General features: G+C 47.5%; 3 protein-coding genes across 4 annotated transcripts; all 3 read right to left on the bottom strand.

Annotated features, from left to right (window-relative positions):
• Positions 1-22,469: 22,469 nt before the first annotated feature.
• Positions 22,470-33,876, bottom strand: BUB3 (BUB3 mitotic checkpoint protein). Of its 2 annotated transcripts, none has more exons than XM_035030772.1 (8): positions 33,685-33,876; positions 33,038-33,232; positions 32,433-32,502; positions 30,496-30,647; positions 27,511-27,669; positions 25,711-25,888; positions 25,014-25,230; positions 22,470-22,816 (listed from the first exon to the last, which is right to left on the bottom strand). In XM_035030772.1, exons 2-8 carry the CDS (start codon positions 33,230-33,232, stop codon positions 22,807-22,809), a joined length of 981 nt encoding a protein of 326 aa, XP_034886663.1. In that variant the 5' UTR covers positions 33,685-33,876; the 3' UTR covers positions 22,470-22,806. The 2 variants fall into 2 exon arrangements, with proteins under 2 accessions (XP_034886663.1, XP_034886656.1); XM_035030765.1 differs by having other exon boundaries at positions 22,470-24,048; positions 33,685-33,866.
• Positions 33,877-38,004: 4,128 nt separating this feature from the next.
• HMX2 (H6 family homeobox 2) lies at positions 38,005-39,683 on the bottom strand. The gene is made up of 2 exons (XM_035030796.1): positions 39,416-39,683; positions 38,005-38,558 (listed from the first exon to the last, which is right to left on the bottom strand). The coding sequence occupies exons 1-2, from the start codon at positions 39,681-39,683 to the stop codon at positions 38,005-38,007; spliced, it is 822 nt and encodes a 273-aa protein (XP_034886687.1).
• A 10,509-nt stretch (positions 39,684-50,192) lies between these two features.
• Positions 50,193-51,876, bottom strand: HMX3 (H6 family homeobox 3). Its single transcript, XM_035030753.1, has 2 exons — positions 51,474-51,876; positions 50,193-50,866 (listed from the first exon to the last, which is right to left on the bottom strand). The coding sequence occupies exons 1-2, from the start codon at positions 51,874-51,876 to the stop codon at positions 50,193-50,195; spliced, it is 1,077 nt and encodes a 358-aa protein (XP_034886644.1).
• Positions 51,877-70,821: the final 18,945 nt, after the last annotated feature.

The raw sequence follows: 70,821 nt of genomic DNA, 5'->3' as shown, positions 1-70,821 counted from the left end.
CCCAGCGATCCCAAGGGGAAAAGTGAAGTAAGCAACACAAATATCCTAAAACAGAATTACCCCAAACAGCAGTTTCTTAAAGTAAAAACTCCAGATGGGTGGTTTTTATTGCAGGCTGATTACACAAGCAAGAAAGACTCATCATTTTGGTCACCACCCCCATTCCCCAAACATGCAGAAGTCAGCCCACATCAAGCAGACTCCTTCCATTTATCTGAAAAAGATAGTATTGTTCTCAGTACACTGCTGTTGATTTCAGACATGTAAACAAACAGAAAAGAGTCTTTGGTCACCCTCAAGAAGAGGGAAATATTGGGACATTGGTCAAAAGCCACAGGGACACATTCCTGCCAAAGGGAAACAATGCTGGGCTATAGGATCCTGGGTTCACTGGCAGGTGAAAAACTTGTCCTGTGTGGACGTACAGCACCCTTCCACATTCCAGAACCACGGCTGAACTAACACACAGCAGACAGGAACTTGCAGGCCGCTGGGAACCAGGCTCCTTATCAAGGTATGGTGATGGAGCAGAAGAGAGTCACCACACACACACGCACACACACACACACGCACACACACGCACACATGTACACACCCTCCCTCCAATCGAGGCTGCTTTGGAATGACCCCAGCACATGATCCTTTCGTTAATTAATCCGAAGGCCTTTTGAGTTCCTAAACACTTGGAGATCATCCGCTGGAACCCATGCACTTTGCAGAGGAGGGGACTGAGGCTCAAAGAGGTTGTCTTACCCAAACTGCACAGCTAGGTAGAGGTAGACAGGGTCTGCCCTAAAACTCAAGCCCCCTGACTCCCAACCCTAGCTCTCTTTTTCTCCTTCCATCCCATTCTACCGCTGCTTCCTAAGAAATGTTTCTTCTTCAGAAACAAAAACCAAAAAAGCAGCAGACACACATGCACACAAATACACACACACACACTTTTCCTTTAAAATTAGTCAAAAATTATTGAATCCGGGAAACCGAAGTTCAACATGACATTGTGCTTAATTAATGATGCTCTCTTCATATTTTTCCTATCTTCAAAGTTGCTTTTTAACAACAGGAAGAGTTAAGTAGAGTGACTGTATTAACTCTGAATTTCTTGCCTTTGAATAGTCGGTGTCACCACCTTCATGTGATTCAAATTTAGTTGCTTTGCATCTAATTGAAGCATTGCACAAAAAAAAGGTAATTTGCCATCCAAAGGAGGAGTGAGGGGAGAGCAGAGAAAAGAGGGGACATATTACTTAACTTTGGGATGATAATTACCCGAACACAAAGACGCTTACAAGAACATTCTACGTTGGATATCAGCCAGAAAAATTAAACCTATGTTACTGCTTCAATACCTCTGAATCCTAGGAATTGGCAGAAAAACATCTATTCTATGAATAATAGCCTCTACAGTCCGAGAGGGCAGCGGTACATGAATTTAAAAAAAAAAAAAAAAAAAAGGAAGAAAGAAGAAAAGAAAAGAAAAGAAAAAGAAAAATAGTCTCGAGCTTTTTCCAAAATGGTGCTAATGCGCCACTGAAACTTAATTTTATAATTTACTGGCAGTCAAGATGGCAGGAAATAAAATAATTTGCTATATTCTGCACAACAAACCCTGCTTTTCCCAGGAAGGCGTAATTATCCCCATGGAAAAAAAAAAAAAAGAAAAAATACGCCATCTCATATTAGGCTAAAGTCTCATCAAGAAGAGAAAAAGTGCCTCATTACACGTAATTACCAGGGAATTAGAAACATCATTTAACTAAATGAGCGAATAATGCTCAGGATATTGAAGAAACTTGCCTGCACTTCTGCAAAGCACTCTAAGTCCCATTACAAAAATTGCCCCTCTTTAATGGAATAATTTTCGGCCTTGTCTGCCTTGCTTTAAAAATAAAGAGGCTCCGAGAGGCAGAAAGAGGCTGAAACTGCCATAAACAACTGTTGAAAGGACTGGAGAGAAGGCGCTGTCTCTCCTGGAGACCAAGACTCAGAATGACTCATAATCTACCGTAATCATGAAAATTAAACCTGAGGGCTTGAAGAAAGGATTACCCCCTTTCTAATTGTGCTTCCTCAAGACTGCGACGTACTCGTGAGTATGTATTAAGGGACGACAGATGAAAGATCTTCAGGTCCGGGTACAGCTTCCCTGCTCCAATACAAAAGCAGTTACAGCTATTCCACGTTCTCTTAAAACAGAAAATTATAACATACCTGCAGATTGATGTTTATTGCAGCTTCATACAATGATTTTTCGAGCCACTCAAAAGCCTCCAGGCTTGGGTTGGGATCCCCCTCCCCCCTTTCCGGTCACTTTTAGTATTTGTCAAAATCCAGCATCAAAGCAGTGAATTTAACAGAACTACCCCAGCTTCCTGCACCAGCACCCTTTACTCACACAGGGAGCCAGAAGAGGAGGGCGCACTGATCCTGGTTGCCTCGTCAGTGTCTTGACTTTAGAGCAAGTAAGATCAGAAAGGGACTGGTACTGGTCAGATTCTTAGCAAATGACCCAAGAAGGAACTGAAGAAGGCACTGTAAAGAAGAAACGGGAGTCAGGGAGGACTGCAGTATCATCCTGAGGACCCTGCCCCAAGACCCTTTAAGGAGCTACCCCTAACCTTGAGCGACAACAAGTCCCCTTCCCTGGGACAGGCACAGCCTGAGCAACAAAAGGTGCCATTCCTTCCAAATGGACTTTTAGCCATTGGCAACTGCGACCCCCCCATATCAGAGGTAAGGAAACTAAAACCAGGCCAAGGCTACGGAGCTCCCCGTTCAGGTCCCTTGTGTCCCAGTCCAGATTCTTACATATAAACTAGTCGCCTTTCAGTCGGGCAGGAATGACGTTCCTGCTTCCACACCACGTCTGAACTCTCTGTTGCCTTGGAGGTTCTGCGGTCCAGATGCATTCCTTCCTGGTGCAGCCCTTGTGAATGATCGCAGAAGAGAACCCCACAAAGCGCTGGCACTATGGGTGTGCTCATCACAAGCACCTGGCTTTGGGGAGCTTGCAGATGGTGGGCAGCGAAGGCAGGGGTGCTAGGGTGGGAAAGACCCGAGGCTGGTCTGTCCCTCTACCTCCTAGAGCCACTTTGACCTGACCCTCTGAACCACTTTCTAGGTCTGGTACCCAAGAAATCAGAAAATAATGAAAGGCAATTGGTTGGTTTCCTCAGGAATGAGAAAAGTTTCATACAGATGACGCTCTGGAAGGAAAAACCACTCTGGGGGATGATAAAGGGCAAAGTGCCCTGGGCTTCTTTAATCTTCTCCTTTAACTCCAGGATGGAGCTTGGCACTACTGAAGTTTCCAGAGGACAGGAAACGAAGAAGTTGACCTCCCATCCCAAGCTCATGGAGCAAAGTAAAAGGGGGCACAGTAATGACAGCTACTGCTTATCTCATTTAAGGAAGAAGAGTCTGGTTAACTAATTTACCCACCAGGATCACACAGCTAATAAGTGTGGACCCAGAATCACAACTCAGATCCACCTGCTTCTAAAACCCTTCCCTTGGGCCACACTGCACTATCTTCTCCAACGAGAACCGCCAAGGAGTATTAATAATAACACCATTCACTGCGGCAGAGGACTTCCAAACGTTTTTCAAAGTGCTTGCACACCTACAATCTCCAGTGAAGTAAATCAGGACAGCCCAATATCCACTTCACTCCAAAATAGAAAATTATCTAGAGGAAGTCATCCTGCCAACAAGCAGCCAAGACAAGAGACACTTCCTCCTGAGCCGGTGGTCATCTTGGTAGTGGTGGTAAAACAAATTCTGAGAGCAGGTACACCTGGCCTAAGATGTGTAAGCCCAACCCCTTGGTTCATTTCACCAACCAGAATTAATTCTCTCAATGTTGGCAATATCAGGAAACTGGGAATATTTGAGCCACTACTTTTATTTTTCTAATTGTTTCTCATCAAGTCATCTATCTGGTGCAAATAGAGCAAAATGTTTAAACCACATGGGCTAGCTCATCACGATGCCACAGTAAGCGCACGTTCTGATCACCCTCTGCTCCAGGGACCACAGCAACGATGGTTAAATTGTAAGAGAAAACAAAAAAGACAGATTTTGACCCTAAAACCAGAAACTGACATCTATGCGGAGCTGATCTCTGGGGCTGGTGGCAGAAAGCAGCAGCTGGGAGGCTGGTATCTGCCGGGTACGAGGGGTCTGTGAGACAGGAAGAAGGAAGTACAGAGAGAGAAACACCAGCAGTAACAACAAAGGACCAAAATTAAGACCCTTTACTCAAAATCTTGATGGGGAATTCCTGTTACAATGTATACATATATCAAATCGTCACATCGTACACCTTAAATATCTTACAATTTTATTTGTCAACTGCACTTCCATAGAGCTGGGGGGGAAATAATAAGCCTAAAAAACAAAATTATAAGTCAGCCATCAAAATCAAATTGAAACATATATTTAATCCAGAGGACATTAATTTTATAGCTCTGTCAACCAAAGACTTTATTGATGTCTAAAATATTCAAGGAGATAAAGGAAGGCATGACTTCATTAAAAACAATTCAAGAAATTATGTATCAAAAATAGGCAAATATAAAACAAGAAGAGGCAGATATAAAAAAAAACCCAGAAATCCTAGAAATAAAAAACACTTACTGGGTGGAATAAATTCTACACAAATACAAAGAGAAAATTAATATATTGGAAGAGAGTTCTGAGGAACTCACTCAGAACAAAGCACAGAGAGAAAACACAACATCCAGCAAGCAGGAGTGCCAGAACAAGGGAATGCTAACGAATTTGGGGAAAGCAATACTCACAAATATAAATGCAACAAATTTTCAAGAAGTTAAAGTTTGTACACTTTGAGTACCAAGCAGGTACAGATAACATAAATCACAGTGAAACTATAGAACATAAAGGATCAGGAGACGACCTTAACAGCTTCCAGAGTGTAATGGTTAATTTTAATGTGTCAAATTGGCTGGGCCACAGTGGCCAGATACTTGGCCAGTCATTATTCTGGACGTTTCTGTGAGGGTGTTTTTGGATGAGCTTTATATTTGAATTGGTGGACTTTGAGTAAAGCAGATTACCCTCATAAAGTGGCTGGGCCTCATCCAATCAGTGGAAGGCCTGACTAGAACAAAAGGTTGACCTCCCCCAGGCAAGAGAGGATTCTACCAGCAGCTTGCCTTCAGATTTTGTGTGCAACATCAGCACTTTCTGGTTCACGAGAAGACTGCCTTTGAAGAGCTCTCTTTCCTGAGTGTCCAGCCTGCCAGCTTCCCCTTATCAGATTTTGCACTCACGAGCCTCCACAAGTGCATGAGCCAATTCCTTAAAATAAATCTCTTTATATATACATATACATCTTACTGATTCTTTTTCTGGAGAATCCTGACTAATATACAGAAGGAAAAAAGACAGATATTCTATAAAGAAACAATAGTTACACTTATAACAGGCTTCTCAACAGGAAAGTACAGATGCTAACAAAAAGGAGGCTGAGGGGGAGCCTGGGCGGCTCAGTCAGTTAAGCATCTGGCTCTTGATTTCAGCTCAGGTCATGATCTCGGGGTCGTGGGATCAAGCCCTGTGATGGGTTCCAAGTTCAGTGGGGAGTCTGCTGGAGATTCTCTCTCTCCCTCGCCCTCTGCCCCACCGCCCCCACACTCTTTCTCTCTCTCTCTCCCTCTCTCTCTCATAAATAAATAAATATTTTTTAAAAGAAAAAGCAGGCTGAGGGAAAATTAACTGTCAACCTAGAATTTTATATACAGCTAAACCACCCTTCAAGAAAAAGAACAAAATAAAGACATTATCTGGAATACAAAGATATGCTCACTATGGGCAAAGATTTTAAAGAGTTAATACATGTAGTTAATTAACTATAAAAAGAAAATAACTAACTTTGGCATTTTAAAATTGAATAAAACTAAAATTAAAACTGTAAACATCAATTATAAGAAAGCGGGAAGGAGTGTTCAGTGAACAGGTAACATGTGTGAGACCACTGTTGTTGGGAAGAGGCTAGCAATACTGAATATTTTATAGAGTTTGACAGAAAGTTTTATGCTTGTGGTGCCTCGCTGGCTCAGTGTGACCCTTGATCTTGGGGTTGTGAGTTCAAGCCCCACATTGGGTGTAGAGATTACTTAAAAATAAAATCTTTTTTTAAAAAAATGAAGTTGTATAGTTAATTATGAGTGCTTAAACTTGAAGGGTAGCTATCAATCTATAACCTTCAAACTGAAGTGAGATGGAGAAGGACAGAGAATATGAAAAACTTTATCAATCCACAGAGAGCAGAGAAAGAGAAACAAAAGCATGGTAAACAAAAATACCCAAACCAATGAAATAGTAGAAACTATAGAAATGAACTTATATACATCAGCGGTCACATAAAAATCTAAATGGATTAAGGTCATCAATTAAAAGACTGAAATTACTAGATTGCATCTGCATTTTTAACCCAGCTATATGATGCTTAAAATAGACATACCTAAAACTCACAAGAAATGCTGAAAATATTGGAATATAAATATATATCAGATGCAAATGCTAACCAAAATAAGCCCAGAGAGTAATATGACATCAGATAATATGTAAAGCAAAAGGTATTCATAGGGATGAAGAGGCATACTTTGTAATAATCAAAGGGAAAAAAATCCACCTAGAAAATATAATAATCACAAACTTGTATATACCTAATAACACAACCTCAAAGTAATGTAATTCATAAAATATATAAAAATATATAAAGTAAAAAACCAAACAAAGCAAAAACTGAATTACAAGCAGAAACTGACAAATCAACTTCGTGGGAGCTTAACACATCAGAAAATTGATAGCTAATGTAGTTCAAAATTTAATCAGAACATAACAGATTTGAACAACAAAATTAACAAACAATCTAATAAATATAAAAATTGAACTCTACACCTGACAGAGTAACTTCTTTGCAGATGCACATGAGTCATTTATAAAAACTATTTGTGTCACAATGGAAAACATAACAAATCACAAAAATTAGTATCATTCAGACCACTCTCCCTGACTACACTGTCATTTAGTTGTAAATCAACATTCCCACATGTTTGGAATTTAAAATGTACATCTCAATAATTCATGACTAAAAGAGGAAATTCTCAGTGGAAATTATAAAGTATGTGGAACCAAATAACTCTGAAATAACTCATATCAAAACTGGTGAGATACATACAGCAAAGAATATACTTAAAAGTAGACAGTGTATAGCTTCATATACATTTATTTTACATCGAGAAAGACGGTGTATTACTGAGCTTTGTGTTCAACTCAAGAAGCAAGAAAGAGAACCAAAGAGAAAACCTAAAGAAGCTGGAAGAAAGGAGAAATTAATGAAATAGAAAAGTAGCAGGAGACAGGAGCAACAAAACCAAAAATGTTCTCCGGTGGGAGGCAATTAATAAAATAGACATTCTTCTAGCAAGGCCAGGCAATAAAAGTCACAACCAATATTAGGAATAAGAAAGTAAGTAGTAGAGACTTTTTTAAATCATAAAAGAATGTTACAAACAATAAATCTGGAAATTTACATGAAGTACATATACATATATTACCAAAATTGACACAAGAAGAAACAGAAAACTGGAATAAATCGAATTGAATTGCCAACCAAGTCTCCCCACCACCCCTACCACTTAAAACCTACAAGGCAGCTCTTACCAGATCTTCAAGGATCAAGTAATCCTTAAATTGTTTCAGAGACTAGAAAAATAGGGGAAACTACCCAATTCGTCTTAGAGGACGGACAATAAACTTGATATTAGAACTGGATGAGACCCGGGCAAGAAAGAAATCACGAGCACACAAGAACGGCACTAGAATGCAGAGCTGCAGCACAAGCCAGGAAAAGGCACGGCGACCCAGCAGCAGCTGGGGCACCCCAACTCCAGGCCATGGAGGTTACACCCTACCAGCTTTGTGAAAACTTCAAGTAGAAATCCAGCAAGAATTCAAATTCTCTTTTTTTTCCCCCCTGTACAATCTAGAAGCCATGTTTTGCTTGCTCTTCAGTACAATGGGTGAAGTCAGGTGGGTGGGAAATCAGTCAAACTCTACCCAGAAAGACACCCCCTCCAGTCTCATGCACACCCAGGGGGACTTTGGTTTTCTAACAGCCGGTATTTATTCAGACTGTGCTGGGTGCTACGCAAAGACTTGTGCGTGGGGTGTGACTGTAGTAAAATACACATAAAATTTACTGGTTTTGCCATCTTCAAGTATACAGTTCGGCAGCATGACGTACATTCCCACAGTTGGGCAACTATCACCCACATCTCCAGGACCTTTTTCATCTTCCCAGACGCAGTTCCCAAGCTCCCCCTCCAATGGCAACCACCATTCTACTTTCTGTCTCTCTGTATTTGACCACTCTAGGTACCTCCTGTTAAGTGAATCACACAGTCCTTGTCCTTTCGTGACTGCTTTGTTTCACTTAGCATACTGTCTTCAAAGTCCATCCATGTGGAGCATGTGTGAGAATTTCCTGCCCGAATAGTATTCCACTGTATGTGTGGACCCCATTTTGTTTCTCCGTCCATCCGCTGAGGGATGCCTACCTGCTCACCTTTTGGCTGTCGTCAATCATGCTGCTGTGAACATAGGTGTACAAATGTCTCTACGAGTCTCTGCTCTCAATTCTTTTTGATATATACCCAGAAGTCAGTTTGCTGGATTACATGAGAATTCTGTATTTCCTCTTTTGAGGAACAAACCACACTGTTTTCCATAGAGGCTGCACATTTTCCATTGCTAGCAGGGCACAAGCCTTCCGATTTCTCCACACCCTCGTCAACACTTGAGAGTTTCTGGGTTTTTTATGACAGCCACTCTCAAGGGTGTGCATGGCATCTCATTATGGCCAGAGAGATTTTCATGACACTAGACGCACGGCAGGCATCCTTGGAAGAAGGCTTCTGTTCCCACAGTAACAGCTCAGTTTAGAGCTCAATTTGTGTTTTAAAAGAGACTAGGGAATAAGGCAGGGCTGGGGGGGTGGGGGGGGTGTAGTTATAAGATGCATGACCTGAAATAAAAGTCCTTTTAGATTAGAAAGAGAATATTCGATTATTGAGTCCCATGGGAGTCCACCACTACACAATGGCACTCCTACAGACCAAAAGAAAGAATAAAAGGAAAATAGGAATTTGTGTTTATTTTTGGCTTTGTGGGTCAAAGATCACCTTCCAAAGGTATATCTTTTATATAATAGCCAATGTAACATAATATTACCATGTTATATAATATATTATGTAACCAGTTAGCATGAATTGAGTCCTCACTCTATGTCAGGGACTGGGCGAGGCAATTTTCATACCTTTTCATGTCATCCTCCTAACAACCACCTGTTCAGACAAGGTGGGTGAAGCCTGGGACTCAGGAAACTTACCCCAGATCACATAGCTGGTCACTTGCAAAGCCAGGATTTGAGTCACAGGCTGTCTGGCTTGGAATGTCCCAGCCCATAAGTCGTAAGACTTCAGGACTTTTTTTCTCCCGTTCCAATTTTCTCTCTTATAAAACTTAAGTTTAAGCTCAGCTTTGCTCACCAAGTTAGCTGCCACAGACTTCAGAAAATGGAAGCCCCTCTGAAGAGGAAGGATTTCTTTTAGCCACGCTGCAGTTCTCTTGATAACTTGCCACTTCCCGGGTATCGACAAACTCTTTCTTTAGTAGAGAGCACAGATTGCACGCACCCAGCTACTTCCCTTTGGATTGTGGCACACATTAAATGCTGAAGTTTCAGTATTGGACCACCTTACAAACTCACAAGACAGCTGGATAGGGTTTGAGCCTCCAAAAATAAATGCCCCACTTTTTAAATGTAATAGCATATATCCGGCAATCAATAGTCAATTGATTTATAACTACACTGCAGAACAGAAAAAAAGGCTTACAGATGAGCCTGGAGAAATTCATCCAGAGACCCAAACAAAGAATGCAAGAAATGCAACAGAAGGTTGCATACAAAGGTCTCAATGGAAGCAAGATCTCCATTTTTCGGGGGCTCCATGGTCTCTGCTCCTCAATGCACACCTATGCTCCCTTCTCTCCACCTTACTTACTTGCTTGTACGTGGACCAGAAGGAGCTTTCCCAGCCACCAAATGTACAAAAGCCTCCATCCAGCTGCTGAGCCTACCACCAACTGGCTCAGTCTCTTTAGTGCCCTAGGAATGAATTCCAGTTGATCCAACTCATCTTTCAGGACAATGAAAGTCCAAGGTCACCACCCTATTTCCAACCAGAAAATCAGATGCCCTTGGGTCAAGTATCCATCTCAAGTCCATTTAATGTGCCAAGAAGGAGCGGGAGGTGTTGTATATAGTTCTGTGGCTTCAGATACTATCCCAAGGAAGGGGACTCGGTCCAGGACTGAAAGAGCAATTGTGCAGAAGATATGTTGGGGAGGTGATAATTTGGGAGACTGTTTTAACGATGATTATGATTATATATTTAAATATGTATATAGCCACATAATGCTTATCCACCTACACTTTCAATATCTCTAAGCTTAAAAGAAAAATACCTAACTCTTGTTCCCTTCCTCTCAGCCTCAAGCCACTTTGCTGGCTTATGTGCCTGCCCCACCCCAGTAAACTGTAAAGCTTCTTGAAGACAAAGATGACATGTGATTCATCTTTGATTAATAGTAACAGTTATATAGCAATTCTATCTCAATAAAGCTGGAAAAAAATAACAGCAGTTAACATTGTGTACTATTAATATGCCACATACCAGTGCAAATCACTTTACACCCATTAGCTCATCTAATCCTTACGACTATTCTATAAAATACGCAGTTATTATCACCACATAGACTAAGGACATAAGGCTCAGAAGTTAAATAACAACCCCAAATCTCATAGTTAGTGAGTTACAGCACCTGCATTCAAACCCGACAAGTCTACCACAAAGCTCACCCTTCTAAACCCAATGTTATGTCCAAGGCAGGTCATTCAGAAGTGTTAAGATCAGGAGATGGATGGATGGGTGGATAGATGGATGGATGGGTAAGCAGGTGGGTGGGTGGATGAATGAGTATGTTAGGAAAACAAAAAAGCGACCCACAAAAGGAATACTTTGGTGTCCGGTGGGCTTAGCGGCATTAAGGCACGTTCCTGAGTGAGGTGAAAGGCATGGATTTGCTGTATTCCTAGCCTTGCTAAAACTTTAAATCCCCACCACTAGTCCTAAAAGCATAAGAGGTCATATGACAAGGAAAGGAGGAAGGAATGAAGGACAGAAATAAACATGTGAGTGTCTATTCTCTCATGAGCTTTCACAAATCCGAATTTGTCTGGATCAGCACGAACCCACCTTCACAAATGGTAGTGAGTCAGAAGGGTCATCTTCATATGAAAAAGGACATCTCATTATGTCCCAGAGACCACAGAAGCAAGGCAGAAAGGTTTTAGCACTTTTGTCCACCACTAAACACTTGCCCTTAACAACTTTAAAAGCAAAAGGCTTTGAAAGAATGAAAGCCCTTTGGAAAAAAAGACTTCACACTTACTTCTAATTCTCTTCCTCCTTGTGTCAGTCCGGGTTCAGTCAGGGAGCAGAGACACCACAAAGAAATGGAATGAGATTTTATTATAGGAATCTGACTATACACAGTTGTGGGAGGAGCTGAGAGGGGGCGAGAAGGTCCAAAAGAGATGCTGGCAGATCAGCAGTCACCAAGCAGTCGATCAGAGAGGGCAGGCATGTCCAGGCACAAAAGGGACTACAAAGGGGAGCCGGGTACAGGCCTCTGTGTAGCTGCCGTCCTGTCTACAGCCACACAGCTGGTGGAGGGTCTTAGGCTCCAGTTGGGCATCAGGGCCAAGAGCCAGGAAGAAATGCTGGAGCAAGGACAAGCTGGGCACCCATTAGACACCTCTGCTGCCATCCATCTCTGCACCTGACAGCCAACAAAGCTTGAAGAATAATGGCCATGTTTCTAGTCTGTGTACATTCCTCTTTGGGCCAACTCTCACCCGGAACCATACAGATAAGGGGATGCTGGGAAATGTAGTTCTCAGCTTAACCAAGGCAACCCAGCACAGTCCACCAGACTCCTTTAATTAAATATAGAATACTTAACGTTATTATTCATATCTTTGGGGAGACTGTACATTTTAATCATAATTACATGATAAATATTTCATGGTATATATCTTTGTCATATAATTAGGAATAAAAAATGTAATCTCAAAAAGATGATAAATAATTCAAATGGCTGAGGATGTGATTAAAGCCATGATTGAAATATGGTCAGAAGTAACTCGAGGTCCTCAAGCATGATATCCCAAGAAACATGTCACAACCAGGTGTTTTCAAAAGTGCATTGAAATGGAAATGACCCAAAAGGAAAAAATTTTTATGGCTGTCTGGGGTAGAAACCTAAAGAACCTATCTAGCTCACATTAAAATCTGGCAAGAAATGTTTTAGCCAGTTTATGAAATCAGTATCTATTCTTCTCTGGCCATTGCTAAGGCAGTGGTATTCATTTCACTCATTGTGAAAATTATCTTCTTTTTCTCAAACCCCTTGAGGTTATGGACTGTGCTAGGTTACTTCTAAAGGCCCTCACAGCACCTAATACCAGGAAGACTGGCATTTGGAATTTAACTCTTGACAAATTTTAACCCAATTCCGTATTTACTGCATCCTACTTCATACAGCACTATGTTTGATGCTGGGTTGCTGTGAACTAGTGGGGTTCCTGACCTCTAAGGGCTCATTAGCCAGTACAAGAGACAAGAGACTACTCGTACACAAAATTTATTCTGAAACAGAAACAAATTGGACTTTGAAAAGTATAAGGAAACATGCCTTGGGGAATATGGGAAGAGGTGAGATCAATGTGATGTGGGAAATCTGGGAAGGCTTCTTACAGGAGGTGGTGGGAGAAGACCTTGAAGATTCAAACATCAAAGGAAGGTGTGTGTGAGACAGGCAAAGAGACAGATGGGGGCGGGGAGAGAAGGAAGGAGGAGGGAGAATATAGCTAAGATAAACTGAAGAACTCAGCGGGGGGGGGGGGTTCGTGGGGGCATGACTTACCAGCAGATCACCTGAAACATTCTAAGCGTCTCCCTTAATCTACAGCAAAGTGAGTGTCCATGGCTTCCACCACTAAATCTCAAATACAGGAATAAACACTTCTATCAAGTGTTACATCCTAGGTTTATTTTTTTTTTAAGATTTTATTTATTTATTTGAGAGAGAAAGGGAGAGCATAGAGTGAGAGGGAGAAGCAGGCTCCCCAGTGGGCAGGGACTCAATCCTAGGACCCCAAGATCATGACCCAAGCGGAAGGCAGACACCCAACCGAGCCACCCAGGCACCGCACACCCTGGGTTTAAAGAACTCATGCCCTGTGGAGGAAACTGGAAACTCTTGGATGGGTCAAGCAAACTCTTGTACCATGAACTATGTCCATCCTTGCAGGCAGTCATTCATGTGGCATACATATATTTATTGAGCACCTACTCTAGTCCAGACACTGTAGAAAAAATGAATATCAAGACACCATCCTTATCCTAAATGAACTCACTACCTAGCACAGTCTGGAACTCAGTATGGGTCAATAAATAGAGAATGAATGAATGAATGAATGAATGAATGAATGAACAAACGAACAAACAGGAAAATAATATACATCTTCATCAACTATATACATAGAGAAACAAAATGGTGTAGCAGGTTAAGTGTTCAGGCTCTGGAATGAGGCCAGCTATGAATCCTGGTCCTGGTCCTACTAGCGGTGTAACCTGGAGGATGTTGCTTAATCTCTTGTAGCTTTGGTTTCCTTGTCTGTCAAATAGGTTAACAATATCACCCTCATTGATTTGAGAGATAACACTATGCAAGGAAAAAAATGATCAGTGTGGTTTAGAAGATAATACAATCATTGAAGGACTCTGAGCAGGTAGAGGTAAAGCACTTCAGTTTTTCTTAACCTTCATCTACTCAAATACTTAGAAACATTACAAGTCCATACTTATAGAAGCTGAGAACCCCTGCCTTTCAAAGGCAAAGGGACAGCGGGTCAGGCCATGTCGGCATGGGGAGGAGCCTCAGAGAGCCTTTCAGAAAAAGCTGGAGCCTCGGGTCCCCCCTGCACGCCAGGGCACCCTGCTAAGTGGGCCAGAGGCAACCATGAGCCATGTTGGGAAGCAATAATTAAAGTATCTCCCAAGCTACTACCTGGCAGAATCCCTCCACAATGCTTGTGTTTGTGTTCTAATGCACTGAAAGTAAAATGTGCCTTCAAATGGCCCAGTGATTTCACGGCATAACGCATACCATGGGCTGACTTACCCATTGTCACCCACCACCACCTGGACCAAATGGCACCATGGAGTCTTGAGCGTCTATTTCAAAAATCCACTAATGGCCTTATTTTCCTAACTTTTACACAAATGTCTATTATTACCTGCCCGCTGATTGAAGGAAAGAAGGGAAAAAGACAAAGAAGTGAGAGAGGAACAGAGCGGGGGATAAAATGAAGGACTGTATCCCCTGGATTACAGATCTGAGGATTAGCCCTACGCAGTGGCCAAGAGACCTTGAACGATGCGCCATTGTAACATGCAGCCTGGCACAGCCTTTTGATCTCTGAGGATGAGGAGGCTACTGTCAAAGACCCCTGATGTTTCTTCTAGCAAGTACTTGGCAGTGATGGATGACTCCATTAGAAGAATGGCCAAGACTCCATCCATGTTTTCTATGAGGCCCTCAATGTTCAGTAAGAGGCCAGACCTGAAGCAGCTTTTCAGATCTCTGTTCTCCAGACGTCCAAGGATCTGGGATACCCCTCACTCAGCAAGTTCTGACAGAGGTTGAAGGAGGCTTGTTTCAAACTGATTTCTTCAGTTTCTAATTCCTGACCTTTGTATTTCTGGAGGGCTAAGAAAAACAAAGACGAATCCCCTTCTGCCAAAAGTAATGACAATCCCACCCACAAATATTGGCATAGCCTCTGGCGTAGCTGTCGCCCCTTCCAACACACCCCCTTCCCTCTCTTGCCGCCGCCTTCTCCCAAGGTGCCAAAAAAGGAGAAGCTTTTACAAGCATTTTTGTCTCTTTAATTCCAAATCTACAATTAGATATGCTCAAGGCAACAAGAATTAAAAATAACTTTTCCTAATTTTATTTTTTCTTCTCATCTACTCCACTCTTAAGCTCTAGTCAAGGAAAAAACATAAAAAAGATTAAATCAATCAAGAAACTTGCTGACAGAGGTCTAAATGCTGTCCAAAGAGGAAACAGGAATCACCCTCTCCTGGTTTTCACCTTTTCTAAAATTTCTGCTGGTGGCCAAATTAAAATTTTGCCTTGATAGCCCAATTTAAATTTCGGATTAGTCCTACTGTTTCCTAATTAATCCCAAGAAGCTGGTCTCTGCCTGTTTCCACAGGTTTGTCCCCAATTACCAGCTTAGAGGTCTCGGGTAAATCAAACTGTTTCACTGTTTTCGGCCAAAAAGTGTTTCTTTAGAAACATTAAACATGCCCAGACTCAGGATGGGGATGGCTACTCAAGCGTCTCCAAGCAGAAGCCCTGTTCAATGCACAGATCAAATATTACTACTATCTCTAAGAAGGTGCTAAATCGCCATGAAGAATTCACCTTTCAGGAGTTAAATATATTCCCTCTGATCTCATTTGCTTTTCCTCCTAAGTCAAGTCAATTTATCACAAATTCTCTGTTAGTGAAGTCCAAATAAATGAGATTTCTCTTCCTCTTCAATAGCTTCGGTTTGGAGTCAAAAATAAAATCCTGGGTAACGGTGGGCAGCATAAGCAGGAGATGTTTTGAAATAGTACATGTTATTGCAAAGCAAAGGTGAAGTCCAACCTTTACAAGTACATTTAACATCCTAGTAGCACAAGCAAAAGCCAGGCCATCAAGGAAGGACTGAGCTCTCAACGAACAGCACCCGTTCTAGACTTCTGCTAGTAACTGAAGTCAGTGTTCACCTGACGGACAACAGCAACAAAGGGCAACGTGCTGAGTGGCTGTTAACATACTTGTCCTCCACGTCTAGGAGGACCGCTATGTTGGTCACGTATGGAAAGCTGGGCTTCTCCACAGTATCCCCAGCAATCTTGATGAACTAACAGTGAACCCAGCACCAGAGCTGCTTCCACATCCAAAGCTTGAAGGTGCACACTGCCATTATTCCAACCAAGGGTATTTCTGTAAATGGGAGAATGCTAATAACTGACTGCCATGTTAAGCTGCGAAATAATGAAAGAATTGAGTGATTTTTGTCAGGCAATTCAATAAGAATGTTCGGTCTTACCGGCTGAGGAGATATGGCTAATAAAACACCGAAGACAAATCGTCTGGCCTCTTTAAGAATACATGGCTGGTACTAAGAAAATCGAGAGCCAAGTATTTTGAGAATTATAAAGTGATGTTATAACAAGGTCAGGAGTCTAGGTACATAGGTTTTAAATTACTGCAATAGCCTATAACACAGTCCTATAAAGGGGATGAAAGGTACTTCATTACAACATTGGAAAAGCAAACTTCGGTGCTTCAGAGACCAGTAGGTATAATTTGTACGGCTTCTTCAGGTTTGTTGGCTAGGATGGTCAGAGGTGAAAGAATACTGCTTGGGAAATTAGTTAATGAAATAAACCACTGGAAATGAGCCTTCAATTACTTCAGTGTGACACCCTGTGACATTAAAGCTAAGGAAAGCAAAACATTTCTTTTTCCATTTCTCTATTCAAGTCAGGTGATTTGGAAAGTCAGACCACCAGTGGTGTATTCACAGAAAGCCAAACAACAAACTAAAACCAACTGCTTTTCATTTAAAGTAAGTTCTGAGAGCTGGTTGCCAAATTGTTAAGTTTTATTCATCAGGCAAGCTAACTTGTGTTGTATTTGCTCAATGACAGCTCTCCATAAATCACAGTCCCATTTTTACCTTCAGATTTCTTCCCTCGGGATATAAAATACTTCCCAACTAAGCCAACGATCCACGACAACCCACAAGTTCTGTGGGTATCCTTCAAATATGAAAGCAATGTTGGGGCGCCTGGGTGGCTTAGTCAGTAAGCCTCCGACTCTTGATCTCAGCTCAGGTCTTGATCTGAGGGTCGTGAGTTCAAGCCCCATGTTGGGCTCCACACTGGATGTGGAACCTACTTAAAAATAAAAATTTTTTTGAAAAAAAATGAAAGCATTGTTGCAACACGCCCTTGATCAAGGGAAAAGTACCTTTGTACTCAGTGGTCCAATGGGTATTTGTAGGCACCAGGCTCAACAGTGAGTTTCTCTTTGTGCTAGTTCCAAAGCAATGGAGCCAGCCAGGTGCCATTTTTTTTTTAAGGAAATTGCTGTAACTAGACCTAATAGCTTAAGTAAGTTCTTTCCCCAGTGAAAGATGGTGGCTGATCTACTCCTAGGAAAAAGGGGGCACTCACTCAGTCACTCCACTATACATCCTTGCTGCTTTGCTATTTCCCTACAAATGATCCTGTCTTTGTCCTTTTCCTTCTACATCTTATTAACCACACTTAATGAAGAACAGGGGTGGGCTCGTTCCAGGACAGAAACAGTATACCATTTCTGTAACTTTTAAAAACATGTATGTGGATACCACATGAGCCTAAAGGCATAAATGGGTACAACTCTTAAAAAGAGAAGTGGGAATGGGGTGACAGAGGGGTACAAATGAAGCCCCAGGTATGTGCAAGGCTTTATTGTAAAAATAAGCAATTAAGATGGCAATATTAACTTTGTAAAGCCTGGATGGTGGACTTGTGTGACTGTTTTTCTGAATGCTTGAAAAAGCTTATCAGTTTTTAAAACAATATATATACTGGCAAACTTAAGAACTAGGAATCCTACAGATACGTGAGAACTACATTAATCTACTAAAAAGAAGAAAACCTAAAATGAAAGTCAGCTGACTAATGAATGAGAGCAACAGACTGAGTATTTTTTATCCAAGGAGAGCAAGGATTTGCTATTCACTGACTGCCAGGCGCACCCTCAGAAACAGGCTACACACTCATTTGTAACTCCATGAATTAGGTATTTTCTCCATTTACAGATGCTGAAGCTGGCTCAGAAATTAACGTGGCCAGTGACACAATGGATGAAGCAGAAAGTTAGGATTCAGAGTCAGGTTCAAAGGCTAGAATCAAGACTCAAGCTGTCTCGTCATGCTGCCCGACCCGATAAACTAGCAGACGCAATTCTGGAGGAGTAACAAGCCATACAGGTGATAGGCTCTATGACTCTATGGTATCTTGCTACACTCTTTCCTCTTTAAAATACTAACCAGAAGGTTCTTGAACAGGAGCTTTCTGTCCAAACTGCTTCTCCTGGTGCCCAGGTTGTCATAGTATCTTCATTATTAACCAGTGACGTGACCTTAGATTTAAAAGCGGTCACGAAATTTAACCGCCCCCCCTGCCCTCTTCACTGATAGGATAGCAGATGTGAGGACCGAAGGTCAGCCAAGTGCTTAAAAGCAGAACTTGGTCACACTATAGCATGATAGCATTTGTCAGTTATAATTGTCTACATGTCACTAATTGTCACTACCAGCCACAATTCCTGCCCCAGAATGGAAACCCAGGGAGAGCAGAGACTTTATCCTACTGACCACCGGAGTCTCAGCACCTAGCACAGTGCCTGGCATACATACAACAGGCATTAAATATTTGTTCAAAACCTCATACGAGGTGGCAATTAAAAATAAGGCAAGAGGGGCGCCTGGGTGGCTCAGTCGGTTAAGCGTCTGCCTTCGGCTCAGGTCATGATCCCAGGGTCCTGGGATCGAGCCCCGCATCGGGCTCCCGGCTCGGTGGGGACCCTGCTTCTCCTTCTCCCTCTGCCTGCCTCTCTGCCTATTTGTTCTCTCTCTCTCTGTCAAATAAATAAATAAAATCTTAAAAAAAATAAAAAAAATAAAAATAAAAATAAGGCAAGAAACAAACGAGAGAATTTTCCCAACACATTAAGTGTATAAAACAAGATTCTTCCATATGATCCAAACTTTATAAAATTATATATACTAGAGCCCGCAGAGTTGCTCAGGAGCCTCTTAGCTGTAGGTAAATAGGCACCTGCAGCTTCTCACTCTGGAACAGCCGAAAGAGTGAGGCCACGTGAGAAGCAGCTCACTTACAAACTGTCACCAGTCATGTGGAGCACCTGCCCAATAGGACACCTGCGGGTGCAAATCTGAAATATGTCATGAGTTCTCCAGGGCCAGGCTCCTCTCAGCCACCGCCGCAAGCTCTCTTGCATTCGCGCTTCAAATGCTCTAGGGGATGACCAGCCACCCATTACTTCAAAATACACCTAGGATAGCTCCTCAAAGTAAATGTCACCAAGACACATGGCATGTACCATACGTCACACCATCCCAAATAAAATCTCCAACTACGTTCACCCAGGCATTTTCATTTGATGTGGTTAAACAAAATCGGTTATTCACAGAAAATTCTGAAGGATGGATTTTGGATAACCAAAATATTATCTCCTATTGTAGGACTATGTGATATAATGCAATTCATTTTTTGCATGCTGTTATCTAAATGTTTCTACAATTAACATATTATATTAATTCTGTAACAGTTACTAAATGCTTACTGAATTAACAAAGCTGAAGGTCACATGTCCAGTACACTGGACACTATTCCAAAACTGTATTGATGGGGCGCCTGGGCGGCTCAGTTGGTTGAGCATCCAACTCTTGATTTCGGCTCAGGTCATGATCTCAAGGGTTGTGAAACTGAACCCCGCATTGGGCCCTGCGCTCAGTGGAGTCTGCTGGAGATTCTCTCTCCCTCTGCCCCTCCTGTTGTTTGCGTTCTGTCTCTCTAAAATAAATAAATCTTAAAAAAACAAGATTATATTGAAAATTGCTTTTGAAAAAGGGATCACCTCTATTATCCAGCTATACCAAAGTGGCCCAATGCTCATGTGCCAGAGTACAAAAAGATACAGTCCCTGCTTTTGATGGAATGTAATACAGGAGGCAAGGTGTGTACATACAAAAATGTTAAAATGCCAGGCAGTATATGCTAAAGGTATATAAACAAGAAGTGCTTCATGCAAGTTTTGAGGAAGCATATACTGTTGTAAGCTGGAGTAAGGTTGGAAGGCTTCATGGCCAAGAGGATCTTGAACAGGACCTTGCAGAAGGATTCAAATTAAAACTGCAAGGGCAATTCAGAAAAGGGAAAAGCCTGAGCAGACTGTGAAATCTGGTAGTCAGTGTGTGTAATTCAGCAACAGTAAAGCAAACAGCCCGGCACTCACTCAGAGTACAGAATCCTAATGTTTTCTCTGGGAAATGGTAAAAAGTACAGCGTTGGGGATGGGGGGTATGGAGGGTGTGGGGAGAAGGGAATGGGGCAACGAGTAGAGGCTCAGGGGCAAACACATTTGGGAAAACTAGGTTTAACAAAGTATCAGGTATGTCTCTACTGCTGGAGTTCTCCAAGCTCTAGCACAGATAACGTGCACTGAGCCTCCTCCTCCTGGGGAAGAAATCATCTTATTTGACCACCCAATCCCTTTTCACTGAAGAGATGCATACACAGCAAAACAACTTAGGACACACCTGTTTAACAGATAACAAAAGCAAAACAATAAAGGGCTTGAATGCCAAAGGCAAACTTTGAGGTCTGGCCTCCGTCCAATCAGGCCTGGATTTTCCCCACTACAAGAGGAACTGCTGATGTACCCTTAAGTTTCTACACATAAGAACTCAAACCAGGTATTGCTGCCCCCACATAAGCATCTACTTGTCAGAATCCCCAGTGGTCAGCCCCAGCTCCATTCTTCTAAGACCACCTGGACAGTCGGCAGTGGCTTCCTGGTGATCTGCAGGCCTTGGACACATGCCTTCTTGTAAAGTGATTCAGGGACTTCTATGAGCAAAGGGGAGCACTGGACAATCCCAAGCACAGAATGAGAAAAAGAGCAAGCGTTTTTAAAGTCTTGTGTGGTATAGAGCAGCTTTCCCAAATTAGAGGTGGCAAGGCATGTGTTATAAAATCAGTTCAGGGGGCCATAACCAGCATTTCTTGAAAGAAAGAAAGGAAATAATAAAAAGAAAGAATGAAAAGAAAGGCAAGGCAAGGGGCGCCTGGGTGGCTTAGTTGTTAGGTGTCTGCCTTCGGCTCAGGTCATGATCCCGAGGTCCTGGGATTGAGCCCCGCACTGGGCTCCCTGCTCAGCGGGAAGCCTGCTTCTCCCTCTCCCACTCCCCCCCCCCACTTGTGTTCCTTCTCTCGCTTTGTCTCTGTCAAATAAATAAATCTTTAAAAAAAAAAAAAAAAGGAAAGAAAAAGAAAAAAAAACAGATGCATCACATGTACAAAGGGCAAGGAATACTTTATGAAATTTGTTTCTATTACACATACTGGATTGACCTCTGTTCAAATGTATTTCCTACTTGGATCCCAGCTAAAAGGTCTGAAAGTCACTGTTCCAGAAGACGCAGAACTCCGGGCGGAGGCTGGAGGCTGCTGTACTCCCCAGCTGGGTGAGGGGCAGTGGGAGAGGAGCAGCAGAAAGAAGAATCATCAGAAGAGACACTTAAAAACAGTGAAGAGAATATGGAGGAAGGAAATCAAGGAAAACACTAAGGTATTACCCCTGGGTCATTTGGGGGAAAGGTGGCTATAATCCCAAACAGGCAAACTGTGAACGAGAGCGGGTTAACAGGTCCACAAGGGGGGTAGGGAGACACATTCACGTTGAGACACATCTGGTTTCAAGAGACAGAGGACATCCAGATGTAAGTACACAAATAGCTCTCCCACACCACGAACTCAAAACAGGTCCCCAACATTGCTTTAATTTTAGTCACCTTTTACAATACCGTATTAATTCCCTTTCAGTTAAACAATGTTTTAAATTTATGCTTTGTCCTCAACCAAGTGGTTGCGACTCTGAAAAGCACATAATCGCACTGAAGAACCAATGCCATCAGTCTCTGGCTATGACATTATTTACCATCCCAAGGGCTTCACTTTGATTTAGCGTTTGATGGATAAGCACAGACAGGTGTGTCATTTGGCTGTTTGTGCGCGTACAATGGGCCGCAGCAGCGCAGGATGTGTGAGCCACATGAGCCCTACTGCACCAGCACGGGGACAGTCCTGCCAAAGGGCGCCCGTCAGCTGCCACACTGTCTGTGCCCACCCTGTGACGCTACACAGTCGGCTCAAGGGCCCTGCTGATCCAGCAAGAGGGCATGAGGGAAATGGCAGAACTCCAACAGATCACTTTAGCCGGGACTGAATCCCCAACATACACCAGAATAGACATAATTAAACGAGGCAGTGTGGACTTAAAGGTAAAATGTCATCCCCACCAGGCCCTTGATGAAGCGAGTTTTGCTTTACAGAAGCCTTTTTATGAAGTAAATTACATTAATTACCAACATTTAAAAACATCCAACATTTAAGGGTTCTGAATCTCTGATTTATTAGACAGCATGGAAATAACAGGTTTAAATTATTTTACAAAAAGAGCTCTAGCTGCTCATAAACAGCAACTGGGCTTTCTGGGGGTAAAAACAATTCTTCGGACTACCACACAAGGACACAAAGACTCCTCATCCTATACAGTCAGCATGAAAGGGCACACAGACAAGTTTTTTGTTCAGACAGAAAACAGAGAAATCCACATACTAAATAAGGTGTCCACAATGACTATAACGCATCCCTTAGGGGATAAGTATGTATTTGTAGGAAGCAAAACAAAGCTTGCCATAGAGAAACCACTTTCACGAGATGATTAGGTGGACCTGCAATGAAGAAAATACATTTCAAAAGATGGGTTCAGACTTACACTAAGTTTTCACTGAAACACTCAGAAAATAAAAGACCTTTCTCTGTATCAAAAGAATTTCTTAAAAAACATGTCATGGATAAATTTCAGTAAAGGTCCAAGGCCCATTCAAAACATACATTTGCAAATAATATAAATAAACACCAAAGTCTGACCACAGAAACACTATGTGGAACTAGCTGGAACAGGCCAAGCGAAGTTCGTGTTCTGTTTCAGGGCATTACATTAAAGTGAATCTCATTCTCACTATAATTTTTTTCTTTTTAACCTTAATCACCAGCGGCTGGGCAACTGAAATGGACATGAGAACTATATAAATGTCACAGAAATATGTAAACCTTGTTAATGTTTCCAAAAATTCATTTAGAGATAGAAACAGGTCCAAATAGATGCCTGTCTAAATGTACTGCAATTACGTTACAATTATTTTTCCAAATACACAGATATGCTCTGTCTTTTCTCAGCTCATTACTGACTCAAACAATTTGCCCTTCTGGGATCAATTGTTTGCTAATAAATAATTGTTTACAGTCACAAAATGAAGTTAGGAGGTTTTCTTATTAGTTTTCCTTCTGCACCCTAATAAGATTGAAAACTAGCTGATTCCCAGGAGTCTAACCTTAACCTTGCTTTGTTGAACAGCCCAGGAAACGATGAACCATCTGCTTCGGAAAATAATGGACGGCCAAGAGGAAATACTGTTTAATTGTAGATTAACCTCCTCATGAGGCAGTCTGAAGCAGCTTTCGAATTAGCAACTACAACCAGCAAAAGAAACAAATGGCTCAAGAGCCTTTTCCTCCACCATTTAAGGTCCAGAAAGAATGCAAAAGGATTTTTATTACCTATATTTATTTACAAACATGTATTTCCACAGTGGAAACAAAAATTATCAAGGTCAAAACTGATTCTCAAAAGTGTAATCACTGCCCTCCAATTTTGTTTGCCCAGAATACCCTTAATGCAACAAACCATCAACCGTCTCATGCACTTAAAAGTGTTCGTTTAAAAAAAAAAATCAATAAAAACCTCTTTTCCATTATTTTCAGGTTCTTATAATATTAAAATTAATATATTTCCCTGGCTTCTTTGTTAATAGTAATAAATCCACCATTGGGGAGTACGAATTGTTTTATTATCATCAACATGGCACTTAAGTAAATGAAATCTTGTCAAGTACATGGTGACCTACAAGTTCAAAAGAAAAAAGAACAGCATGAGATCAAAATGGCCGGCCAGGACAAGAAACACAAAAGTGAGAGATTAAATGCAAACACAGCCCTTTATCCAACAGGCTTCACATGCTAAGTCTTTGCTAAAGTCAAACGTGTAAAAGTATGCATGATATTGAATATTTAATACTCTGCCCCTTTTCAGGGACTCAACCACTTTAGCAAGGGTGCTAAACCATTTTAACTCAGACAAGTAGAAGAATCCTGAAAACATTCAGTCATTCCATATTTATTGAGGCCTGGACAGAGAGGGACAGAGAACAGACAAAGACCCCTGGGGTAAGTATTTTATGGTTTAACAAGAGCCTAAGTCCTCAGGCCTGGTGCAGGTAATTAAGTAAAGAGCTTTGCCCTGGTAGTACCAAAAAAATGTAAATCGTTCCCCTCTGTTAACAGTTACAACCAAGAGCCAAAGACAGCTATGAAAATTTCAAAACTACGGAAATTTGCTATTCCAGGCAAGGCCATATTACTCTGGGTTTCCAGTAAGACCTGAAGGTCATTCACTTTGTGTAAATATTAAAGAAACAACCTCTGTGGAGAGGAAAGATTTTTGGCAGTTCAAATTCTTAAATATCTTAAACAGAATTTGCTAAAATAAATTATTCTTGAATTCCTCAACTTAATTTTGAAGCAATGAGCTAGTAATAACTCCAGAGATTCAAATAATAGTGCCTATTCAAGAAGAATGAGAGTTTGACATTCTTCTCTACCAAACAACTAGGCACAATTTTATCCATCAGACGTCTATCAACCTACGGATATTGAAAGCTTGGGGAGAACAAGATAAAATCAACTCCAACCCTACAGTCAGCTGTAATATCGAGCAGGCATCAACAATGCTATTCATGAATTTAGAAAAATTAATAAATCCTGGGTTGAATGCAAGAAAAGGCTCAAATACAGGTGAAGCATACTCACTTGGGTTTTGTTTCTGCATCTGTCACTTGGCGAATGAAGATACCATCTTCAGGATGTTCTGTGTCATCCATTTCATACATATACGACGATGCTATTGCAAGCGTGGTCCCATCATTACTGAAGGCCAGGGATGCAATGCTGGTGGGGTATCGATGGAACTGGCACAGTCGCTTTTTGTTAAATGGATCCCAAATGTTTACAAATCCATCAGAGCCACCTGCAAGTCATTTCAAAAGCGGTAAAATAGTTCTTAAAAGCAGGTACAGAAAAAAACCATTATCCTTAATGGTTAATTTTTAAGGTCACAGAAGTTACATTTTCCCCACAGACGATAAAATTTTTACTTCCTAAATGTCAGAAAAAACAAGCACAATTTTTTAAAAACTCTTCCTGAGTGTAATTAATTGTCTCACGTTCAGTTAAAGCAAAATTGTTGGGGCGCCTGGGTGGCTCAGTCGGTTGGGTGTCCGACTTTTGATTTTGGCTCAGGTCATGATCTTGGGATTGTGAGATCGAGCCCCACAAGCCCCATGGCAGGCTCTGCGCTCAGTGCGGAGTCTGCTTAGGATTCTCTCTCTACCCCTCCCCTCCCTCTACCCCTCACCCCCTTTTCTCTCTACAATTAATTTAACTGGAATAAAATAAAGCAAAATTGTTCTCTCAACGATGGGATGTACGCACACATGCTATGCCATACCCGTAGCAAATGTATTGTGGATGTTGTGAAAGGAAATGGCATTGACTGGGTAAATCTGCTCGATATTGTTCTCCTTTAGTCTGTGACACTTGAAGGCATACTTCTTCTTCTGTACCTCAGGGCTTGGGTCCAAATACTCAACTGCCACTCGGCCTTCAATGGAGCTTAATACATAACCCTGTCAAGAGGGAACCAGAGAAGGACAAAAACAGTTACTCCAGCTTCCAAAAACAAGGCACTAATTTCCAAATTCAATCTGCACTAAAGAGGATTATTTCAGAAACGAAACTACAGCCAGCTTTTAACCGGGTACAGGTTTTAAACTATATTAACATAGCTATGACCAGTCCAAGAGTTAAAGAACATTTATACCCATTCTATAAAAAAAGAAAAATAAGGCTATCACATCTAGTAATTTTGTCAAATCTAGACAAGAATTTTAAAGTGCTTCAGTATCATTTATTTGTTGTCTTGTCCAGAGGGGGCTCAAATTTGTGCTCTGTGCCTCTTCACCTCCAACAACTCTTAAGAACTGTGTGTCCTTCGGCAGGGGCGGGGGGGGGGGGGGGGGCGGGTATCAATGATCCGAATCAATGAGAACACCAGCTTTCCACCTCAGTCATTCTGCCTTTTGCATTTAAGTAGAGCATGTTGAGTTCACACACAAACAACACAGATTTTCAACAATCTTCAAAGTAGTTTGCCGTTTCAAACCTTTTCTCACCTTTCCTTGAAATGACAGTATGTCAAAGAAACTAAAGGATATGATTAATATGAACCCTATATTTTATTTTTTAATTCTGAAGGTATGAAAAAGAATTATTCCTGGAAAACTACTTGAGGAAAAAAAAAATCAGTGAAATCTTAAACTTCCATCATCAACTAGAAACATTTATACTAACAAAGTTTTAGACATAAGACATAAAAATAATATTTATAAATACAAGGATATCTTACAATCACAGTCAAATCTTTAAAAGTCACATAACTTCAATGCCTTATCTTCAATGGAAATTTACAATTTCCTGAGAAAAAGAACTGTGATCACCATTTGAGGTACCAGCCTTTCGAGATAAAGGGCCAAGAGAATAACTGACAATTGCATCTAGCTCCTCAACCATTAAAGGACAGCAAAAGATTTCAAAGATATCTGTCGTTTTTAATGACTTTTCCTCTCATAAAATTCTTATAGCAGCTGACACCACCACCAACTCTCCTTCAAACTTTAAGGATTTGAGGGGAAAAGAGGCTCACTAATAAACAGGGCAATCTTGTTTAGCAGTGATGACGGGGAGGGGAACCTACCCCATGTTTCAAAAGAGGTAGTCATTACCTAAGGATTATCGCCTTCTCTTAAAAAAAAAATCCAAGTTCTGCTGTCAGACCAGCTAAAGAACTCTATTACTATCAGAGTTAGAAAGAGGAAAAAAAAAAAAAAAAAAAAGAGTACAGCAAATTCCATAATCCCAAATTTCCAGATTTAAATTTGAAATCACTGGCTTGGTAAATTGAAATATGTGCAAAACGCTCTCTGATTACCATATACCTGTCAAGCATCCTGGACCAAGAAAATCAGAAGACCTCTATTCAAACCACTGACAGATTACTTAATCTCTCTGAACATCAAGATCTTACATGAAACTGGGTTAACACACCACTCTATAACACAAGGCGGTTGAAAATGTAACTAAATCAGTACTCAAAACATTTTTTAAAAAGCAAAGCTTTAAAAGGCAGTGACCAATGAGATGAGATCTGATTCTCAAATTCGCAAACGGGGGGTGGGGAATGGGTCAGTACCTGCTTGTTTGGAAATGCCCGGATGCAGCGAGTCTGGTACTTGAGGCTGGACTCCCGCCGCTGTTGCACGTAGCCCATGTTCCGTAAGTCCCACACCAGCACTCTGCGGCCTGCAGTGCCCACAATCAGCCGGTCTCCAGACACTGAGAGGGTATACACCTTTCGAGAAGACCAAAACTTACTAAATCCGCCTATTTGCCTAAACAGGCCATTTTGTCCCCAAAGAAGTCCACTAATTGTGAAACCATAAAAGTTAGCTGATCAGGTTCTCAAACACAGGCATTAAATTTTAAATGCTACGGTTACACAAACCAAGTAATGTGCACAAAATAATCAATCCAAAATATTCTTAACACTTAGTCATGTATCATATAATGTACATTCTAATTAATTCTGCAAAAACACTTTTGAAGACTTAATTCTCTTGGTTACTAAAACAAATTCAATTATTAAGCAATTTTTCCAGCCTTCTTGTTTCATTTAGTAACAATGTAAGTGTAAAAACTACTCAAAAAAGGAGATAATAAAGTCATAAAACAATTCAAGATACCTCTCGATAGGCTTCTAGCTTTTCATAAAATAATCATTTTCCAAGTTATTTGTCTAAGACCACCCTTTAAAAAAAGATTTCATGTTGTTAACTCTAAAAATCTTGATTCTCTAGCTGTCACAGTGAATAAAAAGGCCTTTCCAAGAAGAATGAAGGAGCCACCATTAATTAGCTGCTTAGCTGCTTTTGGTGGCATATGTACTCAAAATTAAAAGAACAGTGGTCTGGCATGTGACAAAGCACATTCTTGTGCCTTGATGTCCTACTAAACACTCAAGACAAAGTTCATCTTCAGCGAAAATTTAAAAAGCATTTTCTCCCTTACAGGCATCTATTTTCCCCACATAATGCCCTTTTTACGGTATTAAAAAAATTTCCATAAAAAATTCCTTTATAATCATAGAATTTCCTGCCAGCAAGTATTTCAAGTGGTTTGTTTTCAAATATGTCAAATTCAAACAGCAAATTCATGAAAATAGTGCCAAAATGTATTTTCCTGATCATATTAAATACTTTTTTTAAATCTAGACTTCAGGCATAAAACTGTACTCTGGTTATTACTTTCAGCTAAGAAGCAACTCTAATTTAATCTGATTTAATATTTTAAAACCCGAAGAATCACTATTAAAAAATGAAGAGAGCCCACGGCCTGGTAAGACATCTCTTTAACATTCAGTAACTAAACCACAAGGTTAGTAATCACTAATGTGTTAACTATATACCACCACCCCAAAATACCAAGTTAGGTTTAACAATACAACAACCCAAGAGTCGCAGATTTCTGACCTTAAAATTCAACAACTAATTTGACTAAGGGAAAAATCAGGAATTAAAAAGATTCAAAACAGTAGATTTAACGTAAGCATGTTTAAATAAGAGAAATGCGAGATCTACTGCAGTTTATTCAGAAAGCAGAATGTCTGCAGAAAAATAGAAATTAACCTAAGACATGTGAAACGCCAAACCTGAAAAACACAGAATCCAGAAAGAGATCGATTTATAACAGTACAATCAGATTGGGAATTTTATCTTAAATCTTTACTATACAGGTGACACACAAGCTTCTAATAGGGCTTTCCATCCCCACTGATCGTAAATCATGTGAAACCACTGTCATGCTACTGACTAGGTATATACATTTATCAAAGAAAGTATTAAAAAAGGTGACATAATGAACCTTGCTGAACCAATAAGCAGCTTGATTCAGTGTGGCTGTCCATTATACAATATTCTGTCAGCAATTTATCACAGCTCTTAACATGTTACATACAACCATAAATCAAAACTAGAAACAATGCAATTATTTTATTCTGAACAAAGGTCTTGCCAGGAGTAGATTCGACTGTGATGTGACAGAAATAATGGCTCTTTGGATGCCCTACAGTATATAATGATGGCCAACAGGAACTGAATAGTATATTTACACTAAGGAAATAGACTCAAGTGAAGGATACCTTTAAACTGCTAAAACAATCAATCTTTAAAATTAACTACCACCTGATAAAGTCTGATGAGGATAGAGCAAGAATGCTCAATTACACTTTCATTGTACAGATCAAAAGATCAGAATAATACACAAAGTTTCAGTTTTAAAAAAGCTTTCTTCAGGAGAGCCTTCAAACGACATCTGTCAACATTAAAAATAAATAAATAAATGGCAAAACCCAGGGAATACAGGACACCTTTCTCACTAATTTCAACTTCAAGATAACCTATTCCACTTTTTTTTTTTTTTAAAGATTTTATTTATTTATTTGACAGAGAGATAGACAGAAGAGCACAAGCAGAGGGAGTGGCAGAGGGAGAGGGAGAAGCAGGCTCTGCACTGAACAGGGAACCCGATGCGGGACTCGATCCCAGGACCCTGAGATCATGACCTGAGCCGAAGGCAGACGCTTAACCATCTGAGCCACGCAGGCGCCCCCCATTCCACCTTCTTAACAGTCCACTCAAATGAAACCTCAGGTCATAAGTGAAAATGAGTGATGCTCTGTCCCACTTCCTGGTTTGGGCATGTCAAACCCAATTTAAGGCAATCCAACAGTCTTTGCTAAATGACTTCTCTGAAAAGGCATTGAGTTGCTTCTTAGTCCCGGGATTTAAAGCATTAACAATACAGAGCAGTGGGTTTATTTAAGCCACTACTATCCAGTACAAAGATGACAACAAACAGAAAAAAAAAGCTGACCCAAATACCAAAATCCAATCCCTTTGCTTCAAAAAAAATCAACTTTTTTTAAAGTAATCTACGCCCAATGTGGGGCTCAAACTCATAATCCCAAGATCAAGAGTCGTGTTCTTTACTGACTGAGCCAGCCAGGCACCTCTCATCAACTCTTAATTAACCTTCAAATTCAACACCATATTCATCAAACGTGTATCAAATCAAATCACCCCAAAGATTATAATTTCTATTTTGAATGTAAAGAGCCTACCTTTTCAGGCTGAGAGAAGGTCCCTGCATTACAAGGAGTTCTGGGATCCCACAGTTTAACCGTCTGGTCCCAACTCCCTGTCACCATCACATTCACTTCAGGGCAGTATTCAACACATCTGATAGGGGCATCATGGGTTCCAACGAGATTTTCTATAGGGGGAGAAAGAAAAAAATCACCCACCTTTACTACCTCCACTAAGCAAAGATTCCTCAAGTGAACAATAGAAGGAAACATTGATTAAACTATAATGAATCGCCTTCCACCAACTCAATGAAAATGTCTGCATATAGAAAAATTTCTACATGACTATCAATAGTCATCCATTCCTCTCTGTTCACCTTACAATGCATGGTTTGATTCAGTAAAATGGTACATACCAAAGGCTGACTTGAATTTCACATTACATTAAATTGGTGGCATATCTGACTTTTTTTCCCTCATCTGATTCTAGATTCCTTAAAATCAGAAACCTTGTTGAACACCATAGTTCTGACTTTATCTACTGCAGGTTCTGACACACGGTAGGTACTCAAATACCTGCTGAATGAAAGAATGAGTAGAGAACTCTGGTCTCCTGGATCTGGATAAAACTTACTGCATTAAAGCCAACATTTATAAGAAACTTATTTACGTGGTAACAGGATATCTGAAAGCTAGGGGATAAGGCAGGCAGGGAGTCTTATGATTAGTCCACTTGGTTTTCATGGTGGGTCAAATTTCCAACAGACAATTTCTTTCTTTTCAATTTCAACTCTTCACACTATCGCATCCATTCATTCAACGAACATCTACTAAATGTCAAGTATGTGCCAAAATCTATGCCACATGCTAAGGATACAACAAAGAAAAATATGTGATCCTGATCCTCAAACAGGACAACTACCTATTTAAAAAATGTATCATTTAAACAAGAAAAAAAAATGACCTCATGAAGTTCAGCAATGACCTCCTGAGAATAAACAGCTAATTCCCTTAACTATGGTCTCCATATCAAAAATCTTTGTATTTGTGTTTTTTCCCCTAAGTTTTCCAACAAATAGGACCCAAACCTGCAAGCTAACTTACTATATAGAATAATCTAACAAAACCAAATAGTTTTGCAGTTCTAAGTTACATGACAAAGTGACTTTCATGAAATAACCTCTTTTGAGTCTTTTTTTTTTTTTGACAAAATATCGTGCTCATCTTCTTTGCATTCTCCCATCGTCCCGCTAATGCTCAGCTAGTCACCTCTGTGCCGTGCCACCTGCTTCAAGGACATCTATACTTAATGTATGCACATACAAAAATAATGTTTTTAATGCTCCACGAGCTCTGTACATTTGAGTTCCATTCCATTTCTGCTCTGTTCCAAAGTCACCATAAAAAATTGGTGAAGTCATTTCCTACCCAGGCCTCTAAGAAACTAACTTAAAAAAAATGTCATCTTATTATTCATTCAATAAATGTAACTGAAGCATATTCTATGCCAAATCATCACACAAGCAGAATTAACATAGTAGCTGGACAGGACTGGCTATTTTATATCAGACTTTTAAAGACCTATCATCCTCAGTCTGAACTAAATAAGCTTCTGAAAAGAGAACACTCAAACATCAGCACTGTCCTGGAAAATCTTAATGAGCAGCAGACTACTATGGGGTCCAGTCCACTTCTGAGGACAGGTACAGGTCAAATACTTAAGGACAACTTCATGTAAACACTTAAGAGTGGTGATCCTAATGGAACGAATTTACTGAGAAAGTACATGCATATTTTGTGATCAGTAATTTAATGGTTATCATTTAAACAAAAAAGTCTTAAACTGAAGCTACTATTACTTGTAAACAACTTGGGAACTAAGCAATTCAGGAACCACTCTTCCTAAATAAACATTTACACTTTAGTCCCCTAGCTGAGAAAACAATAAACTGATAAAAATGTGCCCATATTACCTTGATCAGTGTTCAGATCATGCATTTTCAATTGATGGTCTAATCCCCCACTCCAAGCATGTGTTGGATCCTACAAAATAAAAGTTTCAAGTCATTCAAAAGTTAGAGACGTTTACTAAGTGTTTCAAAATTCCTGTTTCTACAGCCAACTGTTCACTTTATGCTCAGGATGATGTACACTGGGCTCTCACACACACAAAATAGAGCAAATAAGCGGTCACCAAAATGACATCAGCAAAGTAAGGAAGGACTGTTCACCACACCCCCTGAGCGCACACGGGCATTCCTATTTCCTAGGGAAAACAAAAAACCTTCCTTCTGATAAGGCAACCAAATTTCATTGTCTTGTAAATCTCAAATACACACGTCATATATCCACCAAGTTTGCAGGGTTACTCTTTTTGAAAGAGGAGACCGTTTCCGCCGTCTGCATAACCCCAACCCCCCAAAACCTGTATTTGGCTCAAGACAAGTGTTCAGGGAAATCTTAAGAGCCGGCCAAGTAACTACCGACAGAGGCTTCTACCCGACACTGGTAGAAGGACGGTATCAGCACAGGATATCCTAAAACAAAGGGGGCAGGTGCGCCAACTGAGGACACCTACGTAGAAGGCGCAGTCCAGCACGGCGCCGGTGTGCTGGTACTTGAGGCGCATGGAGTTGGCCGGCACATCGTAGAGGCGCACCGACGTGTCCCAGGAGGAGACCAGCAGGAACTGGGAGGTGTTGGGGCTGAACTTCACCGAGGAGATGCCGTCCTCGGGTGGCTGGTTCAGTTTGAACTCGTTAGAACCGGTCATCTACGGAACAAGCGACCCGTCAGTCCCCAGGGGCTCGGGATGGGGCGCTGGGCCGACTGCACGCCGCGTATTCAGGGGACTTCACCGTAAGGAGGTGCCGTACGGGGCGGGGGGCTGTCCTGGGGGGGAAGGACCTAGAGAACGTCGGCGACCCGGAGTCTGCGCCTGCGCAGACCCCGCGCGCCCGCCGCAGGCGGAACTCACCCCCCCCACACCCCGCCGCCCCTTCTAGGTGCCCCAACCTGCCCGGCCCGCGCCGGGGTACCCCTAACTGCAGCCCCCAGCATAGCCTACCACGGGCTCCCGCACCCCGGCCCCTCCGCCAGGCCTACCGCCCCGGACGCTCCTAAAATAGAGAGGATTGAAAGCGAAACGGGTTCCCCGCGGCCGGCTCCGACCTGGGATGTCACTAAAGAGTCCGCCCCAGAACCCCGTCGCCTCGCCCCTGCTACCTCGGGCTCCCTTTAGAAGCAACTTGGCCGCCGCTGACCGTCGCCACCACCTCCTCGCTTCCCTCCGAGCACTCGCGGGCTGGGCGAAAGAGGCGGAGAGGAAGCTCCAGCATATGGCCGCCATTGGCTAATTTCAAACGCCAACGTCTCGCTCGAGGCAGCCAATTGGTCCGCTCGGAGGCACGGCGACGGTCAACCCAGCCATCTTGTTCCGGCTCAAAGGCAAACCGCGGCTTTTCCGATCACGTGGTCTCCCTTTATCACAAGGCTGAGGCGCGCGTCCTGGAGAGGGACGAGGGGAAACTACAATTCCCAAAGTGCGCCGCGCCAAGGCTGAGCCCACGCACTCTCCCGCCCTTGTGCAGCACGCTGGGAAATGTAGTTTCCTGGGGGCCGACGCCTGGCCGGTCTTCTGAATAGTAGGCGGGAAAGATGCTCTTTACAATTGGACCCGTGGCGCACTCCCCAACTCGGTCTCTCAGACGCAAGAACCCCATTTTGGTCAATACTTCTGTAGAGCTAAATTATTCTCCCTTTCACTGGACATGCATACGCCCATGAAGTTAACCCAAAATTGGAGTGGAAATATTTGCTCTAGTCAATTGCATTACTTTTCCCTGATTTATTCTCATTTTCCTGGCGTTTCCACCCCTTCACCAGGGTCTCACATTTTCCATTGTCTTAAGATCTATTGATATCATAAAAACTCATCCTTATTTTTACTATGCTTTATCCCTCCATTCCATCTTTCTGCAAACGTTTATTGAGCACCCACTGAATACCAGGCCTGGTGAGAGCATCTGGGAAGATACATTAATCAGACAGTCCTTGCTTTCGGGGGAACTCCCTGTCCAGAAGGGTGGACAGACTGGAAAAGAATTACTCTGCAGTGCGTTAAAGCTCGAAAGCTTCTGTATATTTAAGCAGGGTCCTAAAATGACAGCTACAAGCTTCTCCCCATTCACCTTCCCACCCCAAAAACTCCCTAGAGTTGCAGTCTCAGTTTGCTCCCGTTATCTGTTTCTAGACTCCTACAGAAATAGGAGAATTGAGAATTTGCTTCTGGAACTTACTTGATCTCCACGAAAGAAAAGTAATTCTTAATTTATAACTAGAATGCTGTGACTCAGTTACTCTTAAATATCAAAAACTCATTGACAATTTTCAACCTAATCCATACTGTAACCTCTTTTTCACTGCCTTTTGTGGAAAAAAAAAAATCTTATTTTATTATGTGATTTTGTATGAAGTGGGAGGAAATTGTTGGAGTTAAAGTGTTTAACTTTTAAGGTATATTAATAGAGGAAAAGTGTTGTTGGTCTTTACCCATTCACAGACCCTACTCAGGTGCACTTCTTTTTAGGATTCTTGACAAAATAAACACACACACAGTAACCACCCTTCTGCCCACTGTGTTGATATTACTGCTAAAAGAACAGAATCTTGCCCTCCCTCATTGCCAGTCCTCATACTTGGTTCTCTATATTTTCTCTTTCAACAAGTTAATGGTGAGGTTAAGAATTTTAAAATGCAGTGCCTTGCCTCCATTCTAACTTTGGCTAAATAATTTTATCTCCAAATAATTCTATTTGGTTCCCTCTCCCAGTTGTTTATTTAATTCTATTAGAGTTTCAAGATTCTGAGCATGAATTATCTGCTAATAAAATCTAAGTGTATTTCATTATACAGTGTGTGTATGATTCAGGTCCCTCTGGGCACACAGTTGCAGCCAGACTCTATTCGAGTTTTAAGAAACGTCAATCTTTTAAATCCAGTTTACAGCCTGAAAGAGAGGCTGATGATTTTGCTGATTATTCAAATGAATTGATAATCTTGAGATAGGAGATCTGGCCACAATGGAATCTTGAACATTTTAAATCCAAATGCAAAGTCGTGTGTGTGTGTGTGTGTGTGTGTGTGTGTGGTAACACTCAGTTACCTGTAGGAGCAGGGAATTCCCAGAAACTAATTACAGTGTTGGATCACCTTTGACTGCTGATTTCTGAAGTAGTAAAAGGATTGAAATATCCACTATATGATATCATCCCTGAAATCTTAAGGGCAAAATCACTCTGCCATTAAGAGCCTAGAGTGGCTAGAGAAAACCACTTCCTATAAGATAAGTAAGCATAAGGAGGATACAGTGACCCAACACTGCTAAAACTATCATCTCTTGACAAAAACATAATCTACTGAAATGCAGACAATAATGAGATGGATGGAATATTCCTATACAAGTAGGTCCTTGAGCAAATTGGTTGTTTCAGCATGGAATATTCAAATAACAACTTTAAAGGACAGGAAGAATTTAAAGTGGGTCATATGGAAAGAAAAAATTCTTTGGAATAAAATACATGTACCAAATAAATCAGAAGAAAACGGACCCAGTGTCACTTTTGTTTTCTCTCTGTGTCTATCCAATATTTAGCCCAGTTCTCAGCAAGTTCTAGGGCTCAGTAAATATTTACTGAGTTAACTCAGCTGGAATGAAGTAAGTGGACTAGAACTCACTTAGCATCTGCAGATGTGTTCTTGGATAACAACCCTCTGACGTCATCTTGAAAGAGATTGTAATTTTCATGAAATCTTATATGAGAAGAAAACAACGACCTCAAAATGGACAAGAGACCAAGCACTTCAGACAAAATACTGCGGGTCACATAGATCTGATTTACAGATAGCCTCTACATTTTCATAAAATGCTGATAATTTCGACGCCTCTCGCCCCAGAGACAAGTCCATCACGCAAATGTTTTCCTTCTAGAGGATGAAGTCCGACCTCCTCCCTGCGCTCTCCCAGCAGCACCCTTGCACCGGCTAAGGGGACCTCGGGACCGGAGGCGGGAGGACCGGGGAGGTCTCCCCACGTGACACGGAACCAACGTCCTTCTCTAAGGTCCAGTCATCTTTTCCGACGCTTTACACGGCACAGGCGGCTGCGATCAAACATTGCAAAACTCTGCGATTGGCATGACACTCGCGCGGCTATTCTCCGGGTGCCGCGCCCTCCCAGCCCGCGCGCGGCGGCAGGTGTCAGGGCACGGAAGCCGGTGGGCACGCAGGCCCCGCGCCGCGGTTCCTTTCAGCGCGACTGGCCACGTGCTTGCCGTGACCCCTCCATTCAGCCACACACAACGCAAACTATAAACTCTAAACAACAACAATCAAAAAGTGCGCGGAAGCGCCTTTGCCGCGCGCCTCGTCTCCAGCCTCAGATCCCTCCTCGGCCGAAGTGCCGCCTCTCTGCGCGGCGGGGGACCGACAACTGTGCCACCCGCTCGGGAAGCGTACGCGCCTGCAAGCCTGTCGCGCCAGGCTGGGCGATGAGCAAAGCCGGCTCTGCACCTGGTTCAGGCAGCGCCATCCCACCCGACCTTCGCCCTCGGGAGGAGGCGCGTGGCAAAGGCTGGACCACGTCGCACGGCGCCCTGCTGCGGCTAAGCCCGAGGCGCTCCCAGTGCTGGGAAGATGCTCGTTCCGGGAAGGTAGCGCTTCAGCAGTGAGGCTCCCCGCCTTTGTCCCTCTCAGCGCGGGCTCCGGAGATGGATTCCTGCCCAGGTGCGCCTCAGCCAGCGCCAGGTCTACGGGCACCGGGGAGTGGAAGGGGGTGCAGCTCTAGCCCACGTGCCGCCTCGACGGCGCCAAGGTCCCCACCTTTAACCCCTGACCCCAGTCCCACCCTCCACGTGGGGTGGGAGCAAGACCTCTACTGCCTGCCGCACGCCTCCACCGAAAATCGAGAAAAGCCGCGCGTTAGCGCGCTGGGCAATCAGTCTCACCAAAGTTAGCAACGATGCTTAAAATGTTTTATTGTTTTCCTCTTTAAAAATATTTACAGATCTGCAATCTCCTCCTACCCATCCTCGGAACGAGGAAAACGAAAAGAGGCGTTGAGATACTTGTCCAAACACCTCGCTGGCTTTGGCCGGCTGTGTGCGCGTGTACATACCTACAGGTGTATATATGGGGAGAGGAGTGTACCTGGTTCTGTTGGTGTTTTTCTGATTCTTTTCCCCCTACCGATCAATGTAGATCTGGCCGAAACTCCCATGCCCACCGCCACCCGAGAACATCCCCTCCACAATGGTTTTCAAAGCGTATTGGTTTGTTTGGGGTAGAAAGCAGGCGATCTGGCTTGAGAAATGCCCATAAATACCCGAAACAATCAAAACAAAAAGTAGGGCAGAGGCCATAAATAAGAGATAATGAATACACATGGTGTATTTCTTAATATTTCTGGCAACACACCGCCCCGCTCCGGAGCCCCGGGAGGGGGCAGCCGGAGGCGGCCGGGAGAGCGCGGCGCGGGCCGGCGGCCGCTCAGTAGTCGAGCTTGTTGTAGAGGCTGTAGAGCGGTAAGGCCGAGAGGTTGCTGCCGGGGTAGTAGAGCGGCGCGGGGAAGGCGAGCGAGCGCGGCACCGGCACGCGCAGCAGCGAGCTGTCCCGGAACACCAGCGGCATTCCCACCAGAGTCTGCGCCGAGGCGTGCGCCATGTTGGCCGCCTCCAGCTCGGCCGAGAGCTGCCGCTTCCACTTGTTGCGGCGGTTCTGGAACCAAGTCTTGACCTGGGTCTCGGTGAGCTGCAGGCTGGAGGCGAGGCAGGCGCGCTCCGAGCTGCTCAGGTAGCGCTTCATGTCGAAGGTGGACTCGAGCTGGTACACCTGGCTGCGCGAGAAGACCGTGCGCGTCTTCTTTTTGGCGGCGCCCGCCTGCCGCTCGGCGCCGCCGTCCCGCGGCCGCTCTGGCCCTGGCGACGGCGAGCCCGCGGGCAGGAGCCTCTCTTTCTCTTCCTTAAAGTCCGGGTGCGAGGGAGAGAGGAAAGGCGTGCGCTCCGAGCTCGCCGGCCCCGCGCCTCCGCTGCCCTTGGGGGTACCTGGGGAGGGAGAACAGACAGGAAGGCATGGAGTTGGGGAGCCTCCGAAACCCCCAGCCCTGGCCAAGACGGGGTGGGGGGATGGCAGGCGGCTGCAGCCTTGGTCCCAACCCCTTCCTCTTCTACCTCTCGGTGGAACCCAAAGCCCAGCACCCTAGCCTTGAAAAGGCAACGGGTCCCAGCTATTTCGAGAGTGTGGGGACTCTGTGCCCCCAGCTTCGGTGAAAGGGGAGCAAGTCTGGACGGGGGGACATTAGCATCATTTTAAAAGGTGATTTTGCCTTGTAATAACTGAGCTGGAAGAGTTCCCCGAGCTTTATAGTGTGGCATCATTTCACAGGCCGTTTGTTCGGAAATCACGCTAAGGACTAACGCGGGGCTCCCCTTCGTCAGTGTTGTAAAGAGGAGCCATCTCTGAAAGGCACCATTGTCAATCATCTTGGAGTGGTAATCAGGCCGGGGGGGGGGGGGGGGGGAGGGAGAGAGAGGAGAAAAAAGAAGCTGGAAGAGATTGCAGTAGAGACAGATGGACCGCTGGGACCCGACTTCTAGACCTCTTGTTCGGAAAGTATCCGACCGATGTACAAAGGGGATATTGAGGGCAGAGCCGTGTGTGCGGCCCGCCCTGTACCAGCCCGCTGTGGTATATTCTCCTTCCAACCCAACCTTCTCCAAGACGGTTCCCGTCACCTCCCGAGCCCCCTCCGGGAGGAGGAGACAACAACGCGGGCGCGTCCCCACCCCTCCTCCCTGGACCCCGGGCGGCCGGGGCTCTGGCCAGAGGGGGCCTGGACCCCGGCACAGCTTCCCTCCCCTAGAGCTTGCTCGCGGCCGACCCGGCGGCGTGCGATCCTTACCCAGGCAAGGAAAGGGGATGGGGGGGTGATGCTTGGGGCCCGGCTCCTTGGGGCCGTGCGGGTCTGGGCAGAAGCAGGCAGGTGCCTTCCAGCCGTCGTCCGGCTCCTCCTCCTCCGAGGACACGGACAGGCTGCGTTTCCTGGCGGGCCAGCCGGCGGGCTCCCGTGGCACCTCCGAGGGGCCCCCGCCCAGGATGGACTGAATGGTGAAGCTGGAGACGCCGCCGGCCGCCGGACACCCCTTGCCTGCATCTTCCTTGCTGCCCATCCTGGGTTCATAAGAAATCGGAGGAAACCAAGAACTCCCTTTAGAGACGATCTGGGTGGAAGGTGGTGCAGGCAGGCAGGCGGGGGGAGGGGCGGGGAGGGGAGCCAGGGGGAGGGGGCGGCGAAGCTGATGAGGCGTCCCCTCTGCGCGGGGGACACGCGGGCACGGGATGGCTGCACGGGGATCCCTGCCTGCCCGGCTCTGGGTGTGCCCGCCCAGCCCCACCGCGAATGCCCCTTCCTTGCCCGCCAGCTCTCGGGGTCTCCGCCGGCGCGGAGGTGGCGCGGCCTCATTTGCATAGAGGTTATCCGGACGCGGCCAATCGCAGCGCCGCCGAGCGGCCCCGGAAATTTTCAAAAAGCCCAGGCCCGGCACGCAGCCACTGTGCGCCCCGGAGCGCGCCGAGAACCCGGCGGGCATCTGCTGTGTCCAACCAGGGACAGCAGGGCCGAAAGCAGCATAGATTCCAGCTCGCGGTCCTAGCCTCTGTATGGACTCCTACCGCTTGCACTCTGGCCCCCTCGAGGGGCACGGGCAGTGCGAGGCTCCGAGCTGGAGTGGCCCGACGCCTGCGTCGGAGGAGCTCAAACAGGCTGCTCGAGGACCCTCCCCTAGCCTCCAACCCCTTCTCTTCCGGGCGAGCGGGCAGAACTGGCACCCCGCAGACCGCTGCGTCCGGCAAGGGAGGGAAGGGGTTTAGGAGCATGCGCCTCCGAACTGATGCCATTCCTGGGAGCTTAACTGGGAGGCCAGGGAGCAGACAACTTCTGCCCATCCCCGCCTACAGAGCTCACCCCGTCACAGGCCCAATGGGCCTGCATGATCCCTGGGGTAGGAGAGACCTAGATCTTGTTGCAAGAGATCCTGGTTCAAGTCCCAGCACCACCATTTACAGACTGCGTGAACTAGGACAAGTCCAGTTCCAGTTAGAACCTCACTGCTCTCACAGATGAAATGAACTTCTCATTAGCATCCCCCCATTTCTCCTGTTTTGAGGATGGCATTAGATAGGAATGGGAAAGGCACCGAAAGCCCAGAAGCACTAGGAGCTCATAGTAGGTACTCTGTAAACTTTTGCTTAATAGCTCACCGCCAACCGCCCACCCTCTGTTTCACAGGTGATTTCCGGTTTTTGGCAAATGCTGCAGGCCATGGAACTGCTGCAGAAATAAAAGCACTTTGATGCTGGGAAGAAGAGGAGAAGGAGGTGAGAACAGGTTATAGTTTTAGAATTAGGCAAAGTCGATTCAAATCTCATTTGGGTGACCTTGGACATGATACTAAAACTTTCTGAGCATCGGTTTCCTCCTTTCCTAAAATTAGAGGAAGCAATGCCTACCTCGAAGAAGTTAGGTTAGGTCAAAGTGGCCAACTCTGAGGCGTGGGTTAAGTGTTTAATAAACCGTGGTTCGTTCCCTCCTTGCGGCCGCCTCTAAGCCCTGGCTCTCTCCCCTTTAATTCCCAGATCGGCTGTTACTGGATCTAGAAGCAGCCTGGTGCCGGCAACACGGTACCAGGGCACAGTTGTCTACACAAGCTTGGAGGAAACGAAGACGAGGTAAGGCCCCAAGGCGCTCAGGCAACGCGGCCACCCGCCCTCCCCACCAACCCCCCCCCCCCCCCCCCCCGCCCCCCGGCTGCGGCCTCGAGAATGCTGGACCAAGAGCTCTTGGGAGCCCCCGGCTCCTAGGATATTCCCCCAAAAGCAACCAAGGTGATAGGAGACTCTGGAATCAGTCCCCACAGATGTCCAGACGCTGCACCATGACGGTGCAGTTCCCTCCTCGCCCGCGCCGCGCCGGGTTATTGAGTAAAGCGCTTATAATATCATTAGCTGCGGTGAGTTACCGACTGCAACCCTACCCGTGGCAGAACCTCTCGCTACTTAACTCCTCGAAGGGCTCGTTAATGGGCTAATTGATTAGGAGTCGGCGGCGCAGCCGAGCAGGGGCAGGCGAGGGGGTGGAGGCTGGGGGCTGTGAGCCACGGCCCGGGAGGCCCGCGAGGGGCAGGTGCCGGCCTCCGTCACCGCATTAACCTCTTCAGGGCTCTGCGGCGGGGTCGAGACACATTACAAATGGTCAGCTTTAATCATGGTGTCAGCTCATTAACCCGGAAGGACCCGGCGCTGAAATACAATTTGTGCGTCCTCTGCGCGGCCGCGGCGCAGGCTCGGGGGCCACGTCGCAGCCTGTCCCGCGCGCTCCCGCTTGGTTGGGGGATAGAGGGGAGGTTCCTGGAAAGACACTGCCGACTCTCTCACCCGCCTGCAGCCTCTCCGCCTGCCTCAAGCACCCTGAGTGGGTGCTGTCTCACGGCCCGGGCCTTGGCTACCCCAAGGAAATGGGCCAACCCGGAGAGCAGAGCCTGCCACCCTGTGGGGAAGAAAGCGGAGTTGCGGGTGGGCATTGGTTGGACCCTTCCTAATTAGGAAATACTTGGTGCCGGCAACCTGGAACACGCCGGAGCATCCCATCTCTCTTCACTTTAATCCTCATGGCAAACCTGTGGTGCAGATCTTTACCCCCATTGTACAGGCCGGGAAACTGAGGCCCAGTGGAGAAAAGTGACCAGCCTGAGCAGAGTAAGCAAGATTGAAGCTCAAGGTTGTTCCACCGCCAATACCAGGCCCTTGGGAGGGGGCGAGGGGTGGAGCAGGCTTTGGCACGGAGTTTGGGAAATGGCTGCGGGGAAGACTGAGGACTTCAGCAATCTCGCGACCAACGGGGCAGATGTATGGGTGGGGCCAAGGACCCACGGGGTTGGCCTCAGCTAGGGCGGGGACCATGTGAGATGGGAGCCAGACCTCTGGGGTGGGCCTCAGAGAAGCAGCTAGGAGCAGCGAGGGACTGCCAGTGGGGAGGAGAGTGTGGCGGGGGCGGGGGGTGCTGAGGTTTGAGGACTGGTTTGAGGACTCAAAACTAGGAAACGCCCCGCGACCCCACGACCTTGCCCCATTCCTCACCCCAGGCTAGTTTGGGAAGTCAAAAGGAGCCATCTGGCCTCCCTCGTACTCCGTTTGCTCGCTAATTCCTCTCGCATTGACAGTCTGGTCTACAAAGAGATGCGCTACAATTGAGTCCTGCATAGCCTCCACACCCCGCACATCTTCAGACGCGCACGCATTAAGCCGCATGCACCCACTTGCATAAACGCTTACGCATTCGCACGCATTGAGTCAGCAAACGTTCGCTGAGCTCCGACTAGTGCGCGCGCACACACACACCCACACTCACTCACACTCTGCCCTGAGCCAGGGAAGTGATGGTGGGCGCAGGACGGAGGCGGGGAGGCCATGGCAGAGACCAAGCAAGACTCCTGGCTCGGCAACCCGAAGGACTCTCCTCTGGGCTCTCCTCCGCAATTCTCAACTTGTCGCCGGCAGGGTCTCCTGCCCCTCGGGCACTGATAGCGGTCACACCGCAGGGGCCCGAAGGCCAAGACTCAATCTTCCCGCCATCCCTTTGGGGCATCCGGGGGTCCCCGAGACCTCACCCAGAGGGCAAGGCCCAGACGCCCTCTCCTGGGCCCAGCACAGCTATAAAACACACTCCCAGGAACCGTCAGCTCTAGGAACCACCACCCACAGACACCCCGTCTCTCTGTCCTCCAGTGTGGCAATCTTTCAACTCTGTACCACCTCCCGCCCCACCCTCCTAGTCTAGGGATAGCTCCGCCTCTCCCTACACCATTCAGATTAACAGCAGATACTCGGGAGTGTGGCCCCTCCTCACTTGGGGGATCGCCCCCTCCCTAGGAATTAGACACAACCGGGTTCCAAGGAATGATAAACTTTCCGAAACTGGAAGGACGCTTAAAGTTTAGGTCTCGAGATTATGCCGCTGCTCAATATTAAAGCGGCCCAGAGCAAACTTGCCGAGGAGCCTAATAAAAATTGATCCTCTCTGCTCTGCAGCAGTTGGGAAATAGGCTGGCTGAGCCGGGTAATAGTGGAAGAAGGCTCCCTCCGAAATGACAGATGAAGTCATAAACAAGTTTGATCTTGGAATCAAGCTTCGATAAATATTAAACACAGTCTGCCCCCCCCCACACACCTTTACGGGAGTGGATTATGATATATGGCGCGTCCAAACTTTAAAATAAGGAAATACCAGAGAAAATGATCTCAATAAATTTTCTAAGTATAAACGTTGATTATGTTTCGATTTTCATTCAAGGACCTCTGCTGTTCGTTCGTTCTTTGGTGCAAATGACATCTCGCAATAGGCTTTTGGGAAAAAGGGCTCCCTATTTGAAAAAGAGAGCCCCAGAGGTGTACAATTTATGTAATCTGCGGCTGGAAAATGAATTGTGTAATTTATTGGAAAACAGAAAGTCATGAAGATTGGATCAGCATAGCCGAGTCCCGACACCACCACCCCCCACCCACATCCATCAAGTTCCAATTAACAGCCTAACCAGAGAGCTTTAATGGGTTTCCAATCTAGTGGCCTGATAGACTCATCAATTCCTCTGGGAGAAATTAAGAAAATCGACCGCCCCTTGGCGACGCAGTGTCATTCCTTTCTGCAACTATATGTCAAATTAAAAACACAATTAAAATTTAAACTGTTTCAATCAAAGGGTGCCCTGCAACCTATGTTTCACTTAATAGAACTTTGATGAAAATCTGATGCGTGCACTCCATCACCAAGGGGGGCGAGGGCGGCGAAGGAGCACAGGAGAGAAGGGGATTCTTTCTATTTCTTTAAGACATTAGCGCTCCGGTGAGGCACACCAGGTGACTCCACCTCGCCTCTCCCGAGTAAGTGATGGGCGCAACGCGCTCTCCTTGGCGCTCATTCGCTCGCTCTACACCTCCTTTTCCTCTCCTTCCACCGCAACCAGAAGGAATCCTTTTGGAATCCCAGCAACCCAGATTTGGGGCCTTTTCTCCCCGCAGGCACATCGCCTGGAGCGGCAGCCGAGAAAGGGATCTGGGCGAGTACAACCAGTGTGCGCTGCCTGGAAACTCTCCACGGAGGCACGCAGCCTCCAGCCATCCCTTGCCTCAGGTCTCTGAAACTGCCCGACGCTCGAATAAAGGTCTACGGGACAGAGGCAGAGGCTGGGAAGAAATCCGAGGAGATTAAATGGATCCCAGAGAGGGTTAAGGCTGCGCTGCAGTGAGACCCTATTCCCCGGAAGCTGCCGCTCCCCACCCGAGGAGCCTTTAGGGTACTTCCACAGGAGCGGGGCACGCCGGGGGACAAGTGCACCCAAATCTCACCTCAAGATCCGGTCCGAGCACCAGTCAGGGCTCCAAAGTACCGCCAGCCTAGTTATCTTTGCGGCCTTTTCCTCTCTTTCGCCACCCCTCCTCAACGCCTCCCCCCTCCCCAGTTGTTTAGAGGTCAAAGGGTCAGCATCCGCCCAGCACACCTCTACTGGGCGCACATGCACACACAGGCGTGCACACTTCCAGAAGCTTACGCAGGGACGCATGGACCACTGGCACCCCGAAGCCAGAGAGAGCCCGCAGTCAGGGCGAGGTGGTGGGCACAGAGTGGGCGGGAAGCCTGGAGGAGGAGCCTGGCGGATTTTCGCCGCAGGGCCACGTGTACGTGCCCTGGCAGAAGTAGTCCCCTGAGCTTGACCAGCTTCGCTTCGGATCCTAAGAGGGGATTTCTGTGGTGCTCATGGTTCTTGCACCCTATCTCTGTCTTGGCGACCCAGTGGAGAGATCTTTTCCTAGCTGCTTTGAGGAGTCTGGTTTTAGATCGCTAAAGGGGAGAGGCCCCCTGGATGGGTTGCTGGGCCGCGGGGCGTGGACAACCGCGAGAGGTGGGGCATAATGGAGTCTTGGAGGCGGGCAGTTAAGTCTGCACCCCACAGGGCCCCTCGAGGGAAACTGAGGTGTCCCCCACACACACTGGGGATCATGGCCCGGCCCAGGAAGCCCCACAACGCGGGGCCTAGCCAAAGCTCCCAAAGGCCAAAGGCTGCTCGGCCCTCTGGGCCCCATTGCTCGTCCCTCCACCCCCATCGCCCAGGCCGTAGCTGGCCCGGCGTGCGCCTGCCTGCAGAAGAGAAAGCAAATCTCACCGACCTTGCCTTCTCCTCTTTTTCCCAGCTCTACCCTCGAGCGCGCGCTCTGGGAGCGAGGAGAGCGCTCTGGGGTTCTCTCCGCGAGGCCTCAGGCTCTGGCTGCCAACAGGACGTCCAGGCTCAGAATGAGCGCCCAGTGGCGGGGAGGGGGGGGCAGTTTATATCTGTCTTGCTGTTGTTTGATGTACACACACCCGCTCTATTTACTATCAAATAAAAGAAATACATCTGTGTTGTCAACAGAGACAGCTTGCGCGCTGACTCCGAAGTCTCCCAGGGCCCCGAGGCGATCGGGGCACTCAGAGTGGCAGAGACCCACATTGTGGGGACCTGGGCTCCGAGTTAGGAGTAATGGAAGTCCATGGTGGGGTGTTGACAGGCTCCACTAGTTTGTCGCAGGTGGGAGAGAAGGAATGCAGGAGGCATTCCTGTTGGACTGATTTCAGGCTCAGTCTGTTCGTTGGGATTCTACCCAGCTTGCCTTAGCCTGGGGCCGTCAGAGAAAACCAGCTGCCCAGGGTCATCTCAAAGTGTGCCTGATTTTGTGTGTTAGCGATAGCTGTGATGCTAAACACATATGTGACCAGGTGTACTGCGGGCCCCTGGGTACGGGTCTGTTAAGGTCTGTCTAAAGTGTGTGTGTGTGTGTGTGTGTGTGTATGTGGTGTGTGGTGAGTGTTTATGTCACACGTGAGTGGACCCTATGTGTAGTTTGCTGGTGTGTCTATTTGGATGATGCAGGAAGGATTTAGCCAGAAAGACCTGTCATTTGCACTGACTTGAAGATTAATAGGGGGTGCAGATAGGGAAGGATCTGAAGTTAAGGTAGGTGGAAAGAAACTTAGGTTCTACGATGGGAGGGAAAGGAAGGTGAATGTATAAAATCTGGGGTATTGGTCCACTGTCCTAGGTTAGGGGACAGGGGCTGACATCCCACAATGGAATGTCCTGGAGGAATTGCATAGAGGCACCCTCACCCCTTCAGATAGCCAGCCCCCTCTGCTGCATGGTTCCAACAGCCCCTGGCAATCCCTGTGGAGGTGGGGGTGGGGAAGGGCATTCTTTGTAGGGGAAGATGACCCCAACCAGCTCTTGGGATGTGACAGTCCCACTGAGAGGTTTCTTGGGCTCTCCTGACACCAAGACCTCAGAAAGCCCTGCAGTAGAGCCTAGGATGCTTCCTTGTGAGCGGTGATGCTTGGTGCCCCCACACTCAGGCTCAATTCTTTCTCTTGCATTGTGAGAAATACTACCACCCCCACCAGACAGGAGGGAAGCGGAAGTTTCCCGCCTGGGCCAGCTTCTAGGCTCACACAGCCGCCAGTCCCTGGAGGCCTGGCGCCACCCTTCTCCCCTAGGGCAGGCACCGTGGCTCCACGGAGAAACATGCCGGTGCAGGGCAGTGGGGCTCCCCAATAGGAGGGAAAGGGAGGCCTCGGGGAGCAGGACAAAGAATAAACTGTGTGTGGGGGGAACCAGTTATTTCTTGACTTTGTATAGACTGGGTCAGTCAAGAACCGTTTTCTAGAATCCAAACACAAATAAAGAAGTATTTTCTTGGCGTTTGATAGCATCATGTTCTGGCTGTAAAATCTAAGGACATGTTTGCTATTGCAACATTATTTTTAATGAGCTGTTATTGGCCTGTCCCACAGTTAGTATTGCCAACAGTAAAAGGCATCACTATGTTTGCAGGTAACACAAGGAACAACATATTTTGACCCCGAATTTCTGTTTATTTTTCATTTACGACACATGCCCTCGTTTTTATTCCAAACCACAGGGAAATAAAGGGAGATCTATCTTCACTGAGGTTCAGGCTAAAATTGTGCCATAAATACGCATGCCAGTTTATTTGGGGGCAGTTTCCCATCAATAGAAAACGATACTCAACATTTCAGCCATAGTAGACTCAACTGTGTCGATTGGGTTTAGGGAACCTAGCAAAGCACTGAGAGAGGGAATGGGAGCGCGTGCAGGCGCTCCCCAGCGGACGCGCCGGGCGGTGTGCTCTTCGGAATCTTCACGGTCTACAGGTTCTTCATCTCCCCCTTCTGGCTCCCCAGCTTCGAACTTGCCCTGCCAGGAGTTGGGCGTACAGACCCCATGCTCTAAGGCAGGCAGCCAGGCGGTTGGCAAGGAGGGCCCAAGCACCTCCTTCCGCCGGCCCACTCGCGCTTCCCAGCGGCTCCCCGCGCCCCGCGCCTCCGCAGGCTGCCCACCAAGCTCATGGGAACCTCAACCGGGGCGCTTCCAGGCATGGGCCAGACGGACAGCAGACCAGAGAGGCCGCCCTGGAGGTGGTGGGCACCGGTGGACAGAAAAGGGCCTGGCTGGGAGGAGACAACGTCCTCTCAGTGGCCGCTGCCACAGTCTGGTGGTCTCTGTTCCCTGGCACTCGACACACCCGGACCGCGCCCCTACCCGAGCCGCCCCGAGAGCCACAGTTCCTCAAGGCCTGCGGATGCTTCCCGGTCCGGGAGCTGGTTGGCCTCCCTGGGTCTGCCCTCTCTCGATCTGGCTTCTCCCAGCGACACTCCGCGACCCGCCTCTGGCCACGGCTAAACGCTAAGTTCACTCGCTTTCTGCCCCCGACCCTAGATGCCACAGAGCCCAGCACACTCCAGGCCCGCTGACGAGCGCCCCGAAATGTCCTGCCCAGAAGCTCGCGGCTCTTGAAGGAACCGTGGCCTGGGAACGGAATGCGAGGCTGCAGCACTATGTTCGGAAATTTATCCGCCATCACTCAGCTCGCGGCCGCCGCTTCGCTCAATTTCTCAAACTAGATAAGCTTGGGTTCTCGCCCCTTCCGCCCCGCATTCTCCCCTGAGCGCAGGGCTTTGCAAGCTGCAGAAGACACTGGGGAGAGAGCAGCCCTGGTCGGGAACAAAGCCGCCTCTGTCTCTGCGGCCTCCTGGATTGTGGGGATGTGCGTCCAGGTCCGACTGGGCGAGCGAGCGCAGAGGAGGCCAGAGAGCGAGGCAGAAAACAGTTTCATAGACACCTGCTCTGCGGAAAATCGTCCGAAGTTACACACTCTGGCAACACGAAAGGCTTCACTTTTCTTTTCTTTTTAATTAATTCAATTTCACGACAACATTAAATGTAACAATATTTTGTGGGCTTTTTTCTCTTTTTCTTAAAAAGGGACTGAACCCGGGCAGTGACGAGGGAGATGGGGGGTGGGGAGAACGACAAGCTATCGCAGAACAACAGGTGTAGCCAACACCGACAGAAAGAAAACAGATTGGGTGGCAGAGCGAGGAGCCCTGTGGAGTTGAGGGTGAACTTTACAAGAAATCTGTACATATATCAAATAAGTTAAAATTCTCCTAAATTGATTGTCCTTCACTTAAAGCGCTCCAGTATGCCTGCCTATCTTACTCCCTTGAGCTGTGCTACCTATCCTTGTTTCTTTCCTCCCCCCCTTCCCTCTTCTTAATTTTCTCCTCCCAAACGAATGACCAGGATTACACAGTGAAAACGTCTGCTTTTCTCCGTGGAGAAAGAGGCAGGGCTCTCAGGAAATTTTGTACAATATTGCACAGGTCAAAAGTACAACAGTTACTGCAGAACAAAAAGGGGGAGAGGATAAAAGACAGATTTTTTTTTTTAATATTGAAACCACTCTCTCAAAACAGGGAACAAAGCAATAATAGTAATAATAATAATTTACCAACAAATGAAATCCCCAAAATAAATGCTACTAATAAATAAGACCACTCACACCGGGCCAGATGTGGAGTTGTTTCAATAACCAGAAGTCTAATTTGGGGTTGTCTTGTCTTTTCCTTTTAAACACTTAGAGAATTCCTCAGTCACAAAGCAGGACAGATGAAGAGGTCAACCGCGACACACCTCTGCGGGAAAAGCGGCCTGAGTCGGGGTTCCTACCAGAGGCTTCTCAGATTCTGAAAATTGGGGAGGATAACTAGGGCTGGAGAGGGAGAACCACACTCAGAAATCCAGGAATAAAAGTAGGATAATGTGAATTATCTCCTTCACTCTCTCTCTCTCTGGACTTCTGAAAATAGTTCTATAGAAAATGAATAAACTAGAGGAGTTTAGGTTTTTGCGGCTTATTTCTCTTCTATAAAAATAAAACCAAAAAGCCACAGCGCAATGCAAATTTGGGGGGAGGGGGGAAGAGTTGCACCTTTTACAAAAGCTTTCAGACGAAGTATTTGACCCGGGAATTTTGTCTCTTCCCTGCTCTTTCTTAAGAGAACCCAAACCAAGAGTAAGAGGGGAAGCGCCTCAAATCCGTTAGGGGTGAATTGCACGAAAATGCGTTGCAAATACTTACAAAACGCTACCGATTGGGGGAGGGGAGGCCGGGGCGGCGCGCCGAAGCCCCGGTTCCCGAAGGCCGCTGGACGTCTTGGCGCCCTCGGCCCGGCCCAGTCTCCTCCGGGATCTGGGAAGGCGGCCGGGCGCTCCCTCCCCCTCCCCTGTCGGGCCTCAGACGGGCCGTAGCAGCGGCACAGATGAGACCACCGGGTGCGAGTAGTACACGGGGTGCGGGAAGGTGAGCAGCGGCTGGCTGACAGGCACCGGGGCCCCCGCGGCCGCGGCCGCGGCGCCCTCGGCCGCCGAGTTCTCGTGGTAGAGGATGGGCACCCGCACGATGCGCTGCGCCGCGGCGTGGCTCAGGTTGGCCGCCTCCAGCTCGGCCGCCAGCTGCCGCTTCCACTTGTTGCGGCGGTTCTGGAACCAGATCTTGACCTGCGTCTCGGTGAGGTGCAGCGACGCGGCCAGGCCGGCGCGCTCCGAGCTGCTCAGGTAGCGCTTCATGTCGAAAGTGGACTCGAGCTGGAAGACCTGGCTGCGCGAGAAGACCGTGCGCGTCTTCTTTTTGCGGCACGCGGGCTTCTTCTCGGGGCTTTCGGCGCCCTTCTTCCAGTCCTCCGCGCCCGGCGTCGCCCCCGCCGCCCCCACGCTCGCCCCCGCTGCTCCCGCCGCTGCCTCGCCCTCCTTCTTGCTTTCCTCCGAGTCGCTCTCCTCCAAAATGATCTCGTCCGGGCTCTTGGAGTCCAGCTCTTTGTGGTCGGGGTCGGCTTTGAGCAGTGGCTCGGGGGAGTCGCGATCTGTTCCCGAGGCGGGGGAGGAGTCCCGCAGGAGCGCCTTCTCCGAAGCTGGGGAGAGACAGACAGACGGACGCACACACACGCACACGGACACAGCCTTCAGCGAGGCCTGGCGCCTGGGGGCCGAAGGCTCGATCCGCACTGGCCTCTGGGCCCCAGGCCTCGAGGCCTCAGCGTTCCCACGGGCCTCCTTCCTGGCTGGGCCAGGGTGGGGACTCCGCGTCCTGGGATCCCCTTCCTCCCGAGGGCAGGCGAGAGACCCGGACGGTGGCAGAGCGGCCACTTCCTTTCTTTCCCTCAGATCTCCCGCCAGGGGCCCACGGAGAGATTCGCCTCTGGCCTGGGCCTACCGGGTCAGTGCCTCCATCCAGGCCCGGTCCCCGGTCCCAGCCGGCCGAAGCCTCCCCATTCACACCCCAGGCCACTTTTCCCGGGAAGCGCCAATCCCACCTCCTTTTCTCACCAAGTGGGATTGGATTCCCGGGCAGCGCAACCGAGCGCGCGGGCAGTAGATACAAGCCAGGGGCCGGAGGAAGTTGGCCAAACAGCGGGTTGGAGGGCGCGGGGGTCTCAGGGTTGAGATGGGAGGCGGCGCGGAACGGGCATGGCCCTGGCGCGCGGGGAGGACAACGAAAGTTCAAAGAGAGGTCGGTACCTTCAGGTCGCGAGAGGTGGCCGCCGGCGGGGGCCAAGGTGTAGGGGTACCACCAGGCCGGGGAGCGCTCCAGGTAGTGCGCGGGCAGGGCAAACCTCTGCGCCGGGATCTCAAAGCGGGGGAAAGCCAGGTCGCCCACCTGCGAGAGCGCGAAGCCCGCGGCGCCCTCCAGAGCCCCCTTGGCCGCCGCGGCGGCGGCAGCGGCGGCGGCGGCGGCGGCGGCGGAGGCCGGCGCGAAGAGCGTCCGTGGGGGCGGCTGCGGCTTAGGGGGCGGCCGGTGGTGGTCTCCGTTGAGCAGGTTCTTGATGGAGAACGGGGACTCCTTGGGCGCGGGAGGTGGGGGCGGCGGCGGCGGGGGCTGCGCGCTAGCGGTGCCAGGGGCGTCCGGCCCGGGCTCCGGCATGGTCCCCTCTCCTCCGGGTCCCGGGAGGGAGGGATCGGGACAGGCGGGCGGCCGGGCGAGCAGGCGGGCGGCCGGAAATCAGACCATAAACGGAACTCAACTACGGGGCGCAAAGTCGGGGGCCGCCGCGGGCGCAAATCCAGCGGCGCGAGGGCGGGGTGAGGACCCGGCCGGGGTGGGCTCGCATGTGGGAGGGGTGCTGAGGGGCGGGGAGCGGCCCAGCCGCGGCACCGAGGGAGCGAGGCGGCTCGGCGGCGGCTGCAGCTCCCGGGGAGGAGGCGGCAGGAGCAGTCCCCGGCTTGGGGCTGCGTCAATCCGGCGCCGGATGCTAATGATGAAATCAAAATGTCATCCAAGTTAAATGCGGGGAGTATACGGCGATTGGGCGCGTACAATGGCAAATGGGATTAGGCAGGCGAAGGCGCAGCCGAGCCCGGGCCCCGCAGCCGCCTCCGCCACCGCCCCCTCCTCGCCTTCGCTCGGATTTTGGCGCTTTGGCTTCGGGCTATAAGAGCCTGCCTGTTATTGGCTTTATATAGTCCAATTAGGCAGCAAATGAGGACAAGCCTATTAGCACAAAAGGATATTGGCTCCCGCTAAAGAGGCACTCGGAGCGTTCCGGCGAGCGCAGGAGGCGAGCGAGGGACGCAGAGCCGGCGGCGCCCCCGGCCGGAGCGCACTGACAGCCAAGGCGCCGGGAGCCCGCGCCTTCCTCTCCCCCCTGCAGTTCGGGGACCCGCTTCCAGCCGCCAGGCCTGCGGGAGGGGGAAGGGGCGGGCCTGGCCCGCCCGGGTCACCTCGGGGTTATCCGCGCTCGCAGCTGCCGATCCCCCGCCCCCAGGGGCTTGACAGGGTCCCGCCGCCCCCACGCTGCTGGAGAGCCACGCAGCCCCGGCCCAGGAGGCAGGACGCAACCTCCCGCCCGCGGCGAAGTCAGCACTTTCCTACCCTTTGGGGTCCGGCGGCCTCAGCATGTTCCCCAAAGCCTGCTAAGGGCGCGGCCACGAAGAGGGGGATTTAGGTTCCGTCTAATCGATAGGAAGGGACTCGGGGTGTAAGTACTTGCACTGCGTCAGCGGGCCAGAATCAGCGTGGCCTTGGCCTTTGGCCCTGGGAAACCGAAGAGTGAGTCTTTCCTCTGGAGCAGGAGTGGGTGTGCGTCTCGGCGCACCCGCCTGTGCGCGCAAAATGGGCTAACGCCCACGCGTCACTTGCTGGGGCTGCTAAGGCGGCAGCGTCGCGGCACCGACGGCTACGCTCCGAAGGGCGCTCTTCTCGGGCCGGCTCGCGGCCCCGAAGACAGCGAAGACAGCGCTTCCTCCTGGGAAGTCTCTCCTGCCAGCGTTTGGAGCTGCCTAAAGCTTTCAGAGGGGCAAGGAGAACCGAAGGCACAGCGGCGGGACCTTCCTCGGCGGTGGCCCGTGGCAGCGGCACGGCAGCACGTCCCCCAGGGCTGCCAAGTCCCTAGAGAACCCTGCTGGGCCTCTGAGGGACAGCTGGGCGGAAGGTCACTCTACTCTCTCGGCTTTAAAAAGCAGCTCCCCAGGTTGCACAAGAAGCCCATACGGCAGGCATTTAAGACTCTAGATTTAAGCATCACATAAAGTAGGATTGCTTGTGGGGTCCCTTTCCGAGAGACAGCTCCCTGGTCAGAGTAAGGCGGCAAAGTGGCCATCACTCTTCTCCACCCATTGTGAACTTCCATACACCCAAGGTCTTTTCATGGCCCCTTCGCTTCCCCATTGACTTTTTTCCCCCGGGTTAGATCCATCCCTCCGCTAAGTCAAGGCTGTCCTGCATTGGCAGGTGCAACCGCTTCGGTTCCCCAGTAGAGAAGTGCGTATGTATTATTTTCTGATCCGGGTCTTCAGACCGTCCCCTTCCCCCCTCCCCAAATCTCGATGGGCGCATTTAATGCTTCTTTCAGCAAACATTCATCTACAGTAGTGAACCCTATTTTTGCTTTGGGAGGAAGCATTGTAAATGGTGCTTCCATAAACAATCATTATTTTCATTATTATTACTCCCTTGAGTTTGTATAGAGCTTTAATGGAATGCAAAACGCCAAAGCCTCCGAAATCTGAGTTTGAAATCAATCACCTCCCTGAGACTCAAGCAGGGTGGGTCTCACACTTGGGTTTTATAGATGAAACAGGTCTCCCGGAGAGGAGACTGGGCCAAGGTCATCCAATCGGTGCTGGACACCCAGAAGTCATTTTCTCCTCAATTCAGAAATAGCTCGATGCGCGCGGGTCTACGCAGGTTGGGTGGGCTCAGCCGGGACCCGCCTGCCACGCGGCGGAGGCTGTGAGAGAGAGGCCCCTGCGTGTGTTCGCGCGTGCTGTGGGAGCTCTCCTATCCGGAGCGGACGCGTGCAAAGTTGGCTAAACTTCTGACTCGTGGACACCGCCTTTAAACTGAGACAAGCAGAAAAGCTGCTCATTTCTCGGGAAAAAGCAGCAGCCGGCAGACGTCGCTGCAAAGTTCTGGCTGGGGAAGTGGGTTTTGGATGATCTGCAAATTGAGGACTAGACCCAGATGGCAAGGGGTTCAGGCTGGCAGGAGAAGAGTCCCGGACAGCCGCCCCCGCCCCCGGTGGCGCCGCTACCCGAACCTCACTCTCTTGTCTTCCCAAGTTCTCCCGGGGTCTCCCCTCCCAGGGGGCGCGCAGGTGCGCTGCTGTGCGTGTGTGTGTGTGTGTGTGCGCGTGTGTTGACCAGAAAGAGGAGTTTCTCGGGTGTCAGCACCCTCGGCCCATACCCTGAGTTTCAGGGATGCTGGGCTTCCTGCACAGAGTAAATCTTTCCTTTCCGCTGCCAGAAAGCTCGTGGTTGTGGGGCCCCCGGCGCGGACACAGCCCTTTACTCGCCCTCTGCCAAGGGGTGTGGCTTCTGCTTACTCACGCCCAGGACTCCATTCCACGGCAGGCAAACAGCGCCCTCTATGGGACATCGGGACATCAGGCTCGGCGGGAGAAACCACAGTCCCGGCGAAAAGCATTTAAAAGCCATCGCTGTTTTACCCTTCCGGGCCAGGCTGGAGAACAAAAGCATTTCTTCTCTGGGTTCCTGAAGAAGCAGAGACTGAAGTCGATTGCAGATCACTGCTGATCTTTACCTGGCCACCATAGGAAGTGGTCTCACCTGCCTCCCACCCTCCTCTCCTCTTTTCCTGCCTCTGTTTTTGGGCCCATTTTCTGTTCCTGCTAGTAACTGATCCCTGAGGTGCCCATCCTGACTGCAAGCTCGCTGGGAGCCCCTGGAAGGGCCAGTGGTGCTCAGTAAGCACTTGTGTTCATGTCTGAATGCCTGAGTGAATGAGTGAATGAATGACTGAGTGAATTCACAGTTCCCATTTCAGAGGATTTGTCCAGTTGATTATGGTTCTTCTGGTAGCCTGATCCTATCCAATAGAATTTTTCAAAAAATTTAATGAGAACCCGAGGTCCTCTGGTAACACGTTTTACAAAATCTAAAGGAGCCCCAGGGATGGGACTACTGGAGGCGACATTCATAGGCTGATCCTGGGTAGACGGGCTGTTTAGAACGGGGTCTCTGCAGCCCAGTGGGACAAGGGCAGAGGGGGCCTGGAGAATGCTAGTAAATTAGCACCCAACTTTTACAAAAGAGAATGAGGCCTGGCAAAGGAGTGTTTAGAATGGTGTTCTCACCTGCCTCCCTGTCCGTCCCCCCTCCCATGACCACCACACACACGAAACAGCTGTACACACATGCACACTTACAAGTCAGTAAGTAGTGAGCTCTACCAGGGGAGGGGAGCATTGCCATATTCTTCCGAACTTCACCTGCTTTCCTCCACAGGGTCCTCCTTGGATGTACAGCTTCCTGGGAGAGCCCACCTGCTTACCCATGGAGTGGGGAGGGTCTGCTCAGACTTTTAGCCAAGGCTGCCAAGCTCCCAGGCATGGAGGCTCCCCACACAGCGGGCACAGGCCCTGACGACCACATTTTATCACTTAACTCTTCTCACCAAGCAGGTCCTTGATTTGCAGGCAGAACGGATAAAAGTCTGGCGTTACGATCTTGGGGAAACTGTGCCCCAGCCTGCATGTGTTTTGGCCCTCTTTACTGGAAAGTTCTCTCATCTGTTCCAGGGCTGCCAGGAATGCTGCCAAAGAGCCCTCCCTTTGGCTAACGATTGTGACTCTGAGATGGGTCACATCTGCATCCTGAGTCAAGTATAATTTCCTTAGAGTGACTGAATGTCTAGTCCTTTCCCAAGAGTTAAGGGTGATAATTACAGGGATGTAATACCAGCTAACAGTCATTGAGTCCCCACTATATGGCTGGCAGGCACTATAACCTGGGGAGGTGGGTGCTATTATTATTCCTCTTTGACAGATAAGGAAACTGGGACACAGAGAGTGTGACAAAGGCAAGGTAGAGAGAGTCCTAAAGGATAACGAGCCTCAGGGCGTTGTTATAAGGACAGTGCAGGCCTTACAGCAAAAGGGCTATGTAAGCGATGGCTCTCTCTGGTCGATGGTATCCTTTACTCAGTTTTTAGGATGAGCCCAGAATGGGCCAGAAATCCATTCTTATGGGGTTTCTCCCAGAAAGCTAGAAGTCTTACAAGGGAGAGATAACCCCAGGAATTGATGCCTTGCCTCAAGGGGGCCTTACTCTGCTATCGAGGAGCAAGCTAGCTGTCCCATCCCTGACCCCCTTTCTCTTCTTAGTTCCCTTGTCTTCTTAAAAAAGCCTTTCTCTTGATCACAGGGTCCTGGGATCAAGCCCCACATCGGGCTCCCTGCTCAGCAGGGAGTCTGCTTCTCCCTCCGCCTCTCCCCCCACTCCCCCCACTTGTGCTCTCTCTCTCTCTCAAGTAAATAAATAAAATCTTTAAAAAAAAAAAAAGCCTCTCTCCCCAAACAATAATTTCTCACATGTTCTCATTAGGGGAAAACAAATGCTGTGTGTGTGTGTGTGTGTGCATTTTGCTCTACCATATCCTACTATTTGAAAGTGTCTGGATATTTTGTGGGCTCCAGCTAATAATTTGCTGTGACCTTTGACAAGACTCTGAACTTCTCTGTGTCCCAGCCTCTCTATCTGAAAAGCAATGGGGCGCACCAAAATGACTCTATTAGGAAAACAAGGCAGGGCACCCCTTGTGTCTTAGAAGAAGATACTCATTGTAGAAAAGGCTTCACAAGCTATCAGACCCCACCCTTGGGTCTTCCCCACTCCCCGGTCTGGCCCTCTGAGAACACTCACGCTCTCCACACCTCTGCTCGGGGTGGGGGCGGGGAGGCTGCCATCCCTGATGTTGCATAAGGCCCCACTGTGGACACAGCCACTGTTATTTGGTTTCTCCCACATTGCTGAGACAGGCTGGGATTTCCAAAGCAAGTCTCGATAGATACTAAGAATATCACCATAATGTTTCCAGTCAATGTTTGTTGAGTACCTAATACGAGCCAGACTCTGTTCTAGGTACTTGAGATGCCTCAGTGAACAAAACAAAGCTCCCTGCCCTTCGGGAGCTTACATTCTAGGAGGGGGAGTAAGTAAATCATAATATGTTAGGGGATGATAACTATCATGGGAAAAACTTAAAGGGGAACAGGGCACTGAGGTGGGGGAGGGGGATGTTGTACCATCAAGTCAGGCGGTCAGATGAGGCTGCCTGAGAAGGAAGGGTTTAAGCAAAGACTCTGAGGAGGTGGGGTATTAGGCTGAATGTTCCAAACAGAAGGAAGTGCTCAAGGGCTCGAGGCAGAAGGAGGCCTGTTATGTTCAAGGAGCTGCACGGTGGTGTGACCAAAGGCAACATAGAAGGTGAGTTGGGAGACGTCAGAGTTGCTGAACACATGGGCCTCTGGAGGCCTTCTTAGGAATTTTGTCTTTATTCTGAGCAAAATAGGAGGACCACCACAGAGTTGTAGGTTTTAAAAAATCAGCTTTTGGGGCGCCTGGGTGGCTCAGTGGGTGAAGCATCTGATTTGATTTCAGCTCAGGTCATGATCTTAGGGTCGTGAGATTGAGCCCCATGTCAGACTCCACACTGGGCATGGAACTTGGTTAAGAATCTCTCTCTCACCCTCTCCCTCTCCGCCCCTCGCAAATCAACTTTTTTGTGCGCAAAGAAATGCACACATTCTAAGAATATGGTTAGATGAACTTTGACAAACGAATTCAGTCTGGTGGTATGGTGTGGTCAGGGGAGGCTTCCTGGAGGAGGTGTTCGGCTACAGTCTATTTTTATCAGGTAGAGAAGAGAAAAGGACAAAGAGGCAGAGGACACAGCCAGGACATGGCCATAGAGGTTGGAAAAGGGCTTCGCGTGCTGGGCAGGGAGCACAGAAGGCTGGAGGGGCAGGCTGACACGTGACAAGGGAAGCTGTTTCCCTTTCATGGGCCCTTGACTTCCTGCGTCAAAATCAATAAGACTCTGCCAAACCCAGCGAATCACATGGTGGTGGTGAGTCGGGGGCTCAGGATTCTGCCATTTCTGTTTGCTGGGGTAGGCAGACTTCTCGAGTGATCTGTGTTTTCATTTCCTAGGGCTGCTCTAAGAGAGGGCCACAAACTAGGGGGCTCCAGAAATGTATTCTTTCATGATTCTGGAGCCTATAAATGTGAAATCCGGGAGTTGGCGGAACCATGCTACCTGTGAGGTTCTAGAGAAGAATCTGTTCTGGGGAGGAATGCCTCTCTCCTAGTGCCTGGTGGCATCAGGCAGTCCTTGTCTTTCCTTCGTCTGTAGCTTTATAGCTCTAATTTCTGCCTCTGTTTTTACATGGCCGTCTTCCCCCTCCGTGTGTCCCTGTGTCTTTTTACATGGTCTTATTAGGACAACAGTCCTTGGATTTAGGGCCCACTCTAACCCGATATCATCTAATTTAACTTGATTTATATCTTACACCTGCAAAGACCTTATTTCCAAATAAGGTCACATTCACAAGTACTAGGAGTTAGGACTCCAACATATATATTTTGGGGGGACACCACAGCCCCCAGTGATCCCTGCCTCTTAGCATTCACGACCTTGTGTGATGCCCTCTTCTTGAGTGTGCGCTGGGCCTAGTAACTTGATTCTAACCAAGAGAAGACAGCGAAGATGAAGAATGTCACTTCCATGAATAGGTAACCTCTGTCTTATCAACTAACTAAATCTATTGCCTTCTCAGCTTACATGCTTTGATGAACGAAGGGCAGCCTCTTGAAGAGGTAGGCAATGGGGAGCCATGGAAGGATTTTGAACAGGAAGCAAGAGGATATGATCAGGTTTAAGTTCTGGAAAGGTCACTTGAATAAGTTGAAGGATTTGTCAGAAGAGGAAGGGACAGAAAGCTGGGAAGTCCAGGATCAAGGTACCAGCGGATTTGGTGTCTGGTGAGAGCCCTCTTCTTTGTTGGCAGAAGGCACATTCTTGCTGTGCCCTCACATGGCAGACAGAGGCCTCATGGCCATTATGAGGCTTCGTTCTAATTACCTCCCCACAGACCCATCTCCAAATACAATCACACTGGGGATTAGGGCCTTAACACGTGAATTTGGGGTGGGGGAGGAGGACACAACTCAGTCCATAGCAACAAGGAAGCAAGGATCCAGATAGGGTCAGAGCTGAGGTACCACAGAGATCCTGGTGCTCCCAGATCTCTCCAGATCACCCTGGCCAGGCCTCAGATGTGCTGCATTCTGAAAAGCACTTTCTCACCCGGCCTCCCACGTTTTCTTCGTGACTCTGTGGTCAAGGGTATTTATTACTCCCTCTTGGAAAACAAAACAAAAATACCAAGTCTCAGGAAAGTTGACAATTTGCCTTCCTCTTCCTCATCTACTTTGCTGAGCCTTTACCCTTTCTGACAACTTGGCTCGAATCTGTTCATTAGAAGTCAGTACCAGGCCCTCAGCTGCTGAGAGTCATGCCAGATTGAGCTAAGGTCTTCATGCAGGGCTCAGAGTTTTTCCATGCCGTCATAAAAGAAAGTTCTCTTCTCTCGTTGTAATTATAATAGGCCTGAGAGGGAATGGGAATTCAGCTGGGAATTGGGGAGCAGCATGGAACAAGTGGTTTAGAATCTAAAGCAAGGCAGACCTTACTTTCATCCCAACCTGGCTCCTTCTGGGCTGCACAGATTTTGGCAAGCTGTCTGCTTCCCTGTCACTTTGGTCTCCTCATCTGGATGGTGGCCATGACAGTGCCCACTTCTTGGGCAGCTGTGGGGCTGAGATGAGGTCATGAGTGAGGAGTGCTTGGCATGGAATCAGGCTAGTCCCTGCTCAGTAAATGGTAGCTGATCAAATGTTGGGGGTGTGGACGGAGGGCTGGAGGGAAGTGACAGGTGCATTAGTCCCTGCAGGATGCTACAACAAAAATACCATACACTAGGGGAGCTTAGACAGCAAATATTTGTCTCTCATGGTTCCGGAGGCTGAAAGTCTGAGATCAGGGTGTCAGCCTGGCCGGGTTCTAGTGAGACCCTGTTACTGGTTTACGGACAGCTGTGTCCCTGTTGTATCCTCACATGGCAGAGAAAGAAATCTCTCTCATTTCATGCCTCTTACAAGGGCGTTATCCCATTCATGAGGGTTCCTCCCTGATGACCTGGTCACCTCCTGGAGGCCCCACCTCCAAAGACCATCACCTTGGAGGTTAGGGCTTTGACATGTGGACTTGGGTGTGGAGGGGACACAAATAGTCCGTAACAGGGGGGGTGCTTGAGCCTGGATCTGAGTCAGTCCTGGGTGTCACTGACCTCCTGGGTGGTGTGGCTGAGTCATCTCTTCTTCGTACTGCTTAATTGTCCCTGTTTCCTCATCCACAAAGTGAAGGGTTGCACTAGACAGATCCAGCTCAAACTGTGATTTTGCTGTGTCCTTTTCTCACTGAGAAACTCCAGCAGATTAGACACAATTGAAAAAGAAGAACATTCCCACACTTGCTGTCCACAACTGACCTTTGACAAGGCTGGTTCTCTCAGAAATGCCAGCCAGAAGGTAGTCATCCCCGGACGTGAGTTTGCCCCAATTTTCTCCATAAATAGGAAGTCCTAAAGTAACTCCAGCCCTGGAGATTCCTCCCTGAAAGGTGTCAGCATTTTCTAAAACTCTGAAAGGGTTGTAATGATTGATCAGATAAACTGCTTCCCCTGAAGTATGCAGGATATTGTGATTTGTGCGATTTGCATGCTGACACTCCCGGGGGCGTATGTTGTTTTTCTGCAACGTGGGGTGTCTAGAATGCTGAAAAATCGAATTCAACTTAGCAAACATGTATTAAGCAACTACCGTGTGTCCGGCCCCCTTAAAGGGGCACAGGTTTGATCAGAATGTGGTCTCTGCCCTCTGGGAACTTACTGTCTAAGGCAGGAAACAGATAGGGGTCACAACTAGCTATAACGTTAAGTTGGGACAGGATGAGTGTCACCACAGAGATAGAGAGAAAGCAGCAGGTGACATCTGAGAAACTGGAGGTGAATTCTGAAGAGGGGGCCCTGGGGCAGCTGTCTTGGAAAGTCTTATGGTGAAGGGGAGGAGAGGAAGGTGGCATGGAAGCTGGGTCTTTAAGGTGGAGGGGATTTCAACAAGCATGGACGGGAGGGGGTAGAGGGCATTCCAGGGAGAGAGGACAGCATGAGCAGAGACCCAGACACTTGCAGATGGAGGATGGGGTTCTCCCATCTGTGGTGCGTGGGAGCAAGAGTTCGCTGTAAAGGCAGATTGGGTCCACATCACGAGAATCCTAATGCCCAGCTAGAGGGCTGGGATATTCTTGTAGCAGTGGGGAGCCAGAGAAGGTTTGGGAGCAAGGGCATGGTAGGACTGAAGCTATAGCTCATGAAGAGAAATCTGCCATCAGAGTGAGGCTGGGTGGGAGCAGGGAGAGTCTGGTGGCTGGGAGACCAGGCAGGAGGTTGTGGCTACAGTTCGGGAGATAGATTATGAGGTTCTGAACAGGGAGATGGCTATGGGGATGGAAGGAGCGACTTGACTTGAGATTCATCAAGAAGGCAGAGCCACAGGACCTGCTAACTAATTATACACAGAAGTCAGGGAGAGGGAAGAGCTGAACGTGCTTGAGAGAGCAGCTTCCAGGAGGATGGTCGTAAATTACTGAACTTCCACAATTCTCAGACACTATCAATCTTAAAATACACCATCAATTTCATAACAGCCTTTTAGGTTAAAAAAAAAAGCATGAATTCACTACAATAAATAAACACATTAATTGTCATTCATATCTCAATTTCAGAAATATTAAAATAAAAGCATATCTACCTTAGAATCAAGGAAGTACCATCGTTTAGGGAACATAGAAGAAAACCTCGTTTGAGGAGATGGCAGATTAAATTGCTGTTCAAAAAAGTCAGCCCATCCATGGGAGGCTCGCCCTTCCCACTCCAAAGACATCAAGCTTGGCCCTGGACTTACTTTGGCCTTATGATGAGGCATGCACTTGCCTGTCCCTTGACTTCAGGTCTGGCTGTCCGCTTTGCTTAGGCTGTTCTTTTAGCTTGGGCCCCAGACTAGATAGACCAGAGCCCCAGACTAGATAGACCAGAGACCAGATAGTGAGGCACCAAGTCTGATCGGACACTCAGCTTCAAGTAGAGGTTCTCAGCCAAACTGAGGCTCCATCCACCCGTTCACATAATAAATGGTGATTGATACTGAGAGGGATTATAATGAATCTGGGTTTAGATTGGTTGGGTAGAGAAGCATAAGAATATCAGTTGTCCACAACTGACCTTTGACAAGGCTGGTTCTCTCAGAAATGCCAGCCAGAAGGTAGTCATCCCCGGACATGAGTTTGCCCCAATTTTCTCCATAAATAGGAAGTCCTAAAGTAACTCCAGCCCTGGAGATTCCTCCCTGAAAGGTGTCAGCATTTTCTAAAACTCTGAAAGGGTTGTAATGATTGATCAGATAAACTGCTTCCCCTGAAGTATGCAGGATATTGTGATTTGTGCGATTTGCATGCTGACACTCCCGGGGGTGTATGTTGTTTTTCTGCAGCGTGGGGTGTCTAGAATGCTGAAAAATCGAATTCAACTTAGCAAACATGTATCAAGCAACTACCGTGTGTCCGGCCCCCTTAAAGGGGCACAGTAAGAATAAGAGAAAACAACAAGACAGAGGGAACACTGGTTTACCCACAATATTCTGGGCCTGGCTCTTTCCAGACTAACAAGCGTCCTGGAGTTTCAAACACAATGCTCAACAAAAATGACCTGATAGTACATTCTCAGATAGGTGCATACAGATTATAATTTCAAAACTTCAGTGCAGTTGGGTTCTGCCCAAACATATAAATGTCCTAAAACTGTAGTGGTTTGTGATGTTCCTGTGTCCAAGTCCACCTGGTTCCTATTTGGTCAACCAGATCATTTGGCATCAGTATTTGCTGTTTCCACGGCCTCCATGAGTTAGACGGTGGGGCATACCCCCCAGCAAGATTAATATTTCTCGAGTACTTCCTGAGTGCCAGGTGCCAGCCTATGATCTGGGGAGACAGGGGTGACCAGGACAAAGGAGGGCCCTGATCTCCCGGGGCTCACACTCTGGTGGGGAAGCCAAACTAGTAAATGAGAGAAACAAGATTTCAGACTTTGAAAAAAAGAAACAGGATAATGATATGATTTTTTAATGGCCAACAGTAAAAATGATCCTCTTGTTTGATAGTTCTTGTGTGTAGCCTCCCACATCATTTGACTTTAATTGTAGATTTAATTTCCAGATGGCTACACCTAGAGATTAAGCCCAGTGATCAGGGCAAACCTTTAGCAAGAGTGACATTTTTCTCTATCACCCTCTCATCAAAATGTCCTGGGCATCTACTCCAGGGCTGGTGCTGGCTAGGCGCATGTTGATGAATGTTATCGCATTCAATCCTCTCCCGTCTGCAAGACTACACCCGAGGAAGCAGAAGTTGATCAACCTGCCCAAGGTTGGGCTGGGCGGGACCAAGGTATGAATTCCAAGCACAGCATTTTTTTTTTTTTCACAGACCCCTGCTGCCTCCCTTGTGCCCATGACCTTATACTCCCACTCCCAGCATGAAATGGACCTCAGATTATTGAGACACCACCTTGCCTGGAGATTGTCCCTCTCCTTTCCTCCCCACCCCGCATTCCCAGTAGCCATACTTGTAACACACCGCAATGCCCACTGACTGGAAGTGTTTGGACGTGTTTTTCTAGCCACATGCATGATGAAGTGGAGGAAGGAGGTCTGGAGAGAGAGAAGCAAGAGGTTGCTCAACAGAGAGGAGCTGGTCCTATCCCTAAGGACTTTCTTGTCTCTGGTTGCACTCACTTCCTGAGGCCTGACTACATTTCCATCTTTAGGCTCTGTGTATCCCTATACTAAATTTCCATTTTCTGCTTAGGCTAGCTTGAGAACTTATTTTCCACCTGTCAGTTGAGAAAGTTTGACTGATTCTTACTCAAGTGTGCATGACTAAAAAACGCTCCCTAAGATATTTGTAGCATGTGTTTATAAAGTAGGAGTCAGTCGTGATGCTAAATGCCTCATGTACGTGCTCTTAAATTTATGCAATACCGTGTCCCTGGTAGAAAATACCCATAAGTAGGAAGCTGTAAACTTGGGATGTCAGACCCGAACAGTCAGCCTGGGTTTGGAGGGTCGGGGAGAGTCTGGGCAGATGCAACCAGCATTTTTATTTTTTTAAAGTAGGCTCCACACCCAACGTGGGGCTCGAACTCATGACCCCAGGATCAAGAGTCCCGTGCTCCATTGACTGAGCCAGCCAGGCTCCCCAGTTGCACAGGTGTTTTAATCCACATAGGGCGCAGGCCAGCATGGCTTCTCCAGGAAGCAGCGTGTTGGGTCCTTCAAGCTAGGCAAGAGCCTCTTGAGGCGGGAGAAGCTGTGGGATTTGGCTGGGGGAAGCGTGCTTCTGCCTCTCCCCATAAGACCATGAGGTCTGCAGAGGCAGTAGGGAAGTGGCAGTGCCCATGACCGAGACAAGCTCCCTGCCCTTTCCTCCTGGGGACTAAGGAGCAACAAGTGCAGGCGTGAGCATCCCTTGTGCTGGAGTGACCCCGGGCCCTCTACTTCCATAGTTCATTGTGGACCAGAGCGCTGTGGGGTGGGCTGCACTGTGCAGGAGGGAGCAGTGGGAGGGTGGTTCTGCAACTGGACTGCCTGGGTTTGAGTTCTGTCCCTGCTACCTACCAGCTGGGTGAATGAGGACAAAGTGCCTAACCGCTCTGTGCCTCAATGACCCATCTGTATAATGGGGATAATATGAGTGTCTTCTTCCTAGAGCCACTGAGAGCATCAGAGGAGAGAATGTGTGGAAGTGTCCCGTGGAAGGTTCCTGGCACACACCCTGTCGATGCCATCTGTTGGTAACCATTGGAATGAGTGTTACTATTTCTTCTACTTCACAGGTGATGGCTCTGAGGCGCAGAGAGGCAAGAGGCCTGCCAAGGTCACTCAGCTACACACCATTGTCCCAGGGCGGGGGCCCCCAGAGCAGATCCCCAGGTGAGGATTTGCTGGATTATGGCAGTGGTCCCAGGGGGACTGGGAAGGGGTGGGGCGAGCTGCACAGGGAAGACAAGGAAGCCAAGTCAGGTGCAACTCCGGGCCAAGTTCTGCAGTGGGTGGGCTCGTTCTGATCCCATCGTGGGGGAGCCCCGATGAGTCAGTTATGCCTCCAGGTGCCCTAGTCAGAGGCAAAGGTGCTGCACCTGTCATGCGTCTGCTTCCCCGGAAGCAGTGTGGGTAAGGCCACCCTGGGGGGACACAAAGTCCCAGGCACTTACTTGTAGCAGCCTTATCTTTTGGGCAAAGTGGCTCCAGTAACTCTTTGGCAGTCCTGCAAAAAAGTTACAGGTGCTTATAGTGGGAAGCGGAAGGACCCAAAGCAGTGCCAGGTGGTGTGGGGCAGGCGTGTGTGTGCAGGATCTGGGGATCTGGATGGAGCACCGGCACCTGCCTATTCAGTGGTGGAGGCAGGGCCCAATCTATAGCTACCAGATTTAAGTTTCCTCTGCCCCAGGCCCCTCCATCCCTTAAACAATCCAATCCAGCAAGACCTGCACCAAGACAGACTCCATCCTTCTGCATTTGCGCTCTGGGGGCTATCTGCTGGCTTTCCCCCATTTTATTAGCAACACTGAAAGGTGGGGCAACAGCCCTGCTCCGTAGACAAAAGAGGGACACCTCAATCCGTGCCTTGTCTTAGCAAATTTGTGGCAACCATTTCAGTTAGAACATATGACAATTAAATCGTTAAGAGTTCCGATGCCGGATTAATTACCCAGTAGAAAAGGGATCAATTGTGTAAATATATCATTTATGTAATGAGTCCTGGCTGTGATTTAGATGTCCAGATTGGTTTTTCTTCCAGCTTCTGTCCTGAAAACAAGTCTAGCCTTTGGGCCAGGGCCAAACAAACAGCCTCTATTAGGTCCGAATCCAGAGCATTAAGTGGCCCAAATAGACAGGTGGGGGCAGGTGATACAGGGGGCCGAGAATGCGGGAAAATTGGAGCAATTTGCCAAAATGAGCCAAGTTCCTCCTATTATTCGTCATGTCTCTGTGGAAAATTACTCTTCAGAAACAGGGAGTGGAAGTTCAACATCCCCTTCGATGGCACCTCAGGGGCGGTCCATTTCATACCCCTTCCCGTGGGCCGGGGGAGCAAATTCCCTTCTGTGCTGCCTCCAGCCAAGGCATCCTATGTTTAATACACTGAACACTCTTTATTGAGCATTCACTTTGTGTTATTGTGTCCCTCCCCCTCTACTCCCCCAGGCGAGAGGATCCCCCCACCCCCATGCTCTCCACCGCACCCAGCACCTCAGGAGCCCCCAGGAACTGCCCCAGCACCTACAGGACATGCAAACATATTTGCAGAATGTCAGCCAGCCTCTGGGGGCCTGGAGTGGAGAGAGGGCCGTCTCAGCCAAGTCCCCACCACCCCAGACCTACCAGGGAGCCCCCCTTTCTCTGAGATACAAGCCCCTATACCCAGCGCTTTCCTTCCTACCTTCCTTCTGCGTGGGGAACTACCCTGCCCTGCAGTCATGAATGGGCTGGTGGAAAGTGAGCTGGCTTGAGTTCCATCCCCAGCTCTGATCCCAGGAGGTGGGGGGTGGAGGGACCCCGGAGGGGACTTGTGCCTCCTTGAGACTCAGTTTCCTCACTTGAATAATAAGACCACTACTTTGTGATGATAAGATCCAACCCCCTAGCCCAGCTCCTTCTGGGTGGGATGTATTCAAGATATCCATTCTGGGGGAAAAGGGGTAGAAGCTCAGGCTTGATTTCAGGGTGAAACAGAACATAAATGGTCCAGGAAGCCTTGGCCTTGGGGAAAACGAGATTGGAGGGGCCAATTATGTATCAAATGCCATGTATTTGTCACGATTTCATTGCTTAATTGATGTTTTATTGCTCCCACTGACACGTGTGATCAAAATGAAATTGCATCTACAGGAGGGGAAGTGAAATTTATTTCTGCTTGTATCTTAATGGGGGAAATAAAGTGTCAATTAAACAATGAAGATGACATATATTTGATGTATGATCTGAAGAAGGAATATTACTCACTAAAATGTTATTTTACAATTTACAGTAATGGAGCACCTGGCAATAAGGAGAGGCACAGTTCACACATTTTCCATTATTTAAAAATAGCAAAAAAAAAATGTATCATTATTAAATAATACAAGAAATTTCACTTTTAATAGCATAGTGTAAGAATTGTTCCAGTAGATGCCTTTCTGAGTTACCCAGCTAATGAGTAACAGGTCCGGGGCAGAGGAATGGGAGAGGTGATCTTGAAAATGAGATGGACAAGGAACTGGAGGAACCACAATCATAATGGGAGCTGCTACTGAGCTCCTGTGTGCCAGGCTCTGTGCTGAACTTGACCTTGATCCTAAACCTCGTGGTCACCCTGCTTTACAGACAAGGAAGGTGAGGCTCAGACACCTTGCCTGAGGTCATACAGCAAATAGGCAGCAAATGCAGGATTTGAACCCAGGTCAGCCTGATGCCAAGGGTCCTCTCTTTTGTGACAGCAAGTATTTAACAGACACCTGCGGAGAACGGAGAACGTTTGTGTGAAAGCAGAGACAAAGGTGAGGGAGGAAGGAATTTAGTTAAGATCAAAGGCCACCAGAGGGGAGTGGAGAGGGAGGAAATGGGAACCACAAGGAAGCACATGAAAAATTCTGAAAAAAAGGAGAACCAGCAGGGCCGTATATCTGAGATATGTGCCTTTCATAAAGATCGCCTTTAGTTCAGAAGTTAGTTTATGATAACGAACAGATTACACTCTGTATCAAACAAATGCAAATGAAAACATCAAGGAAATACATCTTCATTGTTAAATTAGCAAAACTAAGGGGGAAAGATAATGCTTGATGCTGGTGAAGATGAAGAAAAATATTCTTGCATCACTATTGGGAATTTACATCAGCATAAGTTTTCCTTGTTGGTGTGTTGGTGCAGGTTCCTATTTGTTTTGAAATCTAAGGACAAAATGATTGTCAAAAAATTTCAAGTAAGTTTATTTGAACAAATAATAGTAGATTGGGAATTCACTTAATGGCGAAGCTAATGGTTAAGAATAAATTAAACTGGCCGAGTCCTGACATGGCCAGCCAGCTCAGTCAAACAGTGGATAAGTCTATCCCCGGAGATTCCATCTGAATAACAGAAGTGGGCTTATATGCGTACGGAGTATTTGATATTATTTTGGTAGCATGGTGGTTCCTAGCTAAATGCACAACTGGGTTTAGAATTTGGCTCATTTTTAAATGTGATAACCCGATGGTCTCTTTTTTGGTAAGTTAATAATGTGGATGAAGTTGGTTTTTTGTTTTTGTTTGGTTGCGTTTGTTTTTAGGCAGAAGGAAGAGCAAGAATTTTGTTTTATTTAACTTGAAAGAACAGTGAGAAAAGAGGCAAAGAATGGCACGGTGTCTGCCCCCTTCTTCCCAGCCCAGTGAACTGGTTTGGAGCCCTGAAAGGGAGAGAGGCTGGGGACAGAAAATGAAGGAGCCATTTCCACGCAGAATTCAAGAGAGTCTGGGCTCAGGTACGGAGTCAGAGGCCAGTCTCGTACCTGCTTACAGAGGTGACATTGGGCACCTCCAGGTACAGGCTCATGCCAGGTCCCAGCAGAAGTGGCAATGGGATTCCACAGAGAGAAATCATTTTGGAAGGATATGGGGCAAGTCAAGAAGAGATGGGAAGGCTGGAGACCTGGCTCAGAAAAAAGCAGGAGCCAAAGGAATCTAGACAGCTGTGAGCACACAGTTGGGCCAGAAGCACTTTCTAGTCGGAGCTTGGCTGCTGCAGAGGCTGCCAGTGTCTGTGTGTGTGTGGGGGGCGGGTGTCCCCCAGCAGGGCCACCAGTCTCTGCTGGGAACAGCCACCCACCAACTGTCCTGCTCCCTTGCAAGGCACAGAGTCCCAGCAGGAGCATCTGACTGGGCAAACCCAGGTCACGGGACACGTCCTTGCTGCCGGGGATGGGAGGACAGAAGTGAGCCTCTGCCTCCACCTCCAAGATCGGGGTCCCTGGACGGGTTCCCTGGACACGTTCCCGTGCTGGGCTGCCAAAGCACAGCAAATGTCCACCATTCAAATTCAGGGTGGTGTGGACAGAATTAAGTAGGAAAATAAATATGAAGCACTTAGCACAGCTCCTGCAACACAATATGAGTTCATTCATGTCTCTAGTTGTCATGATTATATTTGTTATTATTTTAATAATTATTGCCCATGAGGCCTAGACTTGGACAACTGGCTGACCCTGCCAGGAACTCTGACTGCTGGCAGAGGGATGAAGATACAAAGAAGTAGGGTCAGGTGCTACTTAATGAAGTTCTAAAGCTACAGCTTTTGCATAGAACACATTCCATTCAGAAAAGGAGTAATCACTAATATCTAATTAATAACTGGTATCAGTAAACATGTGCTCTGAGCTCCACAGAATAGGTATGTGTATTCTTTGGATCCTCAGATCATTTGGGGAGAAGAGCTATTTGGGGCAGAGGCTGTTGGATGCCTCCTCCAGCATCCTCACCCCTCTCCCTGGAAACAGTTTTTAGGAGGGCACTTTGCTGCCTGGAATAGGGACTTCCTTGCAGCTGGGAGGACCATGCTATTAGATTTTAGCCACCCAGGTCCAAGCAGAAGTGTTGTAAACATCTCCGGGAAATCTGCTTCAGGATTCTATTCTGTGCAGCCCAAATGAACCCTCCCCAGCACAGCCTTAGCATCTTCACCTCTGCTTAAGGGATGCAGAAGCTGGGGCTCTGAGGGGTTAAGCAACATGTTCCCATGCCATGGGGTGAGTCCATAAAATTGTGGGGCCAAGGAGGTCAGGTCCTCACACCTCAAGAGCATGATCTCTTCAATATGCCCTACCATCTTGCCTTGTTGAAAACATTATTGAGGTATAATTTGCATGCCATAAAAATGTAGCAATTTAAAGTGCACAGTTCAATGAGTTTTGTCAAATGCATACACCTGGGTAACCACCACCACATCGAGAGAGAGAGAGAGAGAGAGAGAGCATTTCCATTTCCCCAGATAGTTCCTAGCCACTTTTTGCAATCACCCTCCCTCCCGAGCCTCAGGCAACCACTGACCTGCTTTCTGTCAGTATAGATTAGTTTTGTCCATTCTAGGATTTCATATACATAAATGGGCTCACGTGATATCTGCTCTCCGGGGTCTGGCTTCTATAGCTCAGCAGAATGTTCTGGGGCTTGATCCAAATTGTTGCTGACACCAGTAGTTCACCCCTTTTGCTGACTAGTGTGCTGGTGTATGGATGTACCACTATTTCTTTACCTCATCACCTGCTGAAGCATATTTGTGTTGTTCCCAGTTTGGAGATGCTATGGAAACTTTTGTGTAAGTCTTTGTGGACCTATGTGCCCATTTTTTTTTTTAAAGATTTTATTTATTTATTTGAGAGAGA

Source organism: Mirounga leonina, unplaced genomic scaffold, assembly GCF_011800145.1.
Source record: "Mirounga leonina isolate KUSES-001 unplaced genomic scaffold, KU_Mleo_1.0 Mir_114, whole genome shotgun sequence".
Taxonomy (NCBI): domain Eukaryota; kingdom Metazoa; phylum Chordata; class Mammalia; order Carnivora; family Phocidae; genus Mirounga; species Mirounga leonina.
The sequence above is the reverse complement of the archived record's forward strand: the minus strand, read 5'-3'. Positions and strand labels throughout refer to the sequence as shown.

Bases quoted from the DNA above. Each gene is read 5' to 3' on its own strand.
- HMX3 (XM_035030753.1), bottom strand. From the start codon at position 51,876: ATGCCGGAGCCCGGGCCGGACGCCCCTGGCACCGCTAGCGCGCAGCCC. The intron at 50,867-51,473 runs GTACCGACCTCT...GTCTCTCCCCAG, and splicing joins CCACCTCTCGCGACCTGAAG to CTTCGGAGAAGGCGCTCCTG.
- HMX2 (XM_035030796.1), bottom strand. From the start codon at position 39,683: ATGGGCAGCAAGGAAGATGCAGGCAAGGGGTGTCCGGCGGCCGGCGGC. The intron at 38,559-39,415 runs GTAAGGATCGCA...CTCCCTCCCCAG, and splicing joins CATCCCCTTTCCTTGCCTGG to GTACCCCCAAGGGCAGCGGA.
- BUB3 (XM_035030765.1), bottom strand. From the start codon at position 33,232: ATGACCGGTTCTAACGAGTTCAAACTGAACCAGCCACCCGAGGACGGC. The intron at 32,503-33,037 runs GTAGGTGTCCTC...TTTATTTTGTAG, and splicing joins TGCTGGACTGCGCCTTCTAC to GATCCAACACATGCTTGGAG. The intron at 25,889-27,510 runs GTACTGACCCAT...CCCTCTTGACAG, and splicing joins GGGCATTTCCAAACAAGCAG to GGTTATGTATTAAGCTCCAT.